Source organism: Stegostoma tigrinum, chromosome 16 (assembly GCF_030684315.1).
Source record: "Stegostoma tigrinum isolate sSteTig4 chromosome 16, sSteTig4.hap1, whole genome shotgun sequence".
Lineage (NCBI taxonomy): Eukaryota > Metazoa > Chordata > Chondrichthyes > Orectolobiformes > Stegostomatidae > Stegostoma > Stegostoma tigrinum.
The window spans coordinates 14,869,085-14,928,426 of NC_081369.1; the positions used below are offsets into that span (position 1 = coordinate 14,869,085).

The window sequence follows — 59,342 nt, forward strand, 5'->3', positions numbered from 1 at the left end:
ATTGTTTCTGCAGACAAGGATGTGGTAGAGATAAGGGTGTTGTAGCAGAGGCTTATTTCTGCAAACCTGACGATTCGCACGTACAGCATGTCTAGCGCTCTTTAGGATAGCAAATAAGGATTGCAGTAAACAAGGGAATGGGGCCTTCGGCCGGCAGTAAAGGGAACAATAAACAAGGGTGGTCCGATAGGATGGGGAATGATAGGATAAGAGAAGACCAATGGGAGCAGGGAGGCGTGATTCCGCAACTTGTAAACTGTATAAGAATGTTTAACATGCTTTGTAGTATGTGCCTGCCTAGCAGACACCCTTTCTTGCAAGATCGCACAGAATAAAATAGTCTTGTTTCCAAGGCTTTGTCTCAGGCTGAATTTGTGAGCAGGGACTGTTTCTCACAATTGGGGGCTCGTCCGGGATCCGACACTCCGACCGCTCGACACTCTTGGGACGACGGGGAAGGCGCGCCTCGCCAATTTCGGCGATCTCCAACTCTCTTGTTTGTTGTTTGCGGTTTGGGCGAGTGCGATCCAGACTGGGAGACCCTGGAAACAAGACGGGTAGACGCAGCGGGTCCGGTCGGGTAACTCTTGTGCACAAGACCTGGGTCAGGAAAGGTCTTAAAGTTCTGTCCGGGCGACCAGGGGAAGCAGCGGTATTTGCTGCAGGTATTGCCGCGGGGACGTACGGGAAGTATGGGGAAGAGTTGTAAAGACCAGGTAACTCCGTGCACGGACCAAGGTAAGAAAACTGACCTTTAAGTATTGCCTTGGTGGTCGGGATGTACGGACAGTACGGGGAATTGGCGAAATATAAAAAGTATATAATTGGCCTGATTAATCGGACGAGTAAGGTGTCTGCCTGATTCGAGCACCCAGCCTTAGGCCGGTTGTCAAGAGGGGAAATCCCCCATGCGAAGGTCAGGACCCTGAAGTGGGTGTGGAAGAAGGCGCCACCGAATCTCAACAAGATTAATTAAATTAGCAACAATGGGAGGCAAGGGGAGTTGCCTGAGTAGTGATCGATCTGCAAATAACATCAAAGTGGAATATATTCCGCCCGACAGCCCTTTGGGGAGAATGTTGGGCAGTTGAGAATACGGCTCCTGGACGCGGGAGAAAGACAAGACTACAATGATAAATTATTAGAGATAATGGGAACTGCAGATGCTGGAGAATCCAAGACAACAAAATGTGAGGCTGGATGAACACAGCAGGCCAAGCAGCATCTCAGGAGCACAAAAGCTGACGTTTCGGGCCTAGACCCTTCATCAGAGAGCTAAATTATAGAGAGATAAATTATTGTTGTTTTGTTTGGTCTAGAGAAAGCATTAAGGTACCTGATATTTTTTTGGCCCAAATATGGATCCGACGAAGATTGGCTGTGCCAATACCGATATATATATACATCAATTGGAAAGAACCATTCAGTCAGAAAGAGTCAGATTATGCAGCTTGTTAGATAGGAGGTGCAAAGGTAGGACTATATCCTATGAGTGCAGAAGGATCGGGGGAGGACAGGGAAAGGACGAACAAGAAAAACCACAATGGGATCCCCTAACATGTTTGCCACCTCCATATCCCCCTCCTCCCCACTGACGGCCGTGAGTAGCCTCCACAACGAGCCCAGGGCCCCAGATCTAACCCCAAACACCTGAAAAAGTGACGAACTCTGAGGTAAAAGACGTGGAACCTAGAGGGCCCAGAATTACACAATCTACCACACGTAAAGGAGGGGCAGAAACAAAGGAAGAGGAAAAATTGTACCTTTAAGGGAGGTCCCGATTGGGGAGGGTGAAATTGGGTATGTGAACGCTCCCTTAACCAGTAGTGAAGTTAGGATCTTTAAGAAAGAAATGAACAGTTTAATAGAGGATCCGGTCGGACTGGTCGAACAGTTAGATCAATTCCTAGGACCCAATTTATATACCTGGGGAGAACTGATGGCAATTCTAGGAACTCTATTTTCGGGGGAAGAACAAGGTATGATTAGGAGGGCGGCCTTACAGGAGTGGGAAAAAAACGCACCCAGCGGGACTAAACGTAGTCCCGGCAGATCAGAAATTCCCAAATGCCGATCCTCACTGGGATAATAATAAAAGAAACGATAGAGAATCAATGCGGAATCTGAAGGAAATAGTAATATTGGGAATTAAAGAGGCAGCACCCAGATCGCAAAACTTTGCTAAAACCTTCGAAGTACGACAGGAGAAGGATGAAGCTCCTTCTACATTTCTTCAAAGGCTCAAGGAGGCCACGAGGAAGTATTCGGGCATGGATCCCGATGATCTGGTAGCTCAGGGACTTTTAAAAGTCCAGTTTGTAACTAAATCATGGCCGGACATACAAAAGAAATGACAGAAAATAGATGGATGGAGTGAGAGACAGATGGAGGAATTACTACGGGAGGCACAGAAGGTATATGTAAAAAGGGAGGATGAGAAGCAGAAACAAAAAGCAAAAATGATGGTCGCCGCCATTGAAGAAGTAACAAAGAAAGAAAAAGCTGAACAGGGAATACGGAGGCGGAGAGAGACACAAAAAGAAGAGGCAGATACTCGACACGGGAGACGACAGGCAGGATGTTACCGTTGTGGAAGAGTGGGACATTTTAAGCGGGAATGCCCAGAGTTAACACGAGAAAGGAAACGGTCTCCCTCATGGCCCTCGATGAGGATTAGGGGAGTCAGGGGTTCCTTCCTCCTAAGGCCCACCGGGAACCCTTGATAAACTTAAAGGTGGGACCTGAAGGGGAGGAGGCAGTATTCTTGGTGGACACCGGTGCGGCACGGTCATCCCTAAGTTTTATACCTACTCGTGTTAAATTGACTAACGAGTATCTCAGGGTTTCCGGAGTAAAAGGCGAAGGATTCCCAGTGCCTATTTTTGAGCCAACCCTAATCAGAAACGATGATAAGGAAGTGACAGGACAATTACTATACTTTCCCGACATTGGGAGTAATTTACTGGGTAGGGATTTGATTATATTGCTGGGCTTAAAAAAATTGGGGTAGAGAATAGTGCAGTAGCTGTAACAATGGCTATGTTAACGCCTAGGGAAGAACAACAAATCAGTCCTGATGTGTGGGTGAGGGCTGATAACGCAGGGCACCTAACTATTATCCCGTTGGTAATCACGCTGACTCGAAAAGATGAGACGGTTCGGGTTAGACAATACCCTATATCCTCTCTCCTTATGAAATGATGTTTGGATTACCTTTCTTGGGTGGAAAAGGGGAATTACCAACTGTAGAATTCAATGATAAGTTTTTAAAGAACTATATTGCGGCGCTCGGTCCTTCTTTGTCTGTCCTTAGGAAGAAGGGTCTGTTGACCCAGACACCTCCACTTGAGTTCGCAGTACATCGGATACGACCGGGTGATTGGGCCCTGATCAAAACCTGGAAAGATACCAAACTGCACCCAAGCTGGGAGGGACCGTTCCTAACCCTCCTGACTACTGAAACAGCCGTCCGTGCTGCTGAAAAAGGGTGGAGTCATCACGCTCGTGTTAAGGGTCCAGTGGACACTCCTTCCCCTCCGGCCGAGTGGCAAGCTCATCCTACAGACAACCCTTTGAAAGTCAAACTGAGCAGAAAGAATGAACTGAACTGATATGAGAGACTATTAAGTATTGGTTAGAAATTTTTTTTGAATTGTAAGTGTTGCGCAAACCCACGGCTCACGGGTACTTAAAGGGTTAGGGAATAGACAGGTAGGGGGGGAGTTGGGAAGCTGAAATGAGCAGGCAGCTTTATGTCGTTACGATAATATTGGCGCTAGTTGCCAAGGGGGTTGGGAAGAATCATTTTACCGTGTTATGTCAGAATTATGCTAGAGTAATGGGGCGTACCGACTGTTGGGTATGCGCTGCGATCCCACACCATGGAGAATCTGGAATCCCTCTCACGGTAGTACCATTTACCAATAGAGAGGTGTATGAGGCACAACAATTTGACTTGGGCTCAAATGATACCAAATGGAGATCTGAAAGGGGTGATTATAAATTCGTGGGATGGTTCCCACGACCGGCTCTGAAAACCCCGGGTGCTATCGACGGCCTTAGGGTTTCCCCACCGAAAGGAGTAGTCAATACCACTTGTTACTGCAATCAGAACAACAGCGCACCCTTCCAGTTAGGAAACTCATCTTGTGTCACCACCAGCCAAGCTACTGGCACAAATGTACCCCACATATTGAACGGGACATATTGGATATGTGGCCTAGAGGCCTATCCCTTTATCCCCGGGGAAAGGTACATTCGGGTGACCGAATGCATAGGAAGCGTAGAAATGCATAAATGTTATGATTTTGATCTAACACTGCCTCAAAGTCAGAAAGGCTGGAGTGGCTGCTGCTACCTCGCCTACCTAATTCCCCATCTGAGGCTGTTAGATAAAACCCCAGAAATAACTCAGAATGGGCAGGGAGGGAAGCGGACACCCCGAGAAGTAACCGAAGGGGATCGCTTCCTCTGGACTTTGATACCTATGTATGAGACTGCCCGAGCAGGAAGAGAAATACAAAAGTTGGCGCCTTCCCTGGAGGAGTTGGCCAACAATACTGCCGATGCGTTGGCCGAGACCCAATCCCAAGTGGCGGCCATAACGACCGAAATGATTGCCACCAGGCTAACGGCTCTCCAGAATAGGATGGCTCTAGATTGTATTCTGGCAGAGAAAGGTGGTACCTGTGCACTAATTGGGGAAGAGTGTTGTACATACATACCTGAGGTTTCCCATAACATTACTGATATCTCCCAACACGTGCGAGACAAAATCGCCAAGATAAGGGAGGCCGGTAACCGATACCGGAATGAAAAAGGCTGGGAATGGGGAATTGGGGATGAACTGGTTGGGGAAGGTGGTTGGTTAATTTGGCCATCTATGGATTATTGATATTAGTGGGTCTGGTGGTGGGGTTTAATGTCCTCAAATGGATACTGAACCGATTAATGACATCTCTAGGGGAACGAACCCTAGTACATCATTAGATGCTTTTACAATCAGCAGATGGTATGCAACAAAGAGAAGGTCAAAGAATGCTTCTAGAGTTCGAAAAACGAACATCACAAAGAATGATTTAAGGGCTAACTGTGTACAAGATTGTGAACCTCAATGCCAGCAAACGTAAGAGGGCAGAAAATGGGAAAATGAATTAGAAAAGGGGCTTAATTAGTGCAGAAACAACAGTTTGAGAAAAAGAAAAAGGGGGAATTGTGAGAGGTTAGAAATGTTGTTTCTGCAGATAAGGTTGAATGGTGGGGTCTTGCAAAAGAAGAACATTATAGTCACAAGATTTTGTAGCAGAAGTTTATCATTAATCAGAGATTAGGTTCTGCAAGGGCAGCAGTTAGCACTACCAGAAATATTGTTTCTGCAGACAAGGACATGGTAGAGATAAGGGTGTTGTAGCAGAGGCTTATTTCTGCAAACCTGACGATTCGCACGTACAGCATGTCTAATGCTCTTTAGGATAGCAAATAAGGATTGCAGTAAACAAGGGAATGGGGCCTTCGGCCGGCAGAAAAGGGAACAATAAACAAGGGTGGTCCGATAGGATGGGGAATGATAGGATAAGAGAAGACCAATGGGAGCAGGGAGGCGTGATTCCGCAACTTGTAAACTGTATAAGAATGTTTAACATGCTTTGTCGTGTGTGCCTGTCTAGCAGACACCCTTTCTTGCAAGATCGTACAGAATAAAATAGTCTTGTTTCCAAGGCTTTGTCTCAGGCTGAATTTGTGAGCAGGTACTGTTTCTCACACACACTGTAGGGATGCTATGAAACTTAAAGAATACTGAAGCAAAATGAAATTTGACAGATGTTACTGTTTAGTTGGTTTCTTTGATAAATGCAATTGTTGGAAGTTATTTTATCAGCTGTAATGAATTTTAGGAACAGTCCAATAACAATCAACTTCATCCACTGTGTAAATGTGTGGCCTGTTAATCTACAGATTGACAATTGAGATTGAGGAACTGATCTACGCCTTCAGTGACAAAGGTCCAGCTTCCAGATTGGTGTCTTCACCCTCTCTTTGTTTCCTAAATAAGCAGTGTTTTATCTATCCTCATGGTTTCAGTAACAATCTTTTTCACAGCCTGTGTTTTTGTAGGAAGTGACTCACGAGTTGTAATGTTACTTTGATCACTGCATTTTTGTGTGGGTTTTCCTCTGGTTCTAATGCTGACATTATGGCACAACGCCAGAATGTTTCACAGTTTCCGACCAGATTTAACAGCTCAGCTTGCCTGGGATCATTCCAAATTAAAGAGTTTCCCGAATGACAAATTCCGAAAAAATGGCAACAGGATTTTCATTGAGCTCTTTTTGTTGAATGGATAGACACTAGTTAATCTGACTATTAATCTCTCATTATTTAGAAAACCCCGAGGTTTGTAAAGATTTTAATTCCACAGACTGTAAGAATAGTATTTTCACTTTTGGCTACACGTACACTGTCACTTGATATTTTTTTGTCATCAGTACAAAATATTAAACCAGAAATCAGGATAAGGCAGTTACGTAATGTGCTTAGCAACCGACACCGACAAATTATCATTGCAGCCACAATTGCTTAGCAACACAGAAGGACCCACGACATCATTGATTTTGTCAGGATAAATGCCAAGGTTAACAAATGCCAGAAACGAATCTCTTTGTTATATCTTATAATGAAACTTAATATGCGCTATTACGCTGTGAACCTTAAATGAGCATTTGTCAGCTACACTCTGAAATAAAGATGCAGGGATGTGGGACAATACATACATACATTCTGCCTGGAGAAAACTAGTAGTGAAACAAAAATTATAGTCATGTGTGCGGTGCTATAATTGGTGCCCACTTCACTTTGCTTAGGAAAGCGGTTTACGTAACTATTGTTATGATACTGAGGAGCTTACTGCAAGTGCAGCTGTTCCTGTGGCTGAGGCAGTAAATGCAGCGGCTCCCTGTGTTAAGGCACTCAATGCAGGTGTCCCTAGGGAAGCAATGCATAGCTGTAGATGCACTGAGACAGCGAATGCAGTTGTTCCAGGGATTGGGACAGCGAATGCAGTTTTTTGCAGGGGCAGGGACAGTGAATGCAGATGATTCAGACAGCTGAACAAGAAAATACAGTTGTTCAGGAACTGAGGCAGTGGGAGAATGTGTGCCTAGGGTTGAGACAGTGTGTACAGATGGGACTGAGGGTGTGCACAGGCATTCTAACGGTTAAGCAGGTTAGCACACGTTACTGGGGCAGTGCCTATGAGTGCAGCCGCTGCAGTGCTGTGACAGTGCGTGCAGCTTGTCTTTGCGTTCAGCTGAGATTGTTTTTGGCTTTGAAGCTCATGCTTTGCCAAATGAGAACAGCAGTGTCCAGTGTCTATAGTACATCCTGTTAACTACTCTAAATTGGCTGGAGCATTGAATTGTGGATATTATGTAACAAAGCTGTTCAGAAATGTTATGAGACACTTCTGAACCAGGTGGAACTTGAACTCAGGCTTCTTGTTCAGAGGTAGGGGCATTACCACTGTACCACAAGAGCCCCTGAGCAGTTATTTGTACTCTAGACTTGTTAGTTAGATTTTTTTTCAGCACTGTTCAGCCCAAAATGGCTCTGTAGTTTGTTGGAAGTGTAACAGTTAAATTGAGCAGTGAGCAGAGTAAGAAGTGGGAAGGAACTCACAAATTAGTTAGAGAAAATATTACAGTGAAAGATACCCAAATTCAGACAAGTGAAGAAAGGATGAATACTAAATTTACCTTTCAAAGTTTCAACAATTATGGAATGACAGTCTGCACATTTTGTTGGTCTGAACTTGACATTCTTGGCCATGTGGTCATTTGACAGTCATTAGCAGTTATCACCCCATCAAAAGGAGTTTTATGCTATTATTTACTAGGCTTTAATTCTTATGGTGAGTTTAATTGGAACAATTCATATGCAAAGGCTGCGATGTCTTCAAACTCACTTGAAAGTTAAGGGTGAGATGCTGTTTTCAAAAGACAACAGTGCTGTGTAAATTATCCAATATCATGTGTCCATTTGCAGTTCATAGAGTATCTCTTTCTAACCACCTGGATGTCAGTGATACTGGGCATTAATAATCTAATGCAAAATAATACTCTGCATCAATAATATGTGTTATTAGTGTTGTTCATCAATAATACTGTTTATTAATAATGGAATGGAGGATTTGAATTATAAGGAGAGCCTGGATAGACTTTTATTGTTGGAGCATAGGACGGTGAGGGGTGACTTTACAGAGGTTTACCAAATCATGAATGGGTATAGATAAGATTTCCCCAGGGTGGGGGATTTCAAGACTAGGGCACATATTTTTAAGGTGAGGGGAAAGATTTAAAAAAGACACGAGGGGCAATTTCTTTACACGGAGTGTGGTTCATGTGTGGAATGAACTGCCAGAGAAAGTGGTGGAAGTTGGTACAGTTACAACATTTAACAGACATTTGAATAAGTACATGAATAAGAAATGTTTGCAGGGATATGGGCCAAACATAGGCAGGTGGGTCTAGTTTAGATGGGAAGGTGATCAGGATGGAATAGTTGGACTGAAGGGTCTGTTTCCATGCAGTATGGTTCCATGATTCAATCACTTCCATTCCTTGGTCTGAAAGTTCCAGTTCAGGTTCTTTACACCACTCTTCATTCAGCTGAACGTGATCGATTGGAGAAATTGTAGTTGAAACCAGCACACAAAAGGGGAGGATGTCTCCAGAGAGAGAGATTGGAGGAGAAATTCCAAATGATTTGAATCATTATTGCTTTGTTTGCATACGTGTTAATGTTAGTAGTGCTAACTGAGCAGAATCAAGCTGTTGTATTAGATGTACTTTACAGTGCCAACAGCGGGGCTGGAAGTGAATGGGTCTTCCACTTGGAGATAGGCTGGTTCGTCACATGGCAATCAGCCCTTTTAGATATTCATGATCTAGGGTCTCGGTGAATCACACAGTGCCTGTGGGGCAAGCAATCAAAGACTGTACTTTTGCCCCTCAGGCTCAGCAGCCCGGATGACAGACATCTATTCCCTCCCCATAATTAGGCAGCATCAGGCTGGCTGTGAGAAGCGATGTTCTGAAAGATCAGCAGCTATTGCAAAAACTGCTGGCCTGAGCTCTATGGCCCCAATCCCCACAACCGCTGCTGTAACCCTCCTGCTGTTTCAGAGTTGAGCAGCTGTGGGGTCCACAAGCAAATCTCAGTCCAATGCTTCATAAGTCTTCACAAGGGTAGGGGGCACATCACTACAAATGTTAATGGTGTCCATCACTGTAAATGTGTGAGGTAGTGAGGGATACCATTTTGTGTTCTGGGCCTCAGCATCAAATGGAATATGTGGACTAAATGTGTGGGAGTCAATTCATGCTTTGAAAGTCATACTAGTAGTAGGAGACTGTGTGACATTAGCCATCACAGGCTCGCATGTTCCTAATGGAGTTTGCACATCGATATTTACAATCCACCAATCTTTTACCATCTGCTTTCCAGAGAATTAGATAGAACCCAGCAGGAAGCTGAATCATAGAGCCTTACAGCACAGAAGCAGACCCTTCAGTCCAACCAGCCCACACCAACTGTTCCCAAACTAAACTAGTCCCAGATGCCTGTGCTTGGCCCTTTTCCTGCCAAACCTTTCCTATTCATGAACTTATCCACTTATCTTTTAAACGTCGTGGCTGTACCTGCATCCACCACTTTCTCTGGCAGTTCATTCCACACATGAACCATTCTCTGTATAAAAAAGTTGCTCTCAATGACCTTTTTAAATCTTTCTCCTCTCTCCTTAAAAATATGTCCCTAGTTTTGAACTCCCCCAATGAATCATGAATATATAAGCCTCAATAAGGTCACCCCCTCAATCTCCTATGCTCCAGTGGAAAAAGTCCCAATCTTTCCAGTCTATTCTTATACCCATTCCCAGCAACATCCTGATTTGTTTTTTTCTGAATCCTCTTCAGAACTCCTCCTTCATTTATTAAATCCTGAATGTTCCTTAACCCTGAAAAGAGTATAGCTGCAGTATAACTGATGCAACATTGTATATCATAGGAGATCCTTTGTAAGCTCAGATTACTTGCAGCGGCTTTTCATGGGGCAAGCATGGAGAGTTTAGGCATGTTGTACTCATGGTGCTCTGACCAATAAAATTACAAATAAACACTCTTCTCATGTGGTGATCAGTGACCTGTAACTCTAGGATAGCAACAGTCAAAGAATCAGAACCCTCTTGTTATAGCTGAGGCTGAAGGAGTATACTGTGTATCTCTGGTTCTCATAGTCCACTAGCCACCACCTTTATTTAAATGTTTGATAACAAGGTGTAGAGCTGGATGAACACAGCAGGCCAAGCAGCATCAGAGGCAGAGGAAAACTGATGTTTCGGGTCTGGACCCTTCAGAAATGGGCTGAAATTCTGAAAAAGGGCACAGACCCAAAACACCAGCCTTCCTGCTCCTCTGATGCTGCTTGCCCTGCTGTGTTCAGCCAGCTCTACACCTTGTTTTCTCAAATTCTCCAGCATCAGCAGTTCCTACTATCTCTATTTAAATGTTTGCCTTGTTTTTGATATTACATATTTTATCCCTATTAGATTTAGAATGAAATGATCCATCAACCAGATTTCTTCAACAAAGAGCAGAATTGTTTAGTAATTTACTGTAAAACAGGACTAATTCAGCAAATGTGTCAACTGAATTAACATAAAGTGTAAAATATTAAAGTATGAATACTTATCCTTGTAAATAAACCCTACCAATGAATGGATACATACACTGAGTAAGGGAAAAAATAGCAATTCTCTGCAGATATAAATGTTGAAATAAAAACACTTTGGCCAATAATTGTTGGTTCTTGAAGCAAAGGCGTAGAGTTGTGAAATGTTTAAGATGCTTTTCTATAGGCATCATGAAGTATATCGATGAATATTGAAAAATGCATGGCTGTGACTGGGATCTTCAAACACAGTTCATTTAGAGATGTCACAAGGTGCTATTGAGAATAACCCCTTCGATGGATTTACATGACGAAAGCTGCACAGCAGTTCAGGCAGTATCAGAGGAGCAGGAAAGTCAATGTTTCAGGATTACGCCCTTCATCAGGATATAAACCCGAAAGGTCGACTTTTCTGCTCCTTTGATGCTGCCGGACCTGCTGTGCTCCTTCAGCCCACACTGTACCGACTCTGACTCCAGCATCTGCAGTTCTTGCTATCTCTGAGGGTTTCAATTATCACACTGGAAACCTCAAAAGAGGTTTCTCAGAAAGGAAGAGGATGGGCTTGAACAGCTTTTCTGTCTCTCCTTATTTCTCAGTGGTATGCACTCCAATGGAGCTCTAAGCAATACCAAATATAAAGCTATAATCCAGGCATGTGATTTCTAGTAAATAAATCCAAGCAAATTGCTTAAGCTATGTGACTTTCAAGAAGTATCTTTGAAATAAATATCCCAGTGTCCTTATAGGACCCTATTCTAAAAACAATAGTCTATGTATTTCCTGAGCCTTTTCAAATAGGCCATATGTCAGAAATGTTAACAATAGAATAAAATCACATGAAATTCCCTGAGAAAATAATGGACTTTACTTTGTGTTTTGTTTTTGATGAAATACTGTACATGAGAACATTCATCTCCACTCCATATATACACAATAATAGTATTGCAAAAATAATAAATAAATGACCCGTGCGTTACATGCATCAAACATTTTAAAAGGGGCACAACCTTCTTTATTCGAAGTTGAATCCCCTGCAATGTCATATTTATCAGGCATCAATTTTGTAAAGTTAGTATCCACTTTCCATGGTTTGCAGAGGACATGTTAGAAAGAATAGATTAGAATCCTTAAACCACTGAGTCTGAATGATCTACATTTCCAAAAAGTAACATCCAATGGGTATGTGTGGGAAAGTCAGTTTTAACGTCAAGAGATAGACTGTGGCCAATAGCACTAATTTTTGCTGACATGAAGTTGTCCATTTCTGTGTATCTCAGCTTGAAGCAATGATAATATACCAGGGACTAATAAATGGTCAGAGAGCCATGCAGCTAGGAACCTGAACCACAATCAGATTGTTACATCGTAAGGTTACAGCCAGCTTGTCGCAGTATGAGGCCTGCAACTATCACTCAATTTCACAGGGTAAGTAACCCAACCATCAATCAGTGAGTCCCAGGCAAAGATATTATGATCAGTCAGGGTCATAATGAAAGGTCTTACAACTGTCTGATAGGACCAACTGTGGATAAGAGGGCTGGGCAGTATGCTAAACTATCACTGACTAGACCATTCAACTTCCACAATGCTACACTTCCATGAAAAACTTGCTGTTTTAATGTTTCATCTCATAGCCATGCAGAGAAGCACTCAAAATAGAAAGGCAATAGGAACAAAATCTCACTAGGTAGGATGGTATTTGTGCCAACTATCTGGAAATAATGAGGACTTTGTGCTAATCTTTTAAATAAACAGGATCTTATTTGTAAAAGAAAAACCAATTTTCCTGCCACCCTCTCTGTCCAGACCATTGATGTGTGTTGCCCCTGGCTGTGATGATTTATATTTGTGAAAGGTAGTTGCTCTAATCAAGAGACAAAGCCGAAAATACAAGTGCAAGCTCATGGTTTCTGCTGTGAAGAGTGCAGTTTATCAGTGACCGGTTTACATATATATTTGTGCAGTTAGAGGGGATCCACTAAATAACAAAGGAGCTGCGGGATTATCCACAAAGCAAATATAAGTTCCCTGCAAATAAATGATGGAGGGACAGAGATAGTTTCTGAACTGGGGTTACTCCATGTTTAGAGAACTGTATTTCTCTTGCACATCATAACAGAATGGTTACAGTAAGTTCAGCTGCTTGTTGCTTATATACAGTGAGCTGTCTGCAGAATTGAACTCTGTGGCTCCTTCAGAAAGCATTTCTTTCTCTGCCATTCCTCTGCCGCGATCTTTATCTGCTTCAGCCAGCTAAAACAGAGGCAAAATAGCAGTTACATCCCAAGGCTGATGGAAAAATGAGCACCTTTTGTCTGCCAAGAATATTCTCTATTCAACCACTGGTGGTTTTAGTGTTGGGGCCCCCGAGCTGTTTGGCCGGAGTTGACTGCTCCCTACAAGATACATTTTCTGTGGGTGGTGGATGGGTTTAGTGAAGATTAGCCCCATGTGGCTAGTTAACCATGGTCAGGCTTGAACTGCTCAAGGTATTAAAAAGAGGTAGGGTGCCCACTTGCCCACAGGGTACAAGGTCTAATGAGGCTCTTAAGTGGCCAGCTTCTGCCCTCTTACAGTCCTTGGTCTGCCCTCACTACCATCATGTGCTGGGCAGCAGAGGACAGGCAGAAATGGAAAGGCTTGCTTTACATCTGTGTTAGTGGAAAGGTGGGAGGCCTGGCTAGGACACCTTTCAGAGAGTGCCTTGTGTTTGCTTTGGCAAAAAGCCCTTTGATCAGAAACAAAAACAGAAATTGCTGGAGAAACTCAGCAGGTCTGGCACCCACGTGGACAGAAAGCAGAGTTGATGTTTCGGGTCCAGTGGCCATCCGTCAGAACAAACCCCTTCAAGCCTATCCCTGCCTTATGCCTCATTGCCCAGTATCAGAGGCCTGCTCCCTCACAATCCCCACCTCCATGGGGTGCCCAATTCCTTCACAGACAAAAACGCTCAGCGCCTATCCATCCCTGGCATCCATGGTACCTCTTTACACGGTAGCCCACAGTCCCAGCAACTGCCTCTAAAGGGTCTAGTGTTGCTGGGTCTACAAAAACTCTTCAGGTTGTACCATCCTTCTACTGAGGGGGAGGTCAATGTCCCACCCTCAGTTTGTTAAAGCCGTCCCTCACATTTTATCTTTTTGAGGCAGCCTTTGTTAAAGTCAATGAGTTCTGACCAACATTTCCCCTTAGGTGGGACAGATAACTCCACATAAACAGTTAAAAACTGTTTCTGGAATTCTTTCCTGAGAACCTCCCATCCCCAATTCACTCTTCCTCCTATAAGATGCTTGTCGAAAGGTACATATTTGACAAAATCCTATCTTTACTTTCTGCCTTTTTGGCTTGGCATCAATATTTGATTGACTACACTCTTAGGGTGACCTCATGAGCTTTACTGCATTAGAAGTGCTACAAAAGAACGAGAGGTCAACCGTTATGACTGAGGATGGTTTATTCACTCAGAGTTGTCAACCTTTGGAATTCTCCACTCAAAAACCTGGGGATGCCCATGATTACGCATATTCATAGCAGCACACAGAAAAGAGCAGGCACACACTATTCAGCCCATTAATTCCACCCTGCATTCAATAAGATGATGACTGATGGTTTATTTTGGAAAAGACAGCATTCAAAGCAGGGTGAGAGATTTCCAGGTTCCAAGGGACTTAGGGTATATCAGGGTAAACAATAGAAGCTAAATTGCCCCACAGTGTTCAGGGGTGTGTGCGTTATAGGGGGGATGGGTCCGAGTGGGATGCTTCAAGGGGCGGTGTGGGCTTGTTGGGCCGAAGGGCCTGTTTCCAGAATCTAATCTAATCCGTGATTTTATTGAGCCGTGGAGCAGGCCCAAAGGCTGCCGTGGCTCCGTCCAGCTTCGAATTCATAGGGTCTTACATAAATGCAAGTTGTTGTTGTATGATGAAAAATCTGTTTGTAAATTACACATGGATCACAGAGAAGTCTGAGCTGGAAATCACTCCACAACAGCTGGCAGGAGTTGTACTTGTTTTGGGGAGACATGTTTATCTACCTTCGAGCTCAGTGTACAATTTGATCTGAAGCATCAATGTGGAGACTGCAGTAACTGGTGACAGGACCATCCGTTAACACAGGGTTGGGAGGCTACAATCAAATTCTGTGGTTCTGATTTGCTTCTGGGTTTCTCACAGATTACATTGCACAGAAACAGGCAATTCAGCCCATGCTAGCATGATCATTCTACAAATGAGCATCCTCTGACTCTATTTGTCTATGGTCCTCAGTGCTGTGGAACACCTTAAGAAATAGTTTTCTCCACTGTGTACTCTATCAATGCGAGTTGTTAGAAGTGATGCTTTAATTCTTTGATACTTTAGATAATTCATACTTTACCTTGTGCTTGAGGGCTTGGAGTGACTGATATTCAACTCTCTCAATCCTCAGCTTCACCCACTGAGGAATGTCAGGAATAATGAAAGCTAAAATGATCTTTATGGTCAACAAGGCATGCTGAAACACAGAAATAATGGAAGAACCTGAGAGCTGTGGAAGAATTCTTGAGTTACTTAAACAGGCAGCAAGAAAAAAACTGGTCTATGTTTCAAGTGTATAACACAGCAATGTGCTCAACATGGGGATTTTTATTGAAGTGAAGCTTGAGATGTCACTCTAGAAGGCATATGTATCATGGGAGAAGTCACATGACTATGGTAGCATCAGAGAGATTTTTGCCTGTGATTGCACACCAAACCAAACATCCCCATCTTTACACAAAGAAAAAGAATAACAATCACTATCATGTACATTTTAATTTACCCAAGCTGGCAACTATATACACTGTTGTTCTCATGCCTTATTGGTTCATTACTTCCATTGGTCACTGCATACGCATATGTCTGAGCGATACTGTGTTCCCAGGGAGTGTAATTCCTGTGATATTTGTTGGTGTGGTGTTCGGTGTTCCTCTATTTCAGTTGGTTGGGTTGCTGTGAATTCCTGGCTGATGTGCATTCTCCCTGGGCAGTGTGTTCACCTCTTTCTGATCAGCTCTCTGCATGTGAAGAACCACTTCTGCAGCTCTCATTCCCAAAGTAACTAAACTACATCTCACCTATCAACATGACTGAACCAAACTGGTGTACAATGATTTATCAGACTCTTCAGTCACTATCTCTCCTGTGGCCATCTGTATCTGTTTGTTCTGTTTCTTGGTAGCCATGCTGGACATTCCTCATGATGTCTTTTACAAGATTTGCATCCTGCTCTTTGTCTATGATTATTTTGCCCAGTGTGCCTGGAGGTTCTGTTGGAATAATGCAGGACCTGGTCTATTCAACCATGAATATGTTCCATGTATTGATTCACAACCTCAGCACTGCTGCTTAAATCATTCACTATCTGAAGTGGATGCTTGTCTTCTCTCAATAGGCATAATTTTGCTTTTGGATCCCTTATTCCTAATATAATCCTGTCTTTAATTAGCTCCTCACTTAATGACAAAAATTCAGAGGTTTCTGCAAGCTGAGTTTATGAGGTGGCATATTGATCAATTGATTTTTTTTCATTTTGTTCCCTGGTTGCAATTGCACCGTTTATACATAATGTTAACTTAGGCCTCAATGCAGAATTTCTAAGCTTTTAAAATTTTTGCCATATTCTTTATGTTCTTCCAAGAGAATTAGGGTGGAATACCTTTTGAAACAGCCTCTTCCCAGCAGTGACAGAAATGTAGCAACCTGCACTTGTTCTGGTTTGCTAAACAAACTAGGCAGACTAGAAGGAACATTCGTACATGACTGCATTTCAGTCCAAGCAATCTACGTGGTTGGATATCGAGAATGAACCTACTGCAATCGGCAAACAGATTCATAACACCTATCAGAAAGATCAATGGTCCTGCTGTCAATTTCCAGCTTTTTCTGTTTCTACAGCGAGTTTATTGAGTGCGGAACAGATAACCTTTATGCTTATCAAAGGACTTCAGCTGCAAAAATAGCTGGAGGGATATGGGCTTTTTATCCAAATTATGTGTGCCTGACCTTTTTGTGATCACAAGATAGCTAACCTCCTGGTCCCTCCTGACAGCATGTGTTTGTCTCCAGATATTGGAGATTTGGTGTTCTTTTCATTGGTCAAAAGGACTTCGAAGTTTACGTCAAGGCATAGTCATATTCAGAACATAGAATGTATAATAACTAACTACAACTCTGTGTGTGTGTGTGTGTGTGTGTGTGTGTGTGTGTGTGTGTGTGTGTGTGTGTGTGTGTGTGTGTTAGGAGGAACAGCTATGGAGAAAATACATCGACCAAGGATTCTGAGGCGTATACAATGAATGAAAGGAATGGGAATACTGTTATTTCTCTCCATGGATCTAAATTTCACTCCATCCCAAATGAACGGTTAAAAGTTTCTTCGTTTTCCAAATGCAAGGGTCCTGTGCAAGAGAAATGTGAGTTGTCTACTTCCTATTCATTATAAGGATGAGCAGAACATCCAAAATTGCTCAGAATTTGGCATGTGCTGACATGTTATTGGCAGCTGAGAGGCTTTAGGTGTGCCTGAAATGTCAAATGGAGGCTGCTACCTTATTGGGAACAGAGTGTGGGATGTTTTACTCTGTGCCCTGCTGTGATATGATCACATGGAATATACCTGGCCTTATAATGAGTGTCCAACATGGAAGAGTGTTCACATCCTCCAACACTAGTCTCTCAACTCAATGTAAATAGTAGAGAATAAATGGTAAAACAATACAGATTATCATGGTAGGTATGGATGTGAGATGTAGGCATTATTAGTCAGCTTCTTAATATCAGAGAGGCAAACAATTCCAAAACTGTGAAGTCAGTCTTAAACCGGGTCTTACTGCAAGGACAGACTATCTTCAGGCTTCCTGGTGTTTCAGCACTCTGACTGTCCAACTTGTCACAGAGCGGAAGGGAGAGAGAAGACCCTATTATGTCTCTTAGCCATGTCTGGGTGCTTGCTATTGCATGCTGTCTCTGCTGATATAGAATTGTGTCCAGCCCCTTTACTTTGCACCACACTGAGGATGGGAAATGGGTCTTCGGGAGCTCACACTTAGCTCTCAGGATCAGCAGAACACGGGGTCCTTAGCTTTCACTTTGTCAACATACAACTGCTTGGTTTTTTTTGGTATGACTTGCCCCAGTAAAATTCCAAAAGGCTTGACTCTAGAAGTTTGTGAGTATATTCTTTTCACATTTTATTAACGGTAAGGACATCAAAGGCATATGGTCCATTCCCAGACTCTGGTTCTTTAAAGAGTTTGACGATCTCATTTGTTTTCTATTACCAAGATTGTTACACACCCAGAAGGTAATCAAACCGAGTCAACAAGCCACTTGTTACAGAACCCACTCATTACAGACGTTCATTCTGCTCTTATCAATGAAGTCAGAATTGGTGGGTTCCAAAAAGAGCGAGTGGTCTGCTCTACCAGATGACTCCCCAGGTGGTAAGGACAAACATCTCCGCAGTATTGTTGGTATTGTGAAAGACATGTGTTAGAGTGAAAGAAAGAATAGATGTATGTAGTACCTAAAACTGCATGTGCCCTGGATGGATTCCTGGATTGGTGCCGAACATTTTCAATTCCAATGAGTATCGGTGAATGAGACACTGTTCATAATGTAGGCCAAAAATATCAGGATCTTTAAGCATCTGTTGGCATCCTGTTAAAGTGACTTGGCTCAGGAAGCCCTGCCTGCTTTGGTCACCTGCTCTGTCCCACACCCTGTGCCATTGCTATGGTTGGCAGATCCTTACTGCTGCCTGGCTGAGCTCCTTGTCATTGCAGATAGTGACCCTGCCTTACCGTACCTGCCAGCCTCAGGATTTTAGCCTTCAGATACCTGAGGATGGACGCAAAGGGAAACTTTTCAATTCAGTTTGGAGGGCTGTCCTTCAAGTGTAGGTATTTCCCTTTGGAAAATTTATCTGAATTTTTTTTACTCTGAAGTAATTTACTTTTAAATGTTACGGTTACATCAGTCACTGTATTGTGGGCAAATCACGTTTATACCCATGCACCCACTATAGGCATTGGAGACTGGATGCCATCGTTGAAATCCCTTTAAATGCCAATTGTTGAACCAATTCGGATATTGGAATGATATTTTTGAAAATACATTCCAATTTGTACTCTATCACATTCAAAATCATTATACTCCTCTCCTTGCTGTAACTGATGTTGTGTTCAGCCTGTACCTAATGTGATTCATCATTGTATCTTGCAAGACAGAGAAGAATAAACGCTAAGGACATTCACTTACCTCAATGCCAACTGTCCAGATCAACGCATTCTTGGATGTTATATTATTTTCTGCACAATACTCTTCTACTTGAGGGGAAATGCTAATTAGAAAACAGTTGGTGATGACTGACAAGAATCCTATCATCTCAAATGCAGTCTGTGAAACAGAGCAGATAATGAGAGAGACATGGCATTGTTAATTTAAAAAAATGTTGATGCAAGTTTTGGATGTGCCATCCACAAACTATGAAGCAAGGACATGCTCCTCGGTTTTTTAAAACATAATGGGAAAACTTTAGAAATAAACACAATGATATTACCTTGCTGTTCAGTGTCTTTTATCATCTGGCTGTCAATTACTTGGATAGACTGCTTTAACCAAGCTTAAATATTACCACTAACAGAGAGATGAATTTAATTCCTAACTTGCAGCTGCAGCACTGAAACACTGGAGACTGAAAGCCAGTTGGAGAGAAATGACTTGTTTGGAAACAGACTGGAACCCCCACTTGAGCTCATTTGAAAGCATTCCACTCCACTGTCCTAATGTAGCCAAAGAAATGCCTCTGATATCAATTTTACATATGACCAAGGAACAACAGTAGGCCACTCAACCTCTCAAAACTGTTCTGCTTTTCAATCAGATCATGGCTGATAGGATTTAACTTCAACTCTACATTCCTGCATATCCCCAATTAATCTTTCATCCCCTTGGTCGTCAGGAATCAGTCTACCTCTGCCTTAAAAATATTTAAAGATTCTGCGTTCACTGCCTTTTGAGGAAGCGAGTTCCAAAGATTCACAGCCCTCTGAGAGAAAAGCTGTTTCTTCAACTCCATTTAAATGGGCATTCGCTAGTATGTAAACTGTGACCCCTAGTTCTAGATTATCCCACAAGTGGAAGCATCATTTCCGTGACCACCTGGTCAAGTGCCCTCAGGATCTTTTCAATAAAGTCACCTCTAACGCTTCTACACTCCAGATGGTACAGGCCAAGTCAGTCCAGCTCTGCTACAGAAGACAATCAATGCATTCCTGCTAATAGCCTAATTTTTTAACAGATACTTTAACATACTTCTGTAAATATGGTGACCAGTACTACACAAAGTACTCCAGCCGCAGTCTCACCAATGGCCTGTTTAACTACAGTGAAATAGCTCCACAGGGGCTAGTCTCCTGCCATTAAATCACTCTTTATTTTCACATGGAGATTCCTTGACTCTGATCCAGCTCCCTCAGGGCCAGCTCTCAGTGAACAGGATGCCTGGCACTCTTGTTCTTATGGGCTCCCTGACTGGACAGGATTAACAGCCCCAATCAGGGAACTCATATTCTATTAGGTCCATCTAGCTGAGCTCATTACAATCACAGTATAAAGTATACCTATTCTTACATTTAATATTCTCCTCGCAATTGAACATACCCTCAAGAAGCCCTCCTCCCACTCACTATTTTCTAAGGATGTATAGAAGAAGAAAAGGCCAGAAACTGACCTGTTTATACAGCACCATGTTCATGCTTGCCTCGAATCTTTAGAAGCGGATTTACCCCATGCTGTTTATGATGTAAATCATGTGTTCATTCTACCAATTGCGTGTTGACTCCTTATTGGTGGGCAAGCTTGAAAAGCATCCAACCAAATAGGAAGGAGTCAGCAAGGGCTAACTAGTGATCTGCTACATTTCTGTCTTCAGGTATTTGCCTTCACCCAGCGAGAGCACTCAGACGTTTGTGGCTTCAAGCCCCTCCCCAGAGTTTTGAGCACAGAATCTAGACTGAAATTTCAGATGAGACCACAGGTGTGTTTTAATCTAATCATGGTAGAGTTCAGATGACCCCAATCATTCTTTGCAAGCTGAGGGACATGACTGAATTTTAGGTGAGACATCAAACCCCTGCCTTCTCAGACAGATGTAGAAGATCACAAGATACTATTTGAGTGAAAACAATGTTATCAACCCTGCCTGCTGTCCTGGACCAAATATTTATCATGAGCAAACATTACCATGAAACACATTATTAGGTAGAACTTTGTCTTTTCATATCTTTTGTAGGAAATGGGATAATGTTTGTAATAAAAACAGCAGCTTCTCAATAAAAGCCCTCTCCAAAGCAAGCGTAGAGAGAGTCCAATCAATGCACTTTCTCACCTGCCATGCCCCTATGTTTGCTGCTGGTGTGATGAAAGGTTTTCTAAAGAGATGACGGAGCTTCATCGCATCCGTTCGGACTTCTGTGATGTTGTTCACCACAATCAGTATGGCCGTCAAAGGGTGAATGCAGGAGAACAGGCTGACGTAACCGAACTGAACAAAAAGCTCCATGTACTCATCAAACATCCCCTGGACAGACAAAAACAAAGGTGATAGAAGTGCAAGTATTGGAGTAACAGGTTAGTCACAGACTGGGCACACACTCACCCTCGGTGCGGTAAACTGTGCTGGATCACATTTGGACTGCGATGTAGAAGTTGGGCTGCTCCAAAGAAGGGAAACCCACTGATCGTCCATTTGATTTTGAGTTTTCCTGCTTATCTCTCAACAATAAAATGGTGGCCTTGGAGAATTCAATGAGCCAGACCTAGCTCTTGTGAAGAACGAACTGATCCTTCCTCCTCAGCCCCACCCTTCCTTCTCAAATTCTTTCATATAATGTTCATTGCTGATACAGTCCATTTGAAGATATTCTTGGCCATGCTGAGTTGCACCACCAATAAAATTATAACCATCCTCACTCATGTAGTAGAGTTCAGATTGCTCCTGTCATTCCTTATAAAACCATTCTACTAAGATGATTCCCAGACGATATAATCTTTGGATAAATAGCATAAGGCACAGAGTCTATCAAATCAAAAGGTTAGTCAAAGAGTCAGAAAAAGATATGGGTCACCATCAAGGAACCATTTCTAAAATTAATGACCTTTGCCGCACATTTGGGAAACAAAACACATTGCTTTTCCTGTCCCTGTGCAATGATAAGGTTCATTTCCACACAGCGCTACATTTGCCCAACCTGACTGAGAACAGATAAAACAACCCAGGCTAGAGCTGACTGAATTTGTCTAACAGGCTGCAACTATTTCCATCCACTCAGTTCATAAATCATTAAAAGAGAAATTCAGCATTTTTTTGAAAACTAGATCAATCCCAAAACTTGTCAAGACCTCCTTGTAAAAGAGAAGTTAGAGGATAATTGTCTGTGTGTCTATTAAAATATGCAATGATACCAAATGACTGCATTTTAATTTCATATCAGCACTGGGGAAGGTGGATTGGACTTTTTTGGAATTTGTTATTACTGAAAAAAGAGACAGACTAACAAAGCTTTTTTTTTATCTTGCCAAACAATCAGTACCCTGCTTCCTATAGGTGCTTTGTAATTGGTTGTTCCCCGTGAAATTTGGTATTCCAGCATCTGTCCTGATGCGATGACTTCAAGATGAAAACCTTTAGCAGCAAGTTTGTTTTATTTTCAGCAATTGTCAAGTTCTGCCCTTTCAGGTGAAGATTGTTATTCTGAACCTCCCCAGTATACAATCAATTGCACAGTTCTTAAGATCTTACAGTGAATCAGGTAGATCTTCATCTCATGTGACAACATAAAACAGATGATAGTGAGTGAAGGCCTGTTTTCAAATAAAGTCATAGAGAGCATGGAAAAAGTCCCTTCAGTCCAACTCATCCATGCCCACCAAGTTTCCCAAAGTAAACTAGTCCCATTTGCCTGCATTTGGCCCATATCAAACTTTGTCCCCTGAAGCAAACTGTCCCTCTCACCTAGCAGAGCCTTGTATCTGGTGTTGGCATTCCTGATGCACCCCTGCCCCTGGTCTGGAAAGATCAGGTTAAACCTGATGCGGAGTGTTGTCTCCATAAGCAACTTTGCTGAACCTGTCCCTTTAGTTGCATGAGGGGTGCTGCTATAATCAAGCAGGAGCCAGGATAGTTTGGTACCTAGTGAAGCTGTAGGCTGTTTGGTTAAGCCTGCCTTCAAAGTTTGGGCTGCTCTTTCTGCCAGACCACTGGACGATGGATGGTATGCAGCTGACCTTATATGTCAAATACCATTCAACTTTCAAATTGCCTGCTGGCAAATGATGGCCCGTTATCTGTGTACGATACTTCCAGGAGTCCATCTGTTGCAAAAGTTGTGCGTTGTTTTTTCTATTGTTGTCACCATGTTCTTCCAGTTTTTTGTCCTGTTGATTTATGTCGAAGCATGGGTACTATGGATCTCATTCTCCTGTCTCCCATTTCCCTCACCAAGTTGTCAGGTCCTGTTTTCTCCAGTGCACCAGAGTCTAACAATCCCAAAACTACCAGACTCTAATCTTTTCTTACCATTGCAGAAACTCTGCTTCTTGCTATTACTGGGCTCTAGGCCCTTGGCATCCCTATCCTTTTCAGAGTGCCAAGTTCGATCCCAAATCCTAGGACGCTCTCTGAGAGCTTGCAGAACCTCAGATCACATAACACTCACTGCCATACCTTCAGAGACCAGGATTCCAATCTCAGTGATAGCAAGACAGCTGCCTCAGTATTTCTGGAACCTCCTCATTCCATTTTCCCAAACTCTGGGATCCTCCCTCTCCTGATTCCAACTACCTCACCATTCCCAGCACTCCCAGAACAAAAGTTGCCTTTTCCAGTGCACCCAGATCTCAAAAGGTGACTAAAATACTGAACAGCCAGCATCGCTGATTGATGCTGCTTGGCATCCATCATCTTCTAAAATCTCCAGCTGATGGTAAGAAATGGTATGCAGGTTCTGCCTGTACCTTATTCAACATATCCAGAGGAAAATAAAGACAGAGACCTCAGTGAAAATCAAACAAAACCAACTCCCAAGAGTTTTGGCAGGACCCAAAGCTGTCACCTTCCTATAAAGCAACAGTGCCCTCGTGTGGAGGAAATAATATCCAGCAAGAAGCAAGATCCAGTCGGGGAAGTGAGCAGATGTTAAATTCCACCAGATACAAGAAGAACATCCTCAGGCAACATTCACTCACTGTGTTTTAGCTTGAATGTCATAGAAACCAGGATCATACAACACCCAGGAGAAAACCTTTGGTCACAATAAACAGTGTATAATCCACCATATTTCAAATGTAAGGAGGGAATCACCCTTATACTATTATACTATTTCAACACTACCAAATATTCTACAACAGAATGAAACATCATGAGTACACCTCTTTTGCCCATTACATGCCAGGAACATGCATTTTTAAGAAAAAAAAATCAGATCTCTTGAATCTTTCTGCTTTGCAGTTTATGAACTGAAGAATCCCATTCATAGGTGAGACAAAACAAGTTGATATATATGTCTGTGTGTGTGTGTGTATATTATGTATATATATTCTTTCAAAAATACAAATCACTCAGAGGAGAGTATTCTGAATATTTTAATAGAACAGGAGGACTTTTTTTAAACAATAATTAGCAATGATTATTATGACACTACTTACAGGAAATGAAGGCATCTGTCCTTGTAATTTGATTTTGTCAATTTCTGGTGCATTTTCCATTGTCTTTTCCTTCAAACCTGCCCCTTTTCCTTTAAGGGTCTGGTAGAAATAGGGAACCAATGTCTCTATGAGTTGATTGATGATCTGAGTCAGAACGAGGAGTGATGCAAGTTTCTGGGATGCAAAGGATAGCAATGAGATTTGAAAACCGAAAGCTTTCTTTTAAGAAAATGACTGAAAATCAACCATTGTAGCTATTTGTAAAAGATGCCTCAGTCTGCTATTTTAGTGGGTACATTAACCTATTCCATAAATGGGGTTAAGTCCATGGTAATGTTTACTGAGCAGTTGGAATTTCTCCAGTGCCTGTCAAGCACTTATCTACAGAAATTAACATGAGATGGAGGTGTTGTTGGAAGAGTATAGGGGCACTTCAAGACTCAGTTCAGGGAGGAGTTCGATTGACAGTCTAATTATTTATATGGTCTTACCAGAGTTTGAGAATGACGGGATTTAGTTTTTACAAGCTGAACACTTCTCCTCCTCTAGAAATGTGAACAGGTCAGATGAAAATGTGCCCACATATGGGAAGCAGACATATATTATGCTGATCCTCTAAATGGGCAAAATCAATTCATATATTTGAGTTACAAGGAATAATAATTGCATTTTGATCACAGCGGTCCAGTTGACATTCAAACATTATTGGTGTGACCTATTGGAGTCTAGGAGAGATCCAACGCTGCTATCTGCATAAATGTACCCATGTTTGTTATTAATTTTAACACCTACATGTGTCTTGGGGCTTCAGTGTACAGAGATTTATGAATCAAACTCTCTCACAAACTGAATAAAAATATCAATTGTGTCAGGTATTTATCAGTGGCATCATGAAGGTTGCCTGACTAGATCACAGCTGCCACTCACTGTTTGTATCAGCTTGTATTAAATCCTGTTAAAAAGAAATGCAGCCATAGATGCTTTATATCTGGACGCAGGTTTAAAACTGCTTACCTTTCTGAGGAGCTCTAGGTCCTGGAGATAGAGTGAGATGTAAAACAGCGCAGCAAAACAATTGACAAAGCGAAACTAGAAATGAAATGTGAAATTAATCATTGTTTGTAGATTTAAAATGTTGTGATTGCTATAATTAGCTATTAGCTGAGTACGAAGGAAGTCTCAAATGTGAAACTCTTCAGGAGTTGCCATAAAGGATTTTTCTGTAAAAATAGTCCTAACTGATCCGTTCATTGTGTGCAGACAATGAACACTTACGTGCCAGTGAAGTGAGTGAAATAGCACCAAACGGGATGCAATTGTCGCATGATGAGGATGGATTTGATAATGAAATGGTGATGTATGTCATGATGCAACAATGACATCAGCAGTTACATGTAAGAGACAGGGAAGAAAAGATGGTTCAGTTTGCATTAAGAGGAGGGTTGAAGCAAACATGTAGGTGTTACACATCCTATGATTTCAGGAGAAGGTGCAGTGGAGGTGAGGGGGTGTGTTGGGAATGAAGGAGGAGTAGAAATGATGTCCCGGAGGGAACAATCCCTGTAGAATGCTGACAAGAGAGGGAAGGGGAATGCGTGTTTGGTGGTAACATCCTGCTGGTGGTGGTGGAAATGGCGGCTAATGATCCTTTGGATGTGAATGCTGGCGGGATGGTGGTGGTGTGGGAGAGAAGAGAGGAGGTGAGGGCCGAAATGCAGGGGATGGGGTGAACACAGCTGAGGCCCTGTCAAACATGGTGGTGGAGAATCCTCAGCCAAGGAAGAAAGTGAATATTTCAGATAGCCCTTTGTAGAAGCCAGCATCATCAGAACAGATGTGACGGAGGTAGGGAAACTGGGAGAATGGAATAGAGTCTTTCGAGGAACAGAGTATGAGAATGTCCAGGTAACTGTCGGGGACAGTGGGCTTGGGATGGCTGATTAACCAGTCTGCCATGCAAGACCTTGTCAAAAACTTTGTTGAAGTCCATGTAGACCACAGTGATTGCACTACCCTAGCTATCTCCATGAAAAATAATCAGTTAAACTAATTGGATATGATTGCCCACTTTCAAAGCCAGGCTGACTGTCCTTGATTGATCCTTGCCTCAAATTTCAAAGGAAAGACAAAGGAGAGTTCCACTACCTCACAACACTGTCGTGCCCAACTGTTTGCAAAGTGCATCAGTTCGAATGATGGCATGTTGTGACTTGGAGCTGAGAGAGTATTCACCTTAAAACGATGGCAAATTTGAAAATGCAGCAAGTGCTTTTGTACTTACCACCAACACTTTGATTGTCAAATGGTTTTGAAAGGATGATTCTAAACGATGATTTTCTGCAATAAAATTTCAACAAATTTTAGAAATAATTTCAGTTGTCTCTCTCATTGCTCTTTGCCATATTATTGTTTCTTGGGTTCTGTTTTTCACTGATACCTCTCCCCTATCCCACATTTAACCACTCATATGTCTATTGTTACCCTAAGCCTTTGGGTCTCTTGTGGTGCAGTAGCAGTATCCCTATCTCTGTGCCAGGAGGCTGAGTGTAAATCCCACTTGATCCAGATGTGTGTAATAACATCTCCGAATTGTTTGATTAGATAAGAGTTTAGGTTTTTGTGGCATAACGCTGGTATCTGTTTGAAGTGGAAAGCCTGGATTCAAGTCCCACCTTCTCCACAGGTATGTCATACCTTTATTAACACCAAAAGATGAAACACTTGTGTAGCTATTTTTCTCTGCTATTTAAAATTAATTCACAGGATATGGACATTGATGGCTGGTCCAACATTTATTGCTCATCTCTAACTTCCTAGCAGCCAGCTGCCTTCTAAACCACTGCAGTACTTGGATTGTAGGTAGACCCACTGTCTGTTAGGTAATACCAGGATTTTTTACCCAGCAGCAGGGAAGGAATGATAATAAATCTCCACATCAGGGTGGTGAATGGCTTGGAGGGGAACTTGCGGATGGTGGCGTACCCGTGTATTGCACTTGTCATTCTGGATGTAAGTGGACGTAGGTTTGGAAGGTACTGTCTCAAGAGCATTAGTGAGTTACAGCAGTGCATACACCAGTGGGGAGGCAATGGCCTCGTGGTATTATTGCTGGATTGTTAACTCATAGAGCTAGATAATGTTCTGGGGACCCAGGTTCGAATCCCGCCAAGACAGTTGGCGGAATTTGAATTCAGGAAATATCTTCAACTAAGAGTCTAATGATGATTATGAATCCATTGCCAATTGTTGGAAAAACCCACCCGGTTCACTGATGTCCTTTAGGAAAGGAAACTGCCATCCTTAATATGCCTGACCTACATGTGACTCCAGACCCACAGCAATGTGGTTGACTCTTAACTGCCCTCTGGGCACTTAGGGATGGGCAATGAATGCTGCCTAGCCAGTGATGTCCTCATCTCATGAATGAATAAAGGAAATAAAACCTGTAGATGGTACACACTGCTGCTCCTGTGCGTAGATAGTGAAAGGAGTAAATGTTGGGTGTGATGCCAATTAATTGTCTCGGTTGGTATCAAGCTTCTTGAGAGTGTTGATCAAGCTGTATGCATCGAAGAAAGTGGAAAGTTTCCATCACACTCCTGTCTTGTGACTTATAAATGGTTGACAGGCTATTGGGAGACAGGATGTGAGTCACATATCACTGAATTCCTAGCCCCTAACCTGCTCTTGTGTTCACAATATTTATATCACAAAACCATAGAATCACTACAGCATGGGAGCAGGCCATTCGACCGATTAAATCCACACCGACCCTCTGAAGTGCATCTCACCAAGACCCATCATCCCCATCCTATCCCTACAGCCATGTATTTTCCAAGGGACATTTCACCTAGCCTGCACATCCCTGGACACTGTCGGGAACTTAGCATGGCCTATCCACCTAACCTGCACATCTTTAGCCTGTGGGAGGGAACCAGACCATCCGGAAGAAACGCACGCAGACACAGGGAGAATGTGCAAACTCCACACATTTAGTCGCCTGAGACTGGGATTGAACCCAGGTCCCTGGTGCTATGAGGCAGCAGTGCTAACCACTGAGCCACTGTCCCACTCATGGCTAGTTTTGTTCCGTTTCTGGTGAATGATAACTCTCAGGATATTAATAAGTGGGTGATTCAGCAATGATAATGTCAAGGGGCAGTGGTTAGATTCTTTCTTATTGAAGAAGTCATCACCTGGTACTTGTGTGGCATGAATGTTTCTTGCTACTTTTCAGACCATGCCTGGATTTTGTCCAGGCATTGCTGCATCCAGGAAAGGACTGTTTCAATATCTGAGGAGCTGCAAAATCGTGTTGAAAACTATGCACACAACAGTCAACATAACCACTTCTGTTCTTATGACGGGAGAAGATAATTGATTTAATAGTTGAAGATGGTTGAACCTAGGACAATACCCTGAGGAACCCCTGTAGAGATATACTGGGACTGAGATGACTGACCTCCAGTAACCACAACCATCTTCCATTATGCTCAGTAATACTCCTATCAATAGAACGGTTTTTCACTGATTCTCATTGACTCCAATTTTGCTTGGTGCCCTTGATGTGACAGTTAGATGAATGCTGCCTAGATGTCGAACACAGTCACTCTCACCTCACCTCTGGAATTCAATTCTTTCAAATGTGTCTGGACCAAGGCTGCAATAAGGTCATGTTTCTGGTGGAACTCAATCTGGGCATCCCTGAGCAACGTGTTGCTTTGCAAGTGCTTGACAATTCATTGTTGATGACCTCTTCCATCACATTGCTGATGATTAAAAGACTATTGGTCAGATTGGATATGTCCTGCATTTTGAAAAAATGCCTGGCTAATTGTGGCATCCAAACTGCACACAACAATATGTCATTTAGCAGATAATTTGTTCTACTAATGTTTGTTGAAGGATAATTGTTGGATGGGCCATAGGGAATCTATTTTTCCCAGTTCTTCTTCAAGACAGTGTTACAGATTCTCAAATGTTAACACTGCTGCCTCACAGCGCCAGGGACCCAGGCTCGATTCCACTCTTGGGCAACTGTCTGTGTGGAGTTTGCACATTCTCCCCATGTCTGCAAGGCTTTTGCCCAGGTGCTGTGCTTTCCTCCCACAATCCAAATATGTGCAGGTTGTTGGGGGTGGATTGGCCATGCTAAATCGCCCGTAGTATCCAGGGATGTGCAGACTAGGTGGATCAGCCATGGGAAATGCAGGGGTGGGTCTGGGTGGGATGCTTTTCGGAGGGTCTGTGTGAACTAGATTGTCCGAATGACCTGATTCTATACTATTGGGATTCTATGACTTTTTAGATCTGTTTGAGAGGTCAAAGATTTGCAAACACCCCTCAGATAATGCAGCCACCCCCAGTCTTAACCTCTTTTGGACAAAAGTTGCCAGTGCTCCTTGACAAATTTCAAGACTCTGAGGAGACATTGCTACCACGGAACTCCAGCTGACACCTACATAATATGGCCATTTGTCCACCCCACTGTGGCACTCCTTTACTGGCACAATTTGAGTTATATTAGTGTCCCTGAAACTCAGAAGGAAATTCACCAAGGAGATTGGCTGGCCAACAGAAGACAGCGAGTGGTAGTAGAAGGAAAATATTCTGCCTGGAAGTCAGTGGTGAGTGGGGTTCCACAGGGCTCTGTCCTTGGGCCTCTACTGTTTGTAATTTTTATTAATGACTTGGACAAGGGAATTGAAGGATGGGTCAGCAAGTTTGCAGACGACACAAAGGTCGGAGGTGTCGTTGACAGTGTAGAGGGCTGTTGTAGGCTGCAGCGGGACATTGACAGGATGCAGAGATGGGCTGAGAGGTGGCAGATGGAGTTCAACCTGGATAAATGCGAGGTGATGCATTTTGGAAGGTCGAATTTGAAAACTGAGTACAGGATTAAGGATAGGATTCTTGGCAGCGTGGAGGAACAGAGGGATCTTGGTGTGCAGATACATAGATCCCTTAAAATGGCCACCCAAGTGGACAGGGTTGTTAAGAAAGCATATGGTGTTTTGGCTTTCATTAACAGGGGGATTGAGTTTAAGAGTCGTGAGATCTTGTTGCAGCTCTATAAAACTTTGGTTAGACCGCACTTGGAATACTGCGTCCAGTTCTGGGCGCCCTATTATAGGAAAGATGTGGATGCTTTGGAGAGGGTTCAGAGGAGGTTTACCAGGATGCTGCCTGGACTGGAGGGCTTATCTTATGAAGAGAGGTTGACTGAGCTCGGTCTCTTTTCATTGGAGAAAAGGAGGAGGAGAGGGGACCTAATTGAGGTATACAAGATAATGAGAGGCATAGATAGAGTCGATAGCCAGAGACTATTTCCCAGGGCAGAAATGGCTAGCACGAGGGGTCATAGTTTTAAGCTGGTTGGTGGAAAGTATAGAGGGGATGTCAGAGGCAGGTTCTTTACGCAGAGAGTTGTGAGAGCATGGAATGCGTTGCCAGCAGCAGTTGTGGAAGCAAGGTCATTGGGGTCATTTAAGAGACTGCTGGACATGCATATGGTCACAGAAATTTGAGGGTGCATCCATGAGGATCAATGGTCGGCACAACATTGTGGGCTGAAGGGCCTGTTCTGTGCTGTACTGTTCTATGTTCTATGTTCTATAAGATAGTTCATAGAGACAGTGAACTGACGCATGATGCATCAGCGATTTGATATATTCCTAATCCAAAGATCTACTGCTTTCACCACTCATTCTCTCCTTCTTATAGTTAATGGGCAAGTGAAGAAACAAGAAAAAGTCACAATTTCTCGAATGGCCGTGTGGTTTTCTTTCTCCTGGGTTGCTCTCAGCAGTATCTGGGAGGTGACCTTTAATTCCTAAAAGGTTCAGCCCGGTTTTGAAGGATTGACAAACTAAGCTTGTGTATTGTAGCCACGGTACACTGTGACCGGCAATGCCTTACAACTTCCTGCTAAAATGGCTCAGCTGGACAATATTGCCACAGCCTGTGTGTACCTGAGGAATTGCTCCCTGCTGGCTGTTTTCAACTCGCACTTACCCCATTCAGTGAGTACTTCGGCAACAACTTTGTACAGACTGTTCATGCCAGTAACATAAAGAGTGTGAAGAATACTCGGTAGGTATAATGCGCAGGCCCAGCAGCCATCATTTTCACTGTGATAGGTCTTGACCCATGCCTCTGCCCTGAAGAAAATAAACATCCCAAACAGAGAGAGGCTCAGGAACAAACACAGAACTGGCACTGAAACACACCAAATTTTCACTTTGCGTTTCCATGCGGGATAGTAGGGCTGGTAGCGATGGGTGATCGGATTTGTTGCCATTGGGCCTTTATAACCCACACGGGGCTCCTCAAACTGGCTGTTCATCTGCATGGTGCCCCAGGTGTATGACAGAACGGAACTGTGGCGTTTCCACAACTCCATGACCACAGTCGACCAAATAATGTTGAAAAATGAAAAGAGGATGCACTTGTCAATTGTGTCCATTGATAGAACGACCACTGTGGTACCAAAGGCTGCAATTGGCATCAACGAGCAGGTAAAGAATTCAAGAAAACTGAAGTACATGGCAACAGAGCCACCGAAATATCTATAAATCAAGTCTGTAAAAGAAACATACACAAAAATGAGAGAATAGTCATACAGTGTGTTTTGCACTGCTATAAATACCATTGACCTGTTTCTTTTGTATCCTGGGTAATCCCAGGTAATAGAAAAATATGACAATTTTCTTCATCCAGGTTCTGGTACCCTCTCGTCCTCTCTACTTGTGGCTTTCCTTCTAATTTGTCATTCTTGCCTCCTCTGAAGAGGGCCTTGCTCTGACATTAGGCTAAGACCCAGACACAGTGAATGGGGAGGTCTGATTGACAAACAGGGTGCATTCTTGAGTTCTCATGTGACACATTTCCCGAATATTCCATAATAAAAGAAGATTTGCATTTGTATAGCACTTTTTGTGACCAGTAAATGTCTTAAAACACTTTAGGGCCAATTAAATACTTTGAAAGTGCAGTGTCAGGAAGCCCTTTTACGCATAGTGATCTCCCATAAACAGCAATGTGAAGCTGACCAGATAATCTGCTGTGTGATGTTGATTGACGAATAAATATTGATCAGGATATCAAGGACATTCTACAAAAATGGTGCCATGGGATCTTCTATCAGAGATGGCAAGAAAAGACCTTAGACTAATGAAACAACAGTGGAGCACACCCTCAGTACTGGACTGTTAGACTTGATTTTTGTGTTCAAACTTTGGAATGGACTTGAACCCAGAGGTTTGTGACACGGAGATGAGAGAGTCTTTCAACTGAGCCACACAAGAATATACACTCACTCCAATAATTTGCTAAAATCCCCTGATACATTAAATGTGGCTACATTGAAGAGCCCTGATGCATTGCATGATCAACGTGTAATTCCACTACCATGTCTCACTTTGCTTGGTGTAGGATCCTTGTCATATCCTTTAATGCAGCAACAAGATACTGAAAACATTTCCTTACCAAAGGTATAAGAATTCTATCATGTATTATGTGATTTAACTTGCTAGTTTTTTAAAAGAAAATTGTGAGTCGGTACATCTCTGATAAAAAAAACACAAACAAGAATAAGAATATTAAAGTAAAATAATCAAGTAACAAACAATTACAGAAAAGAAAGAGATTGTCATCACAACACTTACAGCCAAATGAGAATATTGTAAGCATCAAACTTGCATAAAGCGGAATAATAGTCAAAAACACAAAGTAAGGCAAAACCAATTAATGCCAGTGGATAAACTGAGATGGGTGGCATTAACGGTGAGACTAGACTAAGGATGACCGTAAAAAGCCATTTGGTTTGATAGTGATAAAGGGCAGTTCCAATTTCATGGCATTTGTATCTTAAACGTTTCAGACACAATATGTAGTGTTCTGAAGGAAGAAGCCAGCTCTGGGACAGACAAATAACTGTGCCTCAGGGAGTGTGAGGCATGGATGTATTGAACAGTGCTTTGGCAGCCCTGCCCCCTAAAGGATAGCTTATGAAGTCACCTTCAAAGTATGGTCTACTCACCAATGGGCTGTAAGCTCAAATTCCTATAAGAAAGCCAGCGAGTTCCCAGTTCACACAGAATTTGCTCATCGTGCAATGGATAGAATGCACGCAGAATCTTGCTTTTCTGTAGCCTGTTGACTGATGGCAAGAAACACGTGAATTGGCAATGTAGACATGGAACACAGCTGCCTCTTGCATTGGTCTCTCAAAGTTACAGGTTATACCCTCAGGTCCCTTATTATAAAGTGTTAAATCTCTTTCAAATTAACTGAAAGTCCACATTGAAAATGCAGTTGATTATGGAATGAATTTTCAGACTCCACTTTTTAAAATAGTCTGGGAAAATGGATAAAATTGTATTTATTTACTATCGAGAGAGGGTTAGGCATGTACTAATATGATATGGGAATTAAAGAACACATAGTCTTTGCTGATAATGTTTTATTTCTTGAAGAATAGTAAATGTTGGGTTTTGATAGAAGTTGAGAAGCCTTCATCATTAACAGGTACCAGCCTGCAAATCACAGAGTTTACTCAATTCTACTATCATACCATGTCATAGTGGGATTTGAACCCACAGTAAGGGTCACCTTATATGATATCAACAAGGCTGGTCTTTGGGTTGTACTGGAAATATCCTTCTTGGTTCAATACTGCAGAGGCCGGTACTCGATTGTACTGGCTTTTCCTCACCTCTTACGGCAATCTTTCATCACGCAGCCAAAAGCTTTAGCTAACTCCGCTTATATTCAACACAAACAGCCAAAGCCTTATTCAGTCATGCTGCTCCCATGTTAGTATTTTTGGTTTGCCTGATAGGGAGGAGAAGGGATTGATTTCCATCAAATCCAACTTTATTTAATCTATGATTCCATCAGCAGATCTTAGGCTGGTGTTCCACTTTCCTGTAATGGATCAAGAATCTACATTCACACCTATACCCATTATTTCATTTTCTTTCTACCCACCTTCAGCTATGGAGAAAATAAAATGGTTTTCTAGTGGTCCCTGAATAATAACCAGGCAGTTTTGTTTTTGAATCAACTCTTGCCATTCATTTTTTTTTAATATGTTCATCCACGGGATGAGGAAGTTGCTGCCTAGGTCAGCATTTATTGCCCATCCCCAATTGCCCAGAGGGTGGTTAAGAGTCAACCACATTGCTGTGGGTCTGGAGTCACATGTGGGCCAGACCAGATAAGGATGGCAGTTTCCTTCCCTAAAGGGAAAAACCCACCTAGTGAACCAGGTGGGTTTTTCCAAACAATTGGCAACGTATTCATGGTTATCATTAGATCTCAGATGTTTATTGAATTCAAACTGCACCATCTGCCCCCATGGCGGTATTCCAAACCAGGTCCCCAGGACATTACCTGGGTCTCCGGATTAACAGTTTAGTGATAATACCACTAGGCTATTGCCTCCCCATATAACAATGGTTATATCAGGAGCAAAATAACGAGGGCAAGCAAATCTCCGATAATCTACAGTTACATTGCAGATGTGATCTCAGTCTGGTTTCTGTAGAGTGTACCATTGCCAAGGCAGGTAAAAGTTACACCAACGGGTCTTCCTTACTGTAGTTTGAAGTGAAAGTCGGAGACAGTGGAGTACTGGCCATGTATGCTTGGACACATTTGCAGAGATGTTTCCCCAAGAGCCTAAATCTGAACAAAGGAGTATGCAAATGGAAGTATTTGCAAGATCACAAGATGATTGCAATGGGTAACATTGTATAAGTTGGTTAGTAACCAAAAGAATTAACTGTCATCTCAGCATAAGCTCATCCCAACAGGATATAAAGGATCGTTTCTGAGAGGAACTCACCAGTTATCCATGAGTCCCAACCAGTTTCTAGGTTGGTGTTATAGAGGCATAGAGTTTTACAGCATAGAAAGATGACTTCAACACAATCATCAATCATCTACCTATTCTAATCCCATTTTCTAACACTTGGCACTTAGCCTTGCATGCTATGGTATTTCAAGTGCTCATCTAAATAAATATAAAATGATTTGAGGGTTTCTGCCTGTACTGCCCTTTTAGGTGGTGAATTCCAGATACTCACAACTGTTTGACTGAAAGAAAAAAATTTTCAAATCCCCTCTGAACCTCCCTGTTTCTTACCTCAAAACTATGCCCCCTGTACTAAGGAGGAAGGTTTCTCCCTATCTACTCTTTCTATGTCCATCGGAACTTCGTATACCTCAGTAAAAACTCCTCTCACCTTCTCCACTTGAAGGAAAACAACTCCAGGCTATTAACAGTCCCTTCATAGCTGAAACACTCCAGCTGACATAACATCCTGATGAATAAGGTGTAGAGCTCGATGAACACGGGAGGCCAAGCAGCATCAGAGGAGCAGGATGGCTGACGTTTCGGGCCTAGGCCCTGCTTAAGATAGTTTCTGATAAATAAGGTTGTTGACTGGCTCACCGGTCACTCTAAGAATTCCTGTGCGTGTCAATGTTCGGAATTGCTAGAGGCATGGTTTTCAAACCATAATGCAATTAACAAACATATAGCATTGGACCCCATATGCAAACCCATACAGATCAAAACCGAAAATGACACAACTCGCCATAACGGACTGGACATTGTAAATTCCAAGTGGGGTAGAATGACATTGCTTCATCGGAGGCTCCGTTGATGATGTTACCTAGCATGGTGACAAAAAATCTGGATGAAAACAAGCCAGCTCAGCGAGCAAGTCAACAACCTCACCCACAACCCGAACTACAGATCTTTATTAAAACTTTTAAAATCTTGGTGAATGGTTTCTATACGCTCTAGAGTGCAGTTACATTCTTCCTACTGTGGCGCAGTGACCAGAACTGCTCATAGAACTCCAGCTATAAGGCCTAACTTATGTTAAACACAGCTCCATTATAACCCCGCCATGCTGTTATATTTACCGCCTTGACTAAAAAAGACATATATCCTTTTACCTTCTTGACTATCTTATTTGTCCCCTTCAAGGATCTATGAACTTATACACAAAGGTCCCTTTGATCCTCTATACTTCGTGTGGTACTACTATTGACCATGTACTGCAGTGTTGTGTTCTTAATTTTGACAGCTTGTAGCTAAAGTGACAAAATGTACTCACTCAGACTGGGGTTGATAGGTCACAAGAGGACACCATGTATTTCAGACGGAATGTAGCTAGCTATTAAGTAATACGTACAAAGCCCTTTCACTGTTCATCAAGGCTGACCCTACCTTCAGGCGTCCCGCTAAGAAGAACTCTCCCGCTGGGAGAGTCCAACACAATTCAGACATTTAGCTCCAAGCTGAAGACCAGAATCCGGAGTTGGGACTCAATGCAATTCCTCCTCTGCATGGTTAATTATTGACATATTGAGGACAAAACATAGCCTAGACAAAAAGTTGATCATACCTCACATGGCTTTTTGTAAAAGCAGTCTGACTGAGGCAATCCAAATTCAAATGCAACAAGATTTGGATAATACCCAGGCAAGTAACATTTGAGCTACACAAATGCCAGGCAATGACCCCATCCAAAAGAGACAATCTAATTACCACTCCTTGACATTCAATAGTGTTATTATCACTGAATCCCGTCCTATCAACATCCTGGGGACTACCATTCACCAGAAACTCAACTGGGCTCACCAAGTAAACACAATGGCTGCAAGAGCAAGTCAGAAGCTAGGAATACTGCAGTGAGTAACTCACCACCTGACTCCCCAAAGTCTGTCCACCATTGATATGGCACAAGTCAGGAGTGTGTTGGAATACTGCCCACCTGCCTGGATGAGTGCAGCTCCAAAAACACTTGAGAAGCTTAGCACCATGCAGGACAATGCAGCCCACCTGTCTACAAGTTGCACTGCAGAAATTCACCTCACCAGAGATCCTTAGACAGCACCTTCCAAACTCAGAACCACTTCCATCTAGAAAGACAGTGCAGCAGATTCAAGTTCTCCTCCAAGCCACTCACCAACCTGATTTGGAAATATATTGCTGTTCCTTCACTGCAAAATCCTGGAATTTCCTCCGTAAGGGCATTTGTGGGTCAACTCACAATAGGTAAATTGCAGCGGTTCAAGAATGCAGGTCAGCACCACCTTCTTAAGGGCAACTAGGAATGGGCAATAAAACTGCTGGCCAGCCAACAACACCCACATCTCAGAAGTGAATAAAAGGAAATTGTCTGAAATCTCACTGGGGTGGGGATGTTGGGGGGTGGGTGGGTGGGGGCGGTGTGTTTGGAACAGGTTGGGATAAGGGAGGCAGGGCCAGAGGGACGCAGTACAGGGGGAGTGGGGTGGGTGCAGGGGTTGAGGAGTGGGGTTGGGGTGTGGAGTCTCTGAGGCAAGAGGTAGGCATTGAGGGATAAGGATGGAAGCAATACTGACAAGACCAGTGCATGGGGGAAAGAGGCTGCCAGTTGGGGGAAGTGGTGCCATGGGCCAGTAGAGCAGGGAGGCAGGAGGGAGAAGAAGCTGCAAAGTGGGGAGAGACATGCAAAGGAGATCCTTAATTAACCAGCAGTTTATACATTCACTCCCTCACCCATGATTGAGTGGCAGCCCAGTGTGTACCATTGATTTGATGGACTGCAGCAACTGACCAGTGCTCCTTCAGCAGCATCATCCAAACCCATGGCCTTTACATTCTACCAGAACAAGGAGTGGAAATTATTCAAGATGGCAGCTCACCACACCTTCTTCAGAATATTAGGGATGGGCAACAAATGGTGGCCTTGCCAATGATGCCCAAGCCCTATTAAAGAATAAAATAAAAATTATGCTTTCCTAAATTTTCTTCCATCACCTTTCAAACAATGAGTTTGAGACTATCAGATCTAATTCTTCTCATTTCTCCTTTAGGTTCTGTGCCAGTTTGCACAAAGCTGTGTCCTCTGTCACCCATGCTGCTATTTGTGAAAACAGTTTCCTCTATCTGCTCCATCAGAATTGTTCATAACTTTGAACATTTCTATTAAACTTCAGCTCTAATTTGGAGAACTTTTTGCTTCTCTTAACATTCCTTTGCCAGAGTGGTATTAAATATTGTGCCCGGCTGGAGATTCTGAGCTGCATTTTTTGATTCCAGTGTTCCTCCTGGTGCTTCATTATATTGGCATCAGATGTCTAGATACAGTTTTTGCTGCAAATTCAGAACATCTATTTCCAAATGGCAGCAAAAGCAATGGGAAATAAATTTAAGAAGCATCAAAAGGTCCAGCTTCCCAATGCTGGTATGCCTCCATGGCCTAGCTGCCAAGGTAGCAGCTGCTAAGTTGTCTGGGGCCTGGGATCCTTTAGGCATAGCTTATGCTGTTTTCAAAACTAACTCCAGCTTGTTTATCCCAATGGCCTATGGGCATGCCTGTAGAATTAAGAGGCAGTAGCCCTTGGACTTTGGCGTCCTGAAGTTTGATTTGATACAAGACAGTCTAATATTGCTGTTTGTTGTCATTTTCATGCTCATGTTTCCCCACAGTTTCCACACCGTAGGGATTCTATAATTCTATGAAATGCACTATATATGGGTATACCAATGCCATTCTAATTACTCTCAGAATTATGAAAATGATGCAGTGCAGAATGAGGCCATCCAGCCCATCACTGCATGCAGTTCTGTTCACCCTACCATTAAGGGATACTCTTAAACTAGAAAGTGTGCAGAAAAGATTTACTAGAATGCTATCTGGACTGGAAAGTTTGAGTTATAAGGAGAGGCTGGATAGACCGGCTTTTTCCCTGGAGTGTAGGAAACTAACCAGCGTCATTATAGAGGCCTATAAAATCATGACAGGCATTGATATGCTAGATAGTCAGCAGCTTTTCCCCATGGTAGGGGAATCTAAAACTTGAGAGCATATGTTTAAGGTGAGATGGGAGAGATACAAAAGGATCCAGAAGAGTTGTCTTTTCCACACAGTGGATGGTGAGTGTTTGGAAGAGGCTGCCAGAGGTAGTGGGTAGAGGCAAGTGCAATTCTCTCAGTGAAGAAACATTTAGACAAGTACATGGATGAGATAGGTATGGTGAAATATGGACCAAACGCAGGCAAATGGGACTAGTTTAATTGTGAAAACTGGGCAGGATGGGCAAGTTGGGCTGAATGGCCTATTTCCGACTCTGTGACTGCACTGACTCTTCAAACGTGTATCATTCCCTACTGTCAATCTCCTGCTTTTCTTCCATACACTTGCACAATATTTTTATCCTAACAATTATCCTCCTGAATGCCCGTACATTGCATTATGTGAAAAATCCTAGCCTGCAAGGTCTGCAAACAGCATGACTTTTGACAGTTTTACTCCTGAGCTGAGAATGACAAAAAGCACTTGAGATCACGTCAAGTTGTCGAGTGGGCATTATCCCAATGGGTATTTCATTGACAGGTTACGTTGTGTGAACACTGCTCCAAGCAGCTGAAAATTACATAATTTGGATCATAAATTTCCAATGCTTGGCTAGTGCGTGTAACAAAACAAAATATTTTAACGTTTCCCATGCTTTAAAAATTAAAAACACCACTGCTGGATATATCACCATTTCACAAATTACTGACAAAACCGAGAGCTTACAAATTGCTTCTCCTGGATAGAGTGTTTCGGATGGATATCCTGGAATACATTTCTCATCCACTGCCTTTATATTCTCCAGTGTGTGTAAGATGATAAACTGACGTTCAGCAAGTGTCAGAAATTCATTGATGTTGTCTGGAAAGAAAACACCAGGAATGAAAGAGTCTGAAAAGTAAGAAATACGACGGAAGCTGAGGTGAATCTTCCCCATTCAATACAAATGTGATACCTGAGTTTTGAAAGTTTCTGCAGTCCCTGTAAGAAAATGAGATCATGGAGCCATCCTTGTAGAGTTTGTAAAGCCCCAGAACCTCAGCTGCCCTCAGCAGAACATGTTGAGATGCAGAAACAAGAAGCATGTCGCCATCATCATCTTCACCAGGGTGGACCATAAGCTCGGCACCTGGACAAAGAGGGAGGAATTGACAATCGGAATCACAGATTGATTCAAATAAATTTGGCCTAGCTGATCTCATTCCTCTCACCAGTTCCCAGTGTAGTGACTTGATCAGCTAGGTCTGTGAATAAACAAACAGTAGTGGGAATGATATTATTAAAGTAGAATGGGTGTAGAAAAGATTTACAAGAATGTTACCGAGGGTTACTGGAGGGTTTGGGTTACAAGGTTAGGGTGGGACTTTTCTCGCTTGTGCATAGGAATTTGAGGAGTGACCTTGTAAACTTTTATAAAATTGTGAAGGTCTTAGATAAGGTGAATAACAAAGGTCCTTTCCAAAGAGTTGGGATGTTCAAAACTAGAGGGCATAATTTTAAGGTAAGAGGGGAAAAACTTAAAGGGATGTGAGGGGCAACTATTCACACAGAGGGTGGATAGGTATGTGGAATGAACAGTCAGGGGCAGTGATGGATGCAGGTCCAGTTACAACATTTAAAAGAAATTTGTACTGGTACATAAGTCGGAAAAGTTTAGCAGGATATGGGCCAAACACAGGCGAACAGGGCTAGTTTAATTTGGGAAATCTGTTTGGCATAGATAAGTTGGACCAAAGGTCTGTTTCCATGCTGTATGGCTCTATGACTCTGTGACCCTATAAATGAAGGCAAAAAATGAAGAGGCAAAGTGAAGCAAGAGCGAAACAAAGGGCCATTGATATACGTACATCCAGAAAGTGTGTCCAGAGGCTAGGAGAGGAGAAAGTAGTGATTGGAAGACTAAAAGAAGAAAATGAGGGCTCAGAACAGGAACGAAAGTGAGTCAATCAGACATTGAGAAGAACAAATGTGATACATAGCTAGAGTGAGGACAGAAAATGGGCAACGTAAGTGGATAGATTGTGAGAAATTTTTAAATGAATTTGGTGGTAGAGCAAAAATACATAACTAAAAGACTAAACAAATTAAAGAGGATATTTCAAAGAGGAAAGCAAAGTTTTCTAAAGGAAAAACAGTCCAGAGTCACAGTTCATAAAAGGAGAGTGAAAAACGTAAGAAGAGAATCAGATAGAAGCCCTTAAGGTAAAGAATAAATGTATAACAAATGGCTGGATAAAGACCATGATATTGATCTTAAGAGAAGGTCAAAGAACAGGTGAAAGTTAAAATTCTGCAAGGAAAAAGGATGAATAAAATGCAATATTATAATTCAGAAATTCAGCAGCACTAGGCATCCTATACTGCACCAAACTATCACATGTGGTGGGACACCCATTTATATCGGGTTTCCGCTGTTTGTGCAAGTTACTAAAGAGATTTGCAAGGTTCAGAATCTCTATCGATTCCTTACAAAATGAATGCCTAGTGTTTCCATCTTAAATTGAGGTTTCTAAGCCTAACTGTGGTCGGGGACCCAGTGAAATAGTGATGGTTAGTATGCCGAGCCTGGTCAAAGAGTGGAAATCACTACCAGAAATGAGCCCTAAATTGATGATGAGGAATATCTAACAATTACAAAGGGTTGGCTGAAGCAATGTCAGGGCTGTTGAAGTGGGTGAATACCAAACATATACCCAAAACAGCAGCTGCGTCTGTATAGCAGGCCAAGCAGCATCAGAGGGCAGGAAGGCTGATGTTTCGGGCCTAGGCCCTTCTTGAAGTGAACTCCCTGTTGTCGGCCCAGCAAATTTCAGTGTAGGTTATCACTGTAGGGCATCAGTGGCTGCAATCACAGTTATCTTTTGAGGTGGAATGTCTTTTAAAACATGTCCATTGTCAGCCAATCAGCACTGACTTACCACCGACTATCTTCTCTGCCTGGATTCGGGTCATCAGCCATTGCTTGGTTTCCATGTTAATGTCCTCAGTTAACTCTAGGGCGACCAGAGGCTGCACTGCCTTGGACATACAGCATTTACAGGTAGGCCTGGTCCAAGATCCCATGGCTGCTTGTGTCCATAGAAAAGAATGGAAAGTGTAAACCAACAGGATTTATAATCACAGAATATCAGTCTCTTAACCTAAATGGTTTGTACGTATAAGTGGAGCTGTAAGTGCCACGTGATGTGTCAATGATCAGAAAGTTTTTGCCATTTGAACGCATTATTTTGCCTGTATTGGGGAAGTAATGCTAACATCAGCTGTGTACTGTATTGTAAATTTGACCCAAGCCTGTCCTGATAAACAGGTTTGGGATACAAGGGATAGAGGTTACACCAATACAATTTGTCTTTTGTATCGCCTATTGATGTGAAAGTGACTTTTCCTGAAACATCTTTGTGAATTGACCTAATCTTTCTCCTGCCGTGAACCCAATGATAAATTGAACACGAGGCGACCAATGCAGCCATCAGTATGATAATCAGGCAGTCTCAGGAGACTTGTGTCAGTTCTCGTAGCAAAATGATGAATTATGATTAAACATATGAGTCATTTTTCAAGCCTGCCTGGGTGTCAGGTACAGATAGATCAAATATCCAATTAGCAGTTGATGTGAAGGAGATACATTGCTGCAGCAGCATTATCCCTATTCTGTTGACAAATGGGCAAACCATTCACCCAATCCCCCCTGAGACCTTGTGTTGCTTTGTGCAACTGAAGGATGTGCAAATCAGTGGAGGGTATTTTCTCTTCGTTACTTCTATCCATCACCCACCTCCTCCAAAGCTGGTCCTAAACTTGATAAGGAACAATGTCACAGGGCAGTAGGTGACAGAGTGGACTATAATCATTAAAACCTAACAGAATAACATTAGTAATATGTAACAACAAACCTGAATGTTAATTTTCTACTCTTTGGACTTGGCAGGAGAATGTTAACCAGGAGGGTCAGTGTGGACTCAATTGGCCGAATGGCCTGCTTCCACACTATAGGGATTCTATGGTTCTATGTGGCAACCTGGTACATAGAAGGGGGATGATAATACTGCAGTATTCCCACTGGATCGGTAATCCAGCAATTCAGACTAGTATCGTGGGGATGTAATAAACAAAATATCTGGGAAAGGAAGCTGGTCTGACTAATAGCGCCATAGGACTGCCACTATTTGTCATCAAACCCCATCAGCTTCACTCACTTCCTTCAGTGAAGGAAATCTGCTATCCTTAGCCAGTCTTACATTGACCCCAGCCCCACAGCAATGTGAAATGGCCCACCAAGTCACTCAGTTCAGGTATAATGAAGGATAGGCAACAAATCCTGGCCTTGCCAGTGAAACCCACATGCTGAGAAAGAACATACAAAAGAATCGAATTAGCGTATAGCATACGGGTAAGCAGGACAGAGAATTGGGATCTTGTAGTAACTGAAGACTGTGATACTCTGTACTACATGACTTTTAATAACATCAAATAAGCATCTTTTTGCTTGCAAATCTGTAGCAGAATGCGGCCTCCTTTTACGTTAATTCTTTTCACTGAAAAACCAAAATGAAGCCAAATAAATGTTGAACAGGAAGAATAATCTGTGCATTCCAATGCTACTAAATAATTGAGACTTACCTGCACAGATGAGGATTTAAGGTGGAAGCCTAATTACAGGACTGCAGGAGGAGAGAGCTACGTTGCCTGACCCATCCTCGGTCTGGGATACATGAGTAGCTTCTTTCCTTGTGCCAGCACAGGGAGAGGAAATCATTAAAATCAACTCCAAACAAGTTTGACAAGCTTCCTGGAATGTTGTCATGCTAAGGCCCTCCCATCTCCCTGTCAGAGTCAGTGATCAGTATAGAATCCAATTTAACACGAGAGAAAGGAAAGAAGATTTGGCAAACTTTGATTACAAATAATGTCCACAGGGTTTATGGGACACTTTTTTTAACAGCTTATTAGCTGCTGCTGTAGTCGATACTGCTGAAGGAAAAATTAGCTCATGAACTGACCCAGTAGCTTCTCCAAAACATGAAATTAGTGGCTCAACTGAAGGGACGTACTATCAGGAAAAGGCCTCCGTGTTGTTCATCAGATTGACTTGCCAAAACTGTTTGGCTCAAATGGTTTGGAAGGGGCAGTGCTGCAGTTCAGCAGGGTGTGGAAGACAGGTAGCCAAGTAACTATCTGCTGTCTTTTCTTTGGGCCTTTTGTTTGCCAATCAATAGGGAGACAAATCAAGTTAATGCCTGGAAGGCAAACAGTCCTACCCAGTTCCCATTATCCCTACCCTGAATGGTTGTGGTGAGCAGCTATGAAGGCTGAGTTGATTTTTAGAATTGTTTCAATGAGGCACCCAAACTCACACTGACAGCTTTGAAATAATTTATTAATTATGTTACAGTTAACAGAATCAAGTCCTCTAAATCAGAGGGCAAACTTCAAGAACACAGCCATGTTCTCCCCTCTGTAGTCTGTGTGATCAGCAGGTGGAGTTATATAGAGAATGCAGCACAGATAGGAGCCATAGAGTCCTGCGGCACAGAGACAGGCCAGACTGGTCCAAGTTGACCAAAATGTCCATCCACCCTCACCCTATTTCCCTGCACTTGGCGCATATCCTTCGAAACCTTTCCTATCCATGTATTCATCCAAATGCCTTTTAAACGTTGTTAATGTACCTGCCTCAACCACTTCCGCTGGCAGCTCGTTCCATATGCGTTTTACGCTCTGTGTAAAAAAAATTCCCCTTCAGGTTCCCATGTATTCTTTCCCCTCTTACCTTAAACTGATGTCCTGTAGTCCTCGATTATCCAACCCTGGGAAAAAACCTGAGTGCATTCACCCTATCCATGCCTCTCATGATCTGATACACTTCTGTCAGATTGCCCACTCAGTCTCCTACGTTCTAAAGAAAAATGTCCTAGCTTGCCCAACCTGTCCCTATAACTCAGTCCCCTGAGTCCAGGCAACATCCTTGTAAATTTCTTCTGCACACTTTCCAGTTTAATTGCATCTTTCCTCTCGCAAGGTGATAAAAAATGATCACGATACTCCAAGTGTGGTCTAACCAATGTCCTGTACAACTGAAACATAACTTCCCAACTTCTATACTCAATGCCCTGGCTGATCAAGTCCAGGGTGCCAAAAGCCTTCATCACTGCCAAATCTACCTGTGACTCCACTTTCAGAAAACTGTGCACCTGAATTCCAAGATCCCTCTGTTCCATTACACTCCTTAAAGTCCTACCATTCACCACAAAACTCCTACATTGATTTGACTTTCCAAAATTCAACACTTCACACTTATCTATGCTAAACTCCACTTGCCACTTCTCAGCCCACTTTCCTAGCTGATCAAGATCCTGCTGCAATTTCTGATAACCTTCCTCACTGTCCAAGCTAACACCTATTTTAATGTCATCCGCAAACTTACTAATCATGCCTTATACATTGTCACCCAAACCATTGACATAGATAACAAATGGCAATGGGCCCAGCACTGACCCACGAGGCTCACCACTAGTAGGCCTCCAGTTTGACGAACATCCTTCCACTATTACTGCCTGCTTCCTTCCATCAAGTCAATTGTGTATCCAATTTGCCAGATGTCCCTGGATTCCATGCGATCTAACCTTCCAGAGCAGCCTGTCATGTGGCACCTTTTCAAAGACCTTACTGAAATCCATATAGACCATGTCTACCGCTCTGCCATCATCAACATTCCAGGTTACTTCATCGAAGAATTCTAACAGATTTGTGAGGCATGATCTCCCACTCATTAAGCCATGCTGACTACTCCTACTCAAACCCTGTCTTTCCAAATGCATGTATATCTTATCCCTCAGAATCTTGTCATGTAACTTACCTACCACAGATGTTAAGCTTACTGGTCTGTAATTCTCAGGTTTTTATTTGCATTCCGTCTTGAATAAGGGCCCAACATTTGCTATTCTCCAGTCTTCTGGGACTTCACCCGTGGCTAATGATGATGCAAATATATCAGCCAGCGTCCCCACAATTTCTCCTCTAGCCTCTTGCAGGGGTCTTGTATATATCTGGTCAGGACCAGGAGGGTTTTCCTATTTCATACATTCTAATAATTCCAACATCCAATGGAGGGTGATATGGAATGTCCCCAGGATACCATCACTAACTTCCCCAGGTTCCCAAATCTTCATGTCTTTCTCCACAGTATAAACAGAGGAGAAATATTCATTGAGGACCTTGCCCATCTACTGCGGCTCCACACATACACATCCACTTTGGTCCTTGAGAGGTCCTATTCTCTCTTGAGTTATTCTTTTACCTTAATGTACTCAAAGAGTCTCTTTAGATTCACCCTAGACTTCTCAGCCAAAGCTACTCTGTGCCACTTTTTGTCCGCCTGATTTTCTTGCTCAGTAGAGTCCTGTATACCCTGTATACGTCCAAGGATTTCCTTGATCCCAGCTGCCTCTACCTGACCCATGCCTCCTTCTATTTTCTGGTAAAAGCCTCAGTATCACTTGTCATTCAGGGTTCCCTACTCCTGCCAGCCTTTCCCTTCACCCTCACAGGAACATATAACTTGAACTGTAGCTATCACACTTCTAAATGCCTCCCATTTGTCAGAGGTCCCTTTGCCTGCAATCAAACTACTCCAATCAACCCCTGCAAGCTCCTGTCTGATTCCATCAAAATTTGCCTTGGCCCAGTTTAGGACTTGAGCCTGTGGACCAGTTTTGTCCCTCTCCATAACTATTTTAAAATTATTAGAACTATGGTCACTGGCCCCACAGTGCTCCCTGACTGTCACCTCAGTCGCCTGTCCTGCCCTATGTCCCAAGATTAGGCCGTGTTTTGCCACTTCCTGAATAGGATCCTCTATACACTGCCTGAGGAAACTCTCCTGAGCACATTTAACAAATCCCACCTCATCTAAGCCCTCTACACCATGGTAGTCCCAGACTATGTTAGGAAAACTAAAATCTCCTACTATGACAACCCTACTGCTCCTGCAAATCTTCATAATCTCCCTGCATATGTGTTCTTCTAATTCCCATTGACTATTTGGGGGCCAATAGTACAACACCATAGAGGTCACGCTCTCCTTCTTATTTCTAAGTTCCACCCACAAAGCCTCACTGGATGATCCCTCAATTATTTCATCTCTGTCTACTGCTGTGATATTCCCCTTAATCAAAAATGCAACTCCCCCTCTCCTCTTTTATCCACCTCTGTCCTGCCTAAAGCACCCTTACTCTGGGACATTAAGCTGCCAGTCCGGTCTCTCCCTTAGCCAAGTTTCTCTAATGGCTATAATATCCCAGCCCCACACGCCTATCCACACTCTCTCCAGGAACCTGGAGATTATATGGAATGAATGCTCAACTCATTTGTGTGGTATTTTTTAAACTTGGTATTTTAACAAAGGCTTTTTAAAAAATTTATCACCAGGTTTCCAGTCCAAACACGTAGATGCCTAGTGAGTGTGAAAGTAAATGATGAAGCAATAACCAATGTATCATTCATGCTATGAATTGCTTCATTCACATGAAATTCAAACACAAGGGATCTTGGTCTGACTAAATGCACGATTGGAAATTGTTTCTTGGATTAACATCTCAATCTCAATCTCACTTCACTGGAATTCCAGCAGTTGGACAAGTCATATCCCACTGTAGGGTCTCTGTCATAAGCTGCTGAGAATTCAATATAATTTAACACCCTTCCCAGCCCAACTCTCCCCATTCTCCCACAGTATCCTTCCATCTAAGAGTCATGATGAACATAAGAAAAATAAGGACATAGGAGTAGGAGTAGGCCATCTGAGTAGGCCATTTGGCCCCTTAAGCCTGCTCCGCTATTCAATAAGATAATGGCTGATCTTTTTGTGGATTCAGCTCCATTTCCCTGCCTGTTCACCATAATCCTTAATTCCATTACTGCTCAAAAATCTATCTTTGCCTTAAAAACATTCAACGAGGTAGTCTCAACTACTTCACTGGACAGGGAATTCCACAGATTCATACCCTTTGGGTGAAGAAGTTCTTCCTCAACTCAGTCCTAAATCTGCTCCCCTCACTTCTTAGGCTATGCCTCCCAGGTCTAGCTTCATTGCCAGTGGAAACAATCTTCTTGCTTCTGACAACATGCAGCAAATATTCCCTTTTGATTCAGTGATCTTCACAGCATGCACTTTCAATGATTGCTGTGAAGGCCAATCCTTGAGTAGAAGGCTCTGCCACAAATGCCACACATGAAGCCATTAAATGGCATTGTGAGTCCTTGTCTTTGGGCACCTGTTTGCAAGACGCTGCAGTCACTGGGCATCACAATAGTTCCAGAAGCTAACATGAAGTATTGCCATTCCCCTCTTCCCACCAACCAATGACTCCAATAAGTGATGGTTGATATCTAGGACCTTCACATCACATTTGCCAGCATCTAGGAAGGGACCTTTGGGTGGCCTGCTGGTCATTTGGCTCTGGCTACCTCAGCATACAGAAGGACCTTCCAACTATCTTCCACCATAGAGATATGCCCAATTCATTTGAGCTGCTCCTTCACTGGTGACAGCACATTTGGTGATCTACCGTTCAGAGAAAGGGCTAATGGATTGATTTTATTGTCATGCGTACCAAAATACAGTGGAAAGCTTTGTTAATCCGCGGTACAGGCAGATCACAGCAAGCAAAGGATGTACAGATCAAAACGACTAAGAAGCTTACAGGTTACATTATTTACGTTTGTGACTTCATTGTATCAAGATATATTAGTATTGGGCTGCAGGCACTGAGAATAGAAATTACTGACCCTCTTTCCTTGATATCTGCAAGTAACCCATACTTCACAGCAAGGTATGGAGAAGACAGCCAAGCCTTCAGCTTAGACCTAAGGGTCTTGTAGGGCAAGGTGTATTTCATAAGTTGGTCATAGATTGTTGGCCATAGTTGTTTTCCCTATAGTATCATGGGACAGATGGTCTGTTGCTGTGGACCTAAAGTAGCAGAATGGACCAATCACTTCCAGAGGGATGTTATATAAATAATTAGGGGTAGTGATACCAAACAATGTCCCACAACCACAGTTATCTTGATGTTTACAGTAAGGGAGAACATGTGACAGGAAATATAAAACAGCCAAAGTATGCAATGCTCAAGATGCAGTATCAGAGATATGTGTTGAAAAATAACCCTGCATTTCCTGATCCGACACGATTTGGGCCTGGAATTCAATTAGAGATAGTAGGAACTGCCGATGCTGGAGAAACTGAGATAGCAATGTGTAGAGCTGGATGAACACAACTGGCCACACTGCATCAGAGAAGCAGGAAAGCTGACATTTCACATCTGGACCCTTCTTCAAAAGGGTCTTTTTCTGAAGAAGGGTCCAGACCTGAAATGTGACCTTTCCTGCTCCTCTGATGCTGCTTGACCTGCTGTGTTCATTCAGCTCTACACCTTGTTCTCTCTGGAATTCAATTAATCTTGCTTCAATTTTGATTAAAATGTTGATACATTGTTTTAGTTGCTGAAATTAAATAATCCTATCCACTCCCACACATCGACCTAAGAAGAATTATTAGATCCACAATTCAACAAAATGCTTACAATATACATAGGTCTTGCCAACAATTCATTTCTTGGATAGTGAGAATTTGGTCACATTTGCTTCAGCCTCTCAATCAGCAACATTTATTTGCCAGGTTCTGCTCAGCAAGCTAGTTCACAGTTTGGGTGCCTGCCAATAAATAGAAAGGATGTCATTGTAGAGCGAATGCTGCTGAGTTCATTTTACCTCTGGGGTACAATGCTGGAATGTGACCAAGACACAGCATGACACTAAAATCTAGTTCTGATTAGATTTCTGTCACCAGAGGCAACCCTGACCCAAGACACACAAAGATACTGGAAATGGCCTGGCCCCCATGCCTCTGGTGGTGAACGGATATAATGCAGCTGCAAGATCAGGGCCACATATGGCAAATATAAATAGGAAGCCTTGTTGGTAAAGGCCAATGTCTTGCACTTGTGCTCCCAGCCAACAACATGAGATATCTGTGCTCAGAAAGTTAAAGCTTACTGAAAGCTTTCAACAACTGCAAAAGTGAAGTTTTAATGATTGGCAGACATTTCCCTATTGACATTGTGCCGGGGCAGATTGCAGATGCTTTGCAAGGCAAAATGCAGTCAAATTGATGTCGCGCTGGAAAAACAGGAAAGCTGACATTTCAGGTCAGGACCTTTCTTCAGAAATGGGGGAGGGGGAAGGGAGCTCTGAAATAAATAGAGAATGGGTGGGGCTGGGGAAGGTAGGTGGATGGTGATAGGTGAGTGTGGGTAGGCAGTGGTAGGGATTGGTCAGTGAGGTGGGAGGCGTGGATGGGTGGGAGAGAAGATGAACAGGTTGTGACCACTTGCGCTTTGTTCGCGACAAACAACAACACCTTCCGGTCATGAACCACTCCAACTCCCTCTCCCCCTCCCACTCCCTGGGCGACATGTCCATCCTGAGTCTCCTCCAGTGCCACAACGATGCCACCTGGAAACTGGAGGAGCAGCACCTTATAGTCCACCTCGGGAACCTGCAGCCCGATGGTCTCAATGTGGGCTTTATAAGTTTCAAAATCTCCCCAACCGCATCCTCATCCCATGACCAACCCGCCCTCTCATCCCCACCTCTTTGACCTGACACAACCTGTGTGTGTGTTGTAATGAAATCCTTCAGTTATACAATATTGTTTTGTTTAGACTGAGCAAGCCAGGATGCTCTATAAAATGTAATATTCAGAGTACATTCAGTTCAGGAAGAGGCAGGTGGCAATTGGGGAAGGGCTTACTGCAAGGTTTTATGGGCCAATCAGGACAGTTAGGAGTTGTTGAAGAGGGGTTCACAGGATACATTTTGTTGCAGAAGAAGAGAGATGCCAACTCCGTTTTAGGAATGCAGCAGTTCAACATATTGCTATAAAGGCAGCTGAATTACTCAGATTCTGTGTAGTAATAGATGAGTCGAATAGATGGATGGGTCTGTGCTGTCAGAATGAATTCAGGGATAAGTTCCAGGAATTAGTAAGTAGCTAAGTGCTGGAGTCAGGAGTCAAAGGAAGACCTGGGGGCCTGAAAAAGTGGGAAGTTTGCTTGGGCCATACTCTGGAAGCCGTGAGGGTCTCTGAAGAAACACTTGAAAATGAAGACTTCAGAGCAGCTGAGAGTGTGGGGATTAAAAAGCTCACTAACAGTACTTGCTTGATGTTAAATTGGAGCTCGGGGAAGGACTAAGGGGTAGCTGTTAGTAAAGAGCTGGAGCTATGATTGTGACTGAGTGACTGCAGAGTAGTTCCAGAGTGCAGGGGAATGTAAAACCAGGAAAGGAATGCAATTGACCAGAAAGGGAGCACTCATTGAGACAATTTATGACAGTCCCATAATAGTACCAGAATAAAGAATTATAATCTGTGAAGTTTAATGAGATTTGTGTTATTACGTTCTGGGAGTGTTTCTGGGAAATCCATAGGATCTTTCTTGATTGGATTTGCTATTTGATGTGCTTTGAGGAATGTTTAATCACAGCTCATTACTCATGTATATTGTAGCCATTATGTGAAGATGCTGGGGTGAATCAGTAGTCTCCTTCTTAGCTGATTAAAGATTCAAAGAGACGTGACCAGTTTTAGGGTTGTCACCTTTCTGCTTATAAGCTCTGCATCGTATACCTTCTCTCTTACACAATCCCTGAAGAAGGAACTGATCTCCAAAAGCTTGCGTGATCAAATAAATCCGTTGGACTATAACCTGGTGTCATGTGATTTTTGATCATGTTTATCATATGGTAATTCTGAATGTTTGAAATAAGTTGAACATGTGTTACAATTTTGATTACTTTTCTCATGTGGTAGAGCCTTCTTCTCTTAGTAAATTCCCAAAGTGTAGTAGTAATCTGAACACTCATATCGTATGCTTCCCACACATGAAGAGGATCCGATGTGACAGATTAAGGATGGGCATGGAGTTAGCCTGAGAGAATTAGCAGAATTAGATTGAAAGACAGGAAGAAAAATTGGAATAGACGTTCAGTTTAAAATTGTTCATCAGATCTATTGACACAGATTTTCAAATGTCATTCTTGATTTGAGTGGTCATCATTTTTAAAATATATCTAACCTCACCCCACTGCTAGAATTTGTGCTAATTTTGTAGCAAATTTGAATGATGGAAATTTTTGGATTACCACAAAGATTTCAGGCCCGTAGCAGCACCCGCACTGCTACCGCACCCTCCTTCCACCCAACCCAGCTCCTAGCTAGTTCCTAAGTATTTTGGTATATCACATGTTTTCACATTTTCCACTCCATGTAGAGTCAGTACATTTTCCTAAAGGTCAAAGGTCTGAGGTCTGTTTTGACAATCTACAGCACATCCTGGCATACAAATAAAATGCATCCACTGACCCACATATTTCATTCGCTTCAAAAGACCAGAGCTCCTTGTGTAATAAACAAAGAACTGTGGATGCTGGAAATCTGAAGCAACAACAGAAACTACTGAAGGTCAGCAGGTCTGGCAGCACCTCTGGAGAGAAAACAGTATTAACGTTTTGAGTCGCGTAATTTCTAACACTGGTACCTGTCTAACTTGTCTGTAAACATTGTGCATGAAACACATGTATTGCATTTAGAGATAACACAGTGTGCAGCTGGAGGAACACAGCAGGCCAGGCAGTATCAGAGGAGCAGGACAACTGATGTTTCAGGTCAGGACCCTTCATCAGAAAACATTTGCTCCTCTGATGCTGCCTGGCCTGTTGTGTTCCTCCAGCTCCACACTGTGTTGTCTCTGACTCCAGCATCAACAGTTCTTACTATCTCTATTGATTTTAGACACTTGTTCAACAGAGTGGATCCTGTTGTAACAGAAAGCCTGATACATGTTTTGTCAAATATGATTTGGCAAGTGACCAATTCTACTAACCCTGCTGTGTGCTGCAAAGCTGCATTCAATCACAAGTCAGCCTACAAGAGTTTTGCAAGATTGGGAGATTCATGCACATTAAGCATATGCACAGGTGACATGAAGAAGATAACAAGGTGTGAAGCTGGATGAACACAAGACTGTCTGAGCTGTGCACTAACATATACAGTATATCGACATCAAAGGAGGCATGTCACACTGTCAACCATTTCATGCAAATCCATTCTTGAGCTGCTGAATAAAACTAAAAGCTAAATGACTACACCCTTTCTTCCTGGAAAACCAGTTACCAATACCTCAATCCACCGCCTTTATGAGGTATTTAACTATTTCAGGCCTGGCCGCTGTGTCACCACTTTCCATTTTTCTATGTGAACTCTCAGCTACTTTAGTCGAGAAGGTGTTAAAAGCAGCATAAGAACTTGGGAGATTTGTGTTCATGCTGTACATTAGCAAATTTGCCACCATCAGTTTAAAATATTTCACTTAAAAGGATTAGCTCTGGCATACTGTTACACAGGCAAACATTATCTTCAATTAAACTCCCGATCGGCACTAAGCACAGTCCTTGAATATCCTAACCTCATCTTGTTTTGTACTTGTTAAAAGTGGTCACTCATGCTCTTTAGTCCTTCCTCCTCGAGATCTTGGAAACAGTACAGGGGAGCTTATTGAGATTCAGGCCAGGAATGAGGGACTTCCATTCTGAGGAGAGACCAGAGAAGCTGGCATTGTTCTCCTCTCACAGGGAAATTTCAGTGAAAGGCTGATAGTTGTGTCAAAAATTATGAGGGATTTGATCGAGTAAGAAAGAAAACAATTTCTGTTGGCCTGGGGTCATTAATCAAAGGACACAGATATCAGATTATTGGCAAGAGAGCCAGAGGAGAGATGAAAGAGTTTTTTTAACGTTGTTGCAGTGATCAGGAATGTGCTGCCTGAAAAGGTGGTCGAAGTAAATTCAGTGGTGACTCTCTAAAAGGAAAAGTACAAATACTTGAAAAGAAGAAAATTGCAGTGTCATAAAGAAAGAAAGTGCAAGATTCTCGATAGGAGTGAGAGAGACAGGGTAGTTGTCATGGGGGACTTCAACTTTGCAAATGTTGACTGGGAACACTATAGTTCGAGTACTATAGATGGGTCAGTTTTTGTCCAGTGTGTGCAGGAGGGCTTCCTGACACAGTATGTAGATAGGACAACAAGGGGCGAAGCCACATTAGATTTGGTACTGGGTAATGAGCCCGACCAGGTGTTAGATTTGGAAGTAGGTGAGCACTTTGGTGATAGTGATCACAATTCTGTTATGTTTACTTTAGTGATGGAAAGGGATAGGTGTATACCACTGGGCAAGAGTTATAGCTGGGGGAAAGGTAATTACGATGAGATTAGGCAAGATTTAGGGAGTATAGGATGGGGAAGGAAACTGCAGGGGGTGGGCACATTAGAAATGTGGAGCTTATTCAAGAAAAAGCTCCTGTGTGTCCTAGATAAGTATGTACCTGTCAGGCAGGGAGGGAGCATTAGAGTGCGGGAGCCATGGTTTATGAAGGAGGTGGAATCTCTGGTCAAGAGGAGGAAGAAGGCTTATGTTAGGATGAGATGTGAAGGCTCAGTTAGGGCACTTGAGGGCTATGAAGTAGCCACGAAAGACCTAAAGAGAGAGCTCAGAAGATCCAGGAGGAGACATGAGAAGTTGTTGGCGGATAGGATCAGGGTAAACCCTAAGGCTTTCTATAGGTATTTAAGGAATAAAAGAATGATGAAAGTAAGATTAGGCCCAATCAAGGATAGTAGTGGTAAGTTGTGTGTGGAGTCAGATGAGATAGGGGAAGCACTAAATGAATATTTTTCAACAGTATTCACTCTAGAAAACGACAATGTTGTCGAGGAGAATACTGAGATACAGGCTACTAGACTAGGTGGGATTGAGGTTCACAAGTAAGAGGTATTAGAAATCCTACAGAGTGTGAAGATAGATAAGTCCCCTGGGCCGGATGGGATTTATCCTCGGATCCTCTGGGAAGCCAGGGAGGAGATTGCCGAGCCTTTGGCATTGATCTTTAACTCGTCATTGTCTACAGGAATAGTGCCAGATGACTGGACGATAGCAAATGTGGTTCCCCTGTTCAAGAAGTGGAGTAGAGACAACCCTGGTAATTATAGACCAGTGAGCCTTACCTCAGTTGTTGATAAAGTGTTGGAAAAGGTTATAAGGGATAGGATTTATAATCATCTAGAAAAGAATAAACTGATTAGAGATAGTCAGCACGGTTTTGTGAAGGGAAGGTCGTGCCTCACAAACCTTATGGAGTTCTTTGAGAAGGTGCCCAAACAGGTAGATGAGAGTAAACCAGTTGATGTGGTGTATATGGATTTCAGCAAGGCGTTCGATAAGGTTCCCCACAATAGACTATTGTACAAAATGCGGAGGAATGGAATTGTGGGAGATATAGCAGTTTGGATCGGAAATTGGCTTGCTGAAAGAAAACAGAGGGTGGTAGTTGATGGGAAATGTTCATCCTGGAGACCAGTTACTTCATCTTGGAGACCAGTTACTCATCCAGGAGACCAGTTATTAGTGGTGTACCGCAAAGGTTGGTGTTGGGTCCACTGCTGTTTGTCATTTTTATAAATGGCCTGGATGAGGGCGTAGAAGGATCGGTTAGTAAATTTGCAGACGACACTAGGGTCGGTGGAGTTGTGGATAGTGACGAAGGATGCTGTAGGTTGCAGAGAGACATAGATATGCTGCAGAGCTGGGCTGAGAGGTGGCAAATGGAGTTTAATGCAGACAAGTGTGAGGTGATGCACTTTGGTAGGAATAACCAGAAGGCAAAGTACAGGGCTGATGGTAAGATTCTTAGTAGTGTAGGTGAGCAGAGAGATCTTGGTGTCCATGTACAACAGATTTTTGAAAGTTGCCACCCAGGTTGACAGGGCTGTTAAGAAGGCATACAGTGTTTTAGCTTTTATTAATAGAGGGATCGAGCTCCGGAGCCACGAGGTTATGGTGAAGCTGTACAAAACTCTGGTGCGGCCGCACTTGGAGTATTGTGCACAGTTCTGGTCACCGCATTATAAGGAGGATGTGGAAGCTTTGGAAAGGGTGCAGAGGAGATTTACGAGGATGTTGCCTGGTATGGAGGGAAGGTCTTACGAGGAAAGGCTGAGGGACTTGAGGCTGTTTTCATTAGAGAGAAGAAGGTTGAGAGGTGACTTAATTGAGACATATAAAATAATCAGAGGGTTAGATAGGGTGGATGGGGAGAGCCTTTTTCCTAGGATGGTGACAGCAAGCACGAGGGGGCATAGCTTTAAATTGAGGGGTGAAAGATATAGGACAGATGTCAGAGGTAGTTTCTTTACTCAGAGAGTAGTAAGGGAATGGAACGCTTTGCCTGCAATGGTAGTAGATTCGCCAACTTTAGGTACATTTAAGTCATCATTGGATAAGCATATGGACATACATGGAATAGTGTAGGTTAGATGGGCTTGAGATCGGTATGACAGGTCGGCACAACATCGAGGGCCGAAGGGCCTGTACTGAGCTGTAATGTTCTATGTTCTATGATAGTGCTACAAGCTGGATAGATCTCTTACAGCACAATGGGCCATATGGTATACGATTTGAATGCCTGAAAAATCAGAAGAAAATTGTACATTGTAGAGCACTGTAAGAATCATAGAATATCACTGCAGTATTCTACAAAAAAACTGTTGAGAAAGAACAGCTCATTAATTCCTTCCAAAGATATTTTAATAGTTGCTTGGAACAGGCAAATATTTAAAAGTAATTGACTTAAGCAGCACAATGGATTAGAGTAGTGGTTCATGTGGAGAAAAATAAGATTAGGCACTTGATGAACATATTGGTATGTTGCAATATTCTGATATTGCACTCTTTGTATAAAGTTGTTAAAAATCATGAATGCTGTGTGGGGAATGTATGCAATTGATGATATACAGGGTTAATCAGGACTGGAAAAGCTTGTTATCAGTCCTCAATGTTGTACAGCAGGCAGAGTAGAAATGTTGAGAGAAATAGATTGAGAGAAATAGACTGTCTTTGAATGTGGTTCCACTCTGTCTTATCTCTGTCCATCGTATGATTGACTTAACCTGACCCCTGATCTCCACACTGCATTTCCCAGAAAAATCATTACATTGTAGCTTTTTTGCACAGTCAGCAGAAACGGAATTAACACGTGCCTCAAATATTGAACGAAGATCAGATGATGCAGCCAAACAAATCTCCAGATTACAGGGTAGGAGTCAGTGAGTTACAGCTCATGAACCTTTGTGACTAAATAGTAGAATACTGGGAAGTATAGAGGAAGTGAGGGAACTTCAAATCCACAAATCCCTGAATGTGACTGGAAAGGCAAATTAAATAGACAATTCGGCATTAATGTGACTTGCCTTTGCTGGCTGAAAGTTAGAACATAAGCCTGTGTGAGGTTATTCAACACCAGTTAGGACATAGCTGAAGTACTGCATGTAGTTTCAATTGCTGCGCAATAGAAACTTTCACAAGGATGTTGTCACGATTGGAGAATATTAATGATGATATGGGACGATTAGAAAAGCTAGGGCAGTTTGATTTTGGAACAAAGCAGATAGAGGGGAGACCTATCTACTGCATAACATTATGAGTAAGGGAATGGTGCGCCCATTGGTGTTTGAGATTTCACAGTAGCTCGGCCTCTGAGTGGATCAGCAGCATCTGAACTTGAACAATGAAATCAGAGGGAGCCAATTAGGAGTCTGCATCCTGGAAAATGTCTCAGCCATCTGTATCCCAGCAACCAGGAGTTCAGGGTTTCCCTTTGGTTCTGACATCAAGGCTCTGAAACCTTCGGTTAAGTTCGGGCTTTGGGGAACATGGTTCCAAACTGTGTCCCAATTTGAAAAAGACCTGCTTCTTGTCATCATGGCAATTTGTGTCAACATCACTACTTTCATCTTAATTCCATAAGCTTCTACTGTCTTAAAAAACAAACTCTAGTGACACTTTGTAGAATGCTTTCTGAAACCTGCATATTCAACATCTAGTCTAATTATCTTAAGAGCCATGATCTGTTACTCGATCATAGGATTCAATCAAATTTATCGAAAATGATTTGCCTATAATAAATTCATGGAATTTCTCCTTGATTTACTCATGCCTTTTCAAAGGAAAGTTGATTTTGCTGCAGATAATAGCTTTAAGTAACTCCATCGTCATCAACTTTAAGTTCATTGTTCTGTAGTTTCATCTTTAACTCTATCCCTTTTCTTGAGTGTTTAAATAATATTAGTGACCCTGCAGTTCTCTTGCACTACTGCTGTATCCCCTGAAGATTGAAAGATTGTGACTGATGTCTCCATTACTTCTGCTGTTGTTTCTATCAGCAATTAGGATGCATTCTACCTGGGTCAGATGACTTAACAATTTCCATTAATATTAACTTTTTTGTACATCCTACCTCTCTTCATTCACTGTTACCTTTGCATGAACCATTTTCTTTATGATGACTGATGTAATGAACTAATTTGGCTACAAATTTAGCTTCTTTAAATTCAGCTATTTCCTACGCCTTGACATTTTTCTTTCGGTCTCAAAAAACTAAACAGTTTCTTCTTACACTTTCGCTGTTTATAAAATGATCAGGCATTCAATTTAGTGTTGCCTTCAATTCAATGTTGAATGTCAAGGTTTTTTCATAGCCTCTCAATATCTCTGGCACTAACATTTTCAATTCTTTCCCATGCTTACTATAATAGTCTTGGTTTTTTAACTGAATCTTGGTCCAAACATTTGCCATTGATCTCCTTTTTCAGTTTAACTTTATATTTTAATAATTTTGTCATCATGAGATGATCTAATAATTTCTCTTCAAATTAAGATGTCTCACTTTGTCGTCAACTATCTCTTCCCAGAGACCCCTCCCTAAATGTGTTAACCTACAATCACTTTTTCTCACTTACCTATGCTGCATTCCTTTTGTAATCACTAAAATTAGCTCTTCCTTATTTGAACATTTTAACCTTTGAAACTTTCCGTTCCCATTCCTAAATTACTTTGAACCAAATTATGTTGATGATCC

General features: G+C 42.5%; 1 protein-coding gene across 2 annotated transcripts; it reads right to left on the bottom strand.

Moving 5' to 3' along the window:
• Positions 1-11,584: 11,584 nt before the first annotated feature.
• On the bottom strand, positions 11,585-44,046 carry ano10b (anoctamin 10b). Of its 2 annotated transcripts, none has more exons than XM_048546860.2 (13): positions 43,934-44,046; positions 42,232-42,378; positions 40,269-40,442; positions 40,040-40,174; positions 33,493-33,612; positions 31,467-32,033; positions 26,734-26,789; positions 25,467-25,541; positions 24,453-24,626; positions 21,136-21,327; positions 19,005-19,142; positions 15,103-15,219; positions 11,585-12,981 (listed from the first exon to the last, which is right to left on the bottom strand). In XM_048546860.2, exons 2-13 carry the CDS (start codon positions 42,374-42,376, stop codon positions 12,853-12,855), a joined length of 2,022 nt encoding a protein of 673 aa, XP_048402817.1. In that variant the 5' UTR covers positions 42,377-42,378; positions 43,934-44,046; the 3' UTR covers positions 11,585-12,852. The 2 variants fall into 2 exon arrangements, with proteins under 2 accessions (XP_048402817.1, XP_048402818.1); XM_048546861.2 differs by having other exon boundaries at positions 42,232-42,381; positions 43,934-44,037.
• Between the last annotated feature and the right edge of the window lie 15,296 nt (positions 44,047-59,342).

Excerpts from the sequence above, each read along its gene's own strand:
- ano10b (XM_048546860.2), bottom strand. The coding sequence starts at position 42,376 with ATGGGATCTTGGACCAGGCCTACCTGTAAATGCTGTATGTCCAAGGCA. Across the intron at positions 32,034-33,492 it reads TTTGAGCTTACAGCCCATTG|ACTTGATTTATAGATATTTC; the intron begins GTGAGTAGACCA and ends TTTCTTTTACAG. Across the intron at positions 12,982-15,102 it reads TCCAAGCCCTCAAGCACAAG|CTGGCTGAAGCAGATAAAGA; the intron begins GTAAAGTATGAA and ends CCTCTGTTTTAG.